This window comes from Ylistrum balloti, unplaced genomic scaffold (genome assembly GCF_031769215.1).
Source record: "Ylistrum balloti isolate Yb309-2 unplaced genomic scaffold, AGI_CSIRO_Ybal_v1 Utg369880, whole genome shotgun sequence".
Lineage (NCBI taxonomy): Eukaryota > Metazoa > Mollusca > Bivalvia > Pectinida > Pectinidae > Ylistrum > Ylistrum balloti.
Window position 1 is genome coordinate 106,903 of NW_026782018.1, and position 72,089 is coordinate 178,991.

The window sequence follows — 72,089 nt, forward strand, 5'->3', positions numbered from 1 at the left end:
CATAAATCTCATCACAATTGATGGAATGTCGGTTTTAATCATCTTTATACATTAGTACTCAAAGTCCAGTGTTGGTGATTTAAATTCTATCTGGGTCATCACAAATAAATAGGAGTAGTTACTTGTAGATATATTTATAACCGCATAACCAGTCCTTTTATTTAAAACATGTTTTATATATCAAAGTACTATAAAGACGCGTTAGCGATGCCTAGTGTTACGTCAGGACTTTACAGAGGTGTTCCATCTCTCCCTGCCTGCTATCACTGTTCGTACTTCCGGCTTCAGTCTGGTCCATCTCTCCCTGTCTGCTGTCACTGTTCATAGTTCAGGATTCTGTGGCTGATGGCGCCAATTTGCACCTGCAACTGTCGCTGCCATTTTCGGAATACACGTCTCATTTATTTACTTTTCATTTTTGCCGTGTGTGTTTTGGTACGTGCATTAATTCCTCAGAACTATACGTATTTTCTCACTTAATTAAATTTAGAAACAGGACAAAATATTTAATTTATGACTCCATTTGTTGTAATGAACAAGTTTATTGATAAAATTGCTGTTCCGTTAAATTAAGAAACTTCGATTTCTACTGTGAACAATGATTTTGACGTACGTCATCAGGTATAATTTAGTAAACCTCAACCACATGTAAACAAACATTGACATACAAACCGTTTAAAATACCTTTCTTCATCCTCACTTCACTGTAACTTTTACCGCTAGACCAAATATATTAGAATTTGCTAAATGCACTGACGTCACAGCACTGACGTCACAGCTATTGATACAGATCTTTATATTTAACGTTCAATAACACAAAATTAAAGCTTTGTGTACAAGCATTCACTTCAGGTGACAATTAAAGACATTTAATTTTTAAGATATTTCAATTTTTCCCGTCATGGATGATTTGACCAACAGAGAAACCACAGCCTTCAGATATTCGTTAAACCCTATAAGGATTTAACAACAAAATGCATTTCATCCGCATCTAACACTTATGTTCATATAACATCACAGCCACCAGACAAATAGGGATATGGAAATATGTTTTCCGCTAAACGCCATACCTCTGTTAAATATTTATTGAGGTTGTACAAAGAGAAAATCTGTCCAGCTCGCCAATACAGCAGACTTAGTAGTATTGGAATAATCTGCTCTACAAGTATATGCCCTCTATACAAGACATGATTCCATAATCAAAAGCTCAGAAAAAAAAAACACAAAATCGATACAAATCCAATTAAACTTTCACTTGCTTTGAATTTGATATGCATGCTTAAAGCGCATAGTCAAGGCATTTGTCGTGCGATTACATGAAATACTTCGATCTCGAAAATAGCCGGATGTATTTACAGAGGTACACAATTTTGATATGTTCTCCTTTGTATCTCAATTTTTTAAAAAATCTATTTTTAGACTTTTGATTTAAGAAACATGATATCATGGTAACCGATTGCGATACTCTTTCGTCCGCCGTCGCCCGGAGTTCAGAGTCTGCCGTGCGACCGTTAATGTTTGACAATTTTGACTTCATCTGGAAAACCCCTGAACTTATTTCATCGAAACTTGACAGAATCTTAAGGGGCCAAAAAGGGGCCAAAAAGGGTTGAATTAATTTAAATTTCAAATATCTTCTTCCCAATACTCAAATATGGTAGATTAAAATACTCTTCATGGATTAAAAGGGTCTGAAAGTGCTGGGGAGGAGGGGTTAAAGTTTAGTATTCTTTGTAGAGGAAAATTACCCCAAGGGCTGATAGGCGGAGCCAAAAAAGGTCATATGCATTAATATATCAAAAATCAATTTCTCAATGCCCAAATATGGTAGAATCCTATACTCTTTTTGTATGGAAGGATCTTACAGTAAAAATTTTCTGTCACAGTACAAATAGCAATTTTCGTTTTTTCTTCCCTATAACACACGCCTATTACACTTGTTTACATTTGTTGCCTCCTGCCCATGGATGCATAATTTTGAGACCAGTTTGTATTTTAGTTTCAGGGTATATTTCAAGTCCGGGTTGTTCTCGAGGTTTCAGGGTGTTAGATATTTTTGCGGTCGACATGTTCTCGAGATTTTGGGGTATTAGATATTTTTGAGGTCGGTTTGATCTCGAGTTTTAGGGATACATAATTTTGAGGTCGGTTTAATCTCGAGTTTTTAGGAAACATGTTTTTGAGGCCATTTCTTTAGTTTTTAATTTGTTAGATATTTTTTGAGGTCGGTTTGTTCTCGAGGTTTTAGGATGCATAATTTTGAATCCAATTTGTTTTTAAGGCATATTTTCTAATTCCGGATTGTTCTACAGATTTTATGGTGTTCGATATTTTCGAAGTCTTTTTTCTCGAGATTTTTGCATCACTTACGAGTCCTAGAAGGATGAAACTGCTGTGTGATGTAGCGTTACTGACGAGTCCTAGAAGGATGAAACAGGTGTATGATGTAGTGTGACCGACGAGTCCTAGAAGGATGAAACAGTTGTATGAGGTAGTGTGACCGACGAGTCCTAGAAGGACGGAACAGTTTTAAGATGTACTATAAATGACGCGTGATAAAAAAGACGAAATAGTTATAAGATGTTGTATCACTGACGAGTCCTAGAATGACGAAATAGTTGTAAGATGTAGTATCACTGTCGAGTCCTAGAAGAACGAAAACGCTCTATGATGCAGTTTAATTCAATATTTGGCTCTGCTGTATATTGTAAGAAAATGTGCTATTCGCTTAAATTACACAATGATACGGGAAACGACAGAGCGAGAATAATTTCCTGTCGAAAAAGAATTCCAGCTAAGAAATATTAGAATGATTAGATATCAAAACTTCTTATTTAAAATGTCTTTTTATAGTGGTTCTGTTGAGCATTTTTGATATGCTGATACTGAACCTATTGATATTAATTTTGTATTATTTTAGAAATGAGATGCCGATTTTTAATTTGTATTCTTGCGCATGTAGTTGTTTTGACACTGTAAACGTCTATGATTGATTGGTACATAACTGAATAAAATCTCTTGATTTAATCGATCAATGTCACTGATTTACTGCGATGTTGACATCTTGGAATTGATATGGCAGTGATTATACAACGAATTGACGTGATAAAAATTAATATTGATAACTGATTATCTGTAGATATTGTGTACTGTAATGTTATGAGAGGGCCTAGTATGTTGTGTTATCTGTAGATATTGTGTACAGTAATGTTGGGAGAGGGCCTAGTATGTTGTGTTATCTGTAGATATTGTGTACTGTAATGTTGGGAGAGGGCCTAGTAAGTTGTGTTATCTGTAGATATTGTGTACAGTAATGTTAGGAGAGGGCCTAGTAAATTGTGTTATCTATAGATATTGTGTGTACTGTAATGTTATGAGAGGGCCTAGTATGTTGTGTTATCTGTAGATATTGTGTACAGTAATGTTGTGAGAGGGCCTAGTAAGTTGTGTTATCTGTAGATATTGTGTACAGTAATGTTGGGAGGGGGCCTAGTAAGTTGTGTTATCTGTAGATATTGTGTACTGTAATGTTTGGAGAGGACCTAGTAAGTTGTGTTATCTGTAGATATTGTGTACTGTAATGTTGGGAGAGGGTCTAGTAAGTTGTGTTATCTGTAGATTTTGTGTACTGTAATGTTGGGAGAGGGCCTAGTAAGTTGTGTTATCTGTAGATATTGTGTACTGTAATGTTGGGAGAGGGGTTAGTAAGTTGTGTTATCTGTAGATTTTGTGTACTGTAATGTTGGGAGGGGGCCTAGTAAGTTGTGTTATCTGTAGATATTGTGTACTGTAATGTTGGGAGAGAGCCTAGTAAGTTGTGTTATCTGTAGATATTGTGTACTGTAATGTTGGGAGAGGGGTTAGTAAGTTGTGTTATCTGTAGATATTGTGTACAGTAATGTTAGGAGAGGGCCTAGTAAATTGTGTTATCTATAGATATTGTGTACTGTAATGTTAGGAGAGGGCCTAGTAAATTGTGTTATCTATAGATATTGTGTACTGTAATGTTAGGAGAGGGCCTAGTAAGTTGTGTTATCTGTAGTTATCGTGTACTGTAATGTTAGGAGAGGGGTTAGTATGTTGTGTTGTCTGTAGATATTGTGTACAGCAATGTTGTGAGAGGGCCTAGTAAGTTGTGTTATCTGTAGATATTGTGTACAGTAATGTTAGGAGAGGGCCTAGTAAGTTGTGTTATCTGTAGATATTGTGTATTGTAATGTTGGGAGAGGGCCTAGTAAATTGTGTTATCTATAGATATTGTGTACTGTAATGTTAGGAGAGGGCCTAGTAAGTTGTGTTATCTGTAGATATTGTGTATGGTAATGTTGGGAGAGGGTTTAGTAAATTGTGTTATCTATAGATATTGTGTACTGTAATGTTAGGAGAGGGCCTAGTAAGTTGTGTTATCTGTAGTTATTGTGTACAAACAGACGAGATGTCACATTTTTGTATTTCTAGTTACCATAGTAACACCACAGTAGTTACGTCAATCGATGTATACCTAAAATGTTTTTTTATTTTCATTTCAGGTACTTTACAAATATACAAAAGGTGCAAGTCCCATTCCGAGTGTCCAAGTCACGCTAAATGCCAGCCTAGCGCGTGCGATGGATACACGTGCCGTTGTTTGGAGGGGTATGTTGCTAGTGACGACAGGGACCGTTGTTTAGCGGGTATGTAAAGTTACCAGAAATTTTTGTAATTTTGTTTGCTTGTGTCGTTTGTTTGTTTGTGTTTCTTAATGACATATTTACTCCTTGTATTTGGTGATTTCTAGATATGATTCATTTTATCAGCACGAAATATATATTTTCCAATTGATATGTAATTTTCAATTTTTAGTTTACTCTCACAGATACAGGAGTTGTATACATGTATAATTAGATAAACCTGTACATTTTGTTTTTGTTTATCTATATCACAATTACTGCAGAAAATATTCAAGTTTATGTTATACATGACAAAATATGATATCATGACCTCGTAAACTTGGGTTACATAGGACATTCAAATGGACAGTTAACCATGTGCTATTAAGAAGCTGGGTGTCCAAAAATAAGGATATTGCAAACCCGATGGTTAGAGCTATCAACCTCGTGTAAAGGCTTTGTCGTCCTATACACAGATAACTTGTAATTTATCTACCTGTGCGGGGCGACGTTTATACCGAATGCAAATGTGTATGTATTTGTACATCTGCACTGATTCAACAATTACCAGTCATATAGGTTTTAGACTTTAAAACACTGTTTTAACAAATACTTATGTTATTTGAATTTTTGTATTGTTTCTAAGCGTTGTAAACATAGAGGGAGCTGTATTAAAGTGGATTAATTTCTATAATCATTAACAAAAATGAATATCACGTTGTTTCCTATAACACAGTTGTAATATTAATAAAATGAGATTCCTAAGTGTATTTGTAATTGACAATATCTATGACGTCATTATCGACTATATATAGAGTTGATATTCGGGTGATCAATTACCACCTATCAAAACACCCTTTAACGACCTGTAATTAATTAGGGCATATTTCTGACATTTCTCGATGTTTGATAGACGCTCTGTGCATATATATTACATACTTTGTCTATACAGGTCATCAGGTACGTTATTAAATGGTTTATTGTGATCACCATGGAAACAATGGACTGAGGGGCCGTGTGTTTAATCACTTCATCTCTTCCCACGGGTTATAATCATAACATAAATATGTATACACTGATAAACATGTTCGATAAGCAATATTGCTAAAACGTATATTTTTTTTCTGTATGTCGTTAATTATGTGGTATTTACACACAATCAGGTGACCGATTTCTTGACAATTAATTTCACTCCGCTTAAGGAACTTCACTTTAGCTCGACCGGTTGAGCGTCAGACTAGTAAGTCAGAGGTCCCGAGTTCGAATCCTAGTGCTGGCATTAAGATGAAAAATCTGTTACATTGGCGCCCTAGTAGGGACTAGGAGAAAAGTACTTACTTCCACAAGTACCGCTGTAACCCGCCAGACAACTCGAGGGCGAGGTTTTTCGTAGAAGCAGAGTTGTAACCCTGATAAATACTCGATCGGTTGAGCGTCAGGTTAGTAAACTAGAGGTCCTTAGTTCGAATTCTAAATTTGAAAAGAACAAAAAAAAAAAGACCTACATCACGATATGGTAATACTATTCAATACTATTTCAGGTCGTTTTAGAGCAGAAAATCGTCCCGGTCGACAACTAAATGAATGTTAAGAATTTATAGTACCAATCCTAACGTTCTGATAGGTAGAAATATCTACCAGTGACACCTAGGGACGGCTCTATGCTATAAACAGTGCCGTCATCTTTCGAAACAGCGTCATGCGTGCCGCTATACGACAATTAGATATAATACTGCAAACTTTACAAAATTGACCAGGTGTTCATGAAAATATTCATCAAATTGAATTTGGTGTAAGTCAGGAACTAGCATTGCTCTGGTTTGCAGTGCATTCTCCGAGACGGAACAATATGGCGGAATGCACAAAAGTTGGGGATTATTGTCATATATTCTTAGCAGTCTATCAAAAAGTCGGCATCAGGTGATAATCAGCGAAAGTATTGTAGTGTTATGTTGTGTAGTAAACAAGACGAGTGTAGTCGCCATGCTGTGTATTCAGAAGGAGGCTTATATAGAACCAGGAAGGTACTATGTAAACTAGGATCCGGAGCCGGGCAGTCCGGATTAGGACAATACATCTCTCCCTTTGTCAAAAGAAATTACACGTTATCCTTAACTATTGTGATTTTTTAACTATTAAACTATGAACTCGAAAATAATGTCTTTGTTTTTCTTCGCTGAATAGAAGCATGAACTACATTAATCCATGAAATGGAAAAGGAATACTTTGTCCTAAGTAACTGTCTGTTCAACATAACCGAAACTTTAAAGAATTTAAAAAAAATGCTTAAAATGTCACTGAATATCAACGGAACACTATTAACAATAACAAAACTAACTTTGCCTAGAAACATAACAGGAAGATCTCCTTTCAGCCTGGCTAATTGTTTCTTTGGGGCATTCCGATAAGAGTGCAATTTGCCGGACACAATTTTCTCAATCACTTCCTGGATCGTGTCGTCCTTGCTTGCCTCATCCGCAATCTCTGTTTACTACATGGATTTGTCCTGGCCGTTTCTCTATGTCCTTTGTATGTTCGTCACTTAATTCTAGAGCACGTGCAAGTTTCAGGATATTCTCTAATGACACTTCACCATCCCTTAGAATACGTTTTCTTAAACGACAGGAAGAACACGACTGAATAATTTGAGACTTAATCTCCTCCTCTAACTCGAAAAATTCACAATTTTCACCGAGTTTCCGTAGCCTAGTACTGCATGTCATGATATCCTCTCCTTCCTTTTGTTTTGCTGGTCTAAATTTGTAACGTTCGTACTCAAGGGCTTTCCTGTGGCGTGAAATAAGTTTCGAAAGCATCAACGGCTTGTTTGTACATATGGAGTTGTTCATCCGCTTCAGGCACAGCTAATGGGAGCGTGCTAAAAATGTCCTGTACCTCCTCGCCAGCATAATGTAGTAATAAAGCCTTTTGACGTTGTGGTGGGAGGTTGGTAGCCATGCGGTCAGACGAGAGGTGTACGTTTTACACAAATACCATGGGTAATCGTGGTACATCTTCAGACACTATTACCTAAAATACCTTTAGAAGTTAGCGACATCAAACGATGTATTGGCAATATGGTTATAAGACATCCCTGAACAAAGTCTCATGTTGATATTTGTAAAATTGTTGAGTTTCGGAGAGATACGTTTTCCTTGATCACTGATAGTACACATGTGTATTGGACTTGAGAGCAGTGTCATCTTATTGTGTGTCGATTTAATAGGGAAGAAAATCAATTAGAGGAAAAAAGTTACCCCATAAACGTTTTCTGACTTTTATCAGAGATGTGTATATAACAAACGATCGTATATCGTTTATATTACACGTCAATTTTATGCACAAACCATGTGATTGTTGTGTCGTTTAGTTTTCAACTGTCACATCAAGTCCGCACCAGATAACATAACCATTGTATCAAATGGTGTTAATCATTTGGTCTTTTATACAATCTTCATATCACCCGTGTTTACAGAGATTAAAACTGTAAATATGAAGACAAGAAAAAAAAAAAAAACACAAAACTGAATAAATTTTGAAATGAATATGATAATTCATCAATCAACTTAACATGCTTGTATTGCATTCACAATGTTATGAAATCTTTTTAAAATGCCAAGGGTGATGCATGTTTGTTTTATTATCGTGATCTCGTTGGATAATTTCCTTGTACAATATAATGTGATCTATTCTCGTCAGTACGCCTTATGCTTCCTTTGTTTAACACTTGATTTTCTTGGATTTACCAAGATTTCAATGACAGGTGGCGTCGATGGGACAGAAGAAGCTTACTCTTCTGGAACACCTGGTCTTATTCTCATTGTACTTTTTCAGGAGTCTCCATGTAACTTTGTTTTTATCTTCATATTTTACCATAACTTTATTGAATTTGAATTTATGGTATGTTAGTATGTTGGTATTTTCGTATGTTTAGTAACAGGTGCCATTGAGACATAAAAAGACGCTTGCCATTCATGAACATACGTCGTATTTCTAACGTTTTATTTCATTAACATGCGTCCTATTTCCCATATTTTCCATTTGTCAATCTTCCTGTGTAACCTTCATTTTTACAAGTCTATGTTTCATGTCATATCTGGTTGGCTTGGCCTTACTTATTGCACTTTTTAATCAAATATAATCTTGTTTCTTTTAATCAATGTACCTGATCCACATTTTTCTTTTTTGTGTTGCAGCTAAACGTATGGGTGAAAAATGCGACTGGTTTACGACGAAATGCATGTCTCCATTCTCTCTGTGTCGTGATACATGTGAGTGTTTCGAAGTATTTCTGCGGACGGATGACGGCAGGTGTAAACTGCCGGATGTCGCATACATGGGAGAATCATGCGGAGTAATGCGTGATTGCTTATATCCGTCCGTGTGCAAAAACGGTCGATGTGTTTGTGAGGCTCCTTACAGGGAAATTTCCGAGGAAGAATTCTGGTTGGATCCTGTCAGTCCATTGCAATGTCACAATATCACGTATTCCATACGTAAGTGAAAATTCAAACTCTCACTACAAACGTGTGTTTAACTAAAATATAATTAAACGAGGTAATGAAGGGTAGAGAATTCAAGGAAATGCTACAACGTAAATGTTAACTAAATTCATTCTGTTCTGTAGAAATTTGAAAGGAAATTCACATAAATTATAGAATTTTAAAAGATGCTGCAATAAAAACAAACCGAAAACATTAACAAATTACTTGAAAAAATATTTGAAGCTACATAATGGATGACTGGGAAAATATACAAAGGATATATATTCTGTTCTTTAGATACCTGCAACGGAACTGAAATAGAAATACCGCCTGGGTTATTGCCTACAACTACCACCACGACAACTCCTACAACCACAACGACAACTCCCACAACTACCACGACAACTCCTACAACTACCACGACAACTCCTACAACTACCACGACAACGCCTACAACTACCACGACAACTCCCACAACTACCACGACAACTCCCACAACTACCACGACAACTCCCACAACTACCACGACAACTCCCACAACTACCACGACAACTCCTACAACTACCACGACAACTCCCACAACTACCACAACTCCCACAACTACCACGACAACGCCTACAACTACCACGACAACTCCTACAACTACCACGACAACTACCACTACAACACCTACAACTACCACTACACCTACAACTACCACTACACCTACAACTACCACTACAACACCTACAACTACCACTACAACACCTACAACTACCACTACACCTACAACTACCACTACAACACCTACAACTACCACTACAACACCTACAACTACCACTACAACACCTACAACTACCACTACAACTACCACGACAACGCCTACAACTACCACGACAACTCCTACAACTACCACGACAACGCCTACAACTACCACGACAACTCCTACAACTACCACGACAACGCCTACAACTACCACGACAACTCCTACAACTACCACGACAACTCCTACAACAACAAGTAAGTGATATGTGATTCAATATATTAAATAATAGAGGTTACTCAATTGATTGGCTTATTAACCGTCTCCATTCTCCTAGATGATTAACTATGACTACCTATTACCAGAAGCATGCACAAAATAATATATCGAACGAATATCTTTTATATATCCTATTATTGTTTCGGTAGGACATAGAGTCCTGGACGCGTATTTTCCCGCTGGGACCAAATCTAGCTTGATATTTCGTTTTAATCTTTAAGCGTTGGGATTCTTCATATTGACCCTCTATTTGCTGTGTGACATGTGATCCCCCATATTGACCCCCTTTCTGCTGTGTGACGTGTAAGCCCCATATTGACCCCCTTTCTGCTGTGTGACGTGTGAGCCCAATATTAACCCTCTTTTTGCTGTGTGACGTGTGATCCCCATATTGACCCCCTTTCTGCTGTGTGACGTGTGAGCCCAATATTGACCTTCTTTTTGCTGTGTGACGTGTGAGCCCCATATTGATCCTCTTTCTGCTTTGTGACGTGTGAGCCCAATATTGACCTTCTTTTTGCTGTGTGACGTGTGAGCCACATATTGACCTTCTTTTTGCTGTGTGACGTGTGAGCCCCATATTGACCCTCTTTTTGCTGTGTGACGTGTTAGCCCCATATTGACCCCCTTTTTTTGCTGTGTGACGTGTGATCCCCATATTGACCCCCTTTTTGCTGTGTGACGTGTGAGCCCCATATTGACCCCCTTTTTGCTGTGTGACTAGTGAGCCCAATATTGACCCCCTTTTTTTGCTGTGTGACGTGTGATCATCCTATCGACTCCCTTTTTGCTGTGTGACGCGTGATCCCTATATTGACCCCCTTTTTGCTGTGTGACATGTGATCCCCATATTGACCCCCTTTTTGCTGTGTGACGTGTGATCCCCATATTGACCCCCTTTTTTGCTGTGTGAGGTGTGATCCCCATATTGACCCCCTTTTTGTTGTGTGACGTGTGATCCCTATATTGACCCCCTTTTTGCTGTGTGACATGTGATCCCCATATTAACCCCCTTTTTGCTGTGTGACGTGTGATCCCCATATAGACCCCTTTTTGCTGTGTGACGTGTGATCCCCATATTGACCCCCTTTTTGCTGTGTGACTAGTGAGCCCAGTATTGACCCCCTTTTTGCTGTGTGACGTGTGATCCCCATATTGACTCCCTTTTTGCTGTGTGACATGTGATCCCCATATTGACCCCCTTTTTGCTGTGTGACGTGTGATCCCCATATTGACTCCCTTTTTGCTGTGTGACGCGTGATCCCCATATTGACCCCCCGTTTTGCTGTGTGACGTGTGATCCCCATATTGACCCTCTGTTTGCTGTGTGACGTGTGATCCCCATATTGACCCCCTTTTTGCTGTGTGACGTGTGATCCCCATATTGACCCCCTTTTTGCTGTGTGACGTATGAGCCCTATATTAACCCTCTTTTTGCTGTGTGAATTGTGATCCCCATATTGACCTCCCTTTATGTTGTAGTTCTCATGAACTTCACTTTGACCCCCTTTCTGATATTTCCATTTGTGAACCTCGAGAAGAAGTCCTCCATGTTTTATCACATATTAACCATTAATGACCTTAATTCCTGCCTCATCACCTACGAACACAGAAGACAACAACATACCTCCAGTTTCATGTGTGAACCTGATAATGACCTTCCGATAACTAATATACAACTTGTTGTATCCCGTAAAATCCCGCCACTAGCTAGACTCCTTCTGCTAATACACCTTTCTTGTTTTTATATTCCCTGAGCATGCAAACTGATATACAAGGTGTGTTTCAAGGTGTTACTAGTATTATTTTTCGGAACAAATACTATTTTGCTCCATTGGATACACCGGAAGTAGTTACCACCGATACATGCGCAAATCGATACCGGAGTTTTTTTAGTATTGTCTCTGAAAACCGAGTCGATAACGAATCGCTTTTCTTTTAATTTTACCGAAATAGTGACGTGCTCAATGTCAAATCGAGACTAATAAATGTATTTATTCAAATGTCACAACGTGTCACAAATTAAAAATACAAACTAAAAATATTTTAGTAAGGTAAATTCTGTTAGATGTTACTGGTTGCATATCTGTGACGATCGGCTTCCTGTGATGTATTTACGGTACAGGCGATGTGATGAGTTTTTTTAATCGGAAATCAAAGCTGCTTAACTCGTACCGACCATATTAGAATCGTTGCGAGAAAAACTCGAGTTTATTTTTATCAGTTACACGACGATTTTCGATGTCTCAGATACCATACAGAAATAGAAACAAACTCATACTTCCTTTCATAATATAACTCTGAATTATTAGTTTTAAATTCCCTCCCAAACAAAGCATCGAAATGTCGTACAGGGTTAATACACAGTGTAGTATATACACTGTGTGTATTCCATCCATGATTCACCATTCAACCACTTAAACTTTCGTGAGCCGAGATTTAGTGATTTTTTTAAAGACTGGTGGATTTTACAATGAAACTGATACATTGCACCCTTTTTTTACTGTAAGAAGGAAATCACCGAACGAAAATAAATGTATGGTTCAGTCGGGTGTTTTTTTCTGACGGAAAAAGAAGTGCTACTTAACTGTAACTCTGAAGGTAAGTTGTCCAAGCGATGTTGATGTCATATCTGGCTTGTACGTCACGCTGCTTTGTTGTCGCTACAAAACACTGTATATATACAGATTCTATATAAATTATTTAAAACGCTATAGTGGTGAGTGTGTGTGTGCGAGGGTGGTGGGGGTTTGGGTGGAGGTCGGGTGGGGGTGGGTAGGGGTGGGTGGGGGTGGTAGGATGGGGGAGATGAGGGGGATATCAACATAATTACACCGCGATCGTTTATAACATACCAGTACATATTAATCTTTATTCCATCACAAGATCTTTAAATAATAAATTTGGGTTATCTTTAATTTTATAATTCTTAAAATGAAAATAAATATGTTACAATTTTTTCTGTATGTTCTCTGCAAAAATAAGAAAGACATACATTTAAACACATGAAGTGAAATAAGAAAAAATGTACTTATTCATTTATCTAATTATTTCTTTGTTTTTAGAAATTGTCAACTTCATTTTTCTTTTGGAATTTAATGTAAATTTTCCATTCTAAAGCAACAGGGTGTGCTTGTTCTTTAGCTTGACATCCGTCGTCCGTCCATAATTTCTTTAAAACACTACCAGTCATAAAAGACTGAGAGGATTTTTACTAAATTTGGTAAGAGGCATCATTTAAGAAGGGGCATTTTTTGATAGATTGTGGGTCAAACCCCATCCGTGACTGAGGGGTGGGGCCAAAAATACAAATATAGCAAATTGGTTGTAGTTTTTTATCTGTAGAAATTAATGTATTCTCTCCTATTTTGGTTAAAAGCATCCCTTGGTAAAGAGAAATCAATTTTGTATAAACTATAGGTCCTTGGACTAGGAAAGACGGGGTCCAGTAGGGAAAATAGAGCCAATCTTCTTTAAATCCGTCTTCTTCAGCAAAGAATATGTCAGAATGCGGTCACAAATTGGTCTGAAGCATCGCTGGGTGGGAGGGCGCAAGTTTGTATAAACATCGGGTTAGTGGGATGGGGCCCAATATTAGAAATATAACCAATTCGATCAAAATCCTTATTCCATCGATGATCAATTTTGTATAGAAAATGAATCTGTGTCCCTTCAGATAAAAGGAGGGAGTGCTCAATATGGAAAATAGAGTATATGTTTTCAATTCCTTCCTTTGATTTAGTGACAGGTTTTTGTCCCAATTTGGTCTAAAACATTCTTGGGTGAACACATTACTGAACAAACGGGACATCAATAGAGGTCCCAGTAGGGAAATTGATATAATAAAAAAAAGTTCAGAATTCCTATCCCTTTAGTTCAGACAGATCATATTCAGCCAAACCAAGCCAAGTGAGCGATACAGAACCTATGGACCTATTGTAGTCTCTCTAAGCATGAATAAGAAAATTATGTGTACTCGTTGACGTCTGAAACATTAATATAGTTTTAACGAAACAATAATAAAAAAAAATTCAACAAAGTGCACAAACACAAGATGCACTATGGTCGAGGTTCCACGCCCAACCACGTGACATTTTACCAGTTCACCTACTAAACCACGAAGTTTGTGCACACCTGGATTACAGGTACAATGTGCTTCGCCTAGCAACAAACTGACGTTATACACAGAACACGTTTTTTAAAACAGGTATTTAGATATCAACAGTTATCTAACTTTGACTTTAAAATTATCCATTTAATGAGTTGGGTTTATGTAATAAAGATATGTTATAAATATGATATTATCACCAAGGGGTGGGAGGGGGGGGGCGTTATAGTGTATTATTTATCATTATTATTTGGAGGCAGGTAGTGACAATTGTTTAGATATATTCACTCCGCTCTTCTGCCTGATGTATGGTTCGGATCCCTGTGCATAAATTTGCATTAATTTAGATTGAATGTACAGGGCATATACTCAGAGATATCATCGTGACTTCGCGATTGTCAACAACCTCTTTGCAATCACATCATGATTAGAATGTAAAACTCCTTTTTATGGAATTTCGCACTGAGGATAACTTCGCAAAAAAAAATGCCACAAAATAGGAGCAGTACAATGAACAAAACTTGTAGTGAAACAAACTATATTGACAGATACAGGCTGACCTATCGTGTCTATATTGACAGATACACGCTGACCTATCGTGTTTATATTGACAGATACAGGCTGACCTATCGTGTCTATATTGACAGATACACGCTGACCTATCGTGTCTATATTGGCAGATACACGCTGACCTATCGTGTCTATATTGACAGATACACGCTGACCTATCGTGTCTATATTGACAGATACACGCTGACCTATCGTGTCTATATTGACAGATATACGCTGACCTATCGTGTCTATATTGACAGATATACGCTGACCTATCGTGTCTATATTGACAGATACAGGCTGGCCTATCGTGTCTATATTGACAGATACACGCTGACCTATCGTGTCTATATTGACAGATACACGCTGACCTATCGTGTTTATATTGACAGATACACGCTGATCTATCGTGTCTATATTGACAGATATACGCTGACCTATCGTATCTATATTGACAGATACAGGCTGACCTATCGTGTCTATATTGACAGATACACGCTGACCTATCGTGTCTATATTGACAGATACACGCTGACCTATCGTGTCTATATTGACAGATACACGCTGACCTATCGTGTCTATATTGACAGATACACGCTGATCTATCGTGTCATATTGACAGATACACGCTGACCTATCGTGTCTATATTGACAGATACACGCAGACCTATCGTGTCTATATTGACAGATACACGCTGATCTATCGTGTCATATTGACAGATACACGCTGACCTATCGTGTTTATATTGACAGATACAGGCTGACCTATCGTGTCTATATTGACAGATACACGCTGATCTATCGTGTCTATATTGACAGATACACGCTGATCTATCGTGTCTATATTGACAGATACACGCTGATCTATCGTGTCTATATTGACAGATACACGCTGACCTATCGTGTCTATATTGACAGATACACGCTGACCTATCGTGACTATATTGACAGATACACACTGATCTATCGTGTCTATATTGACAGATACACGCTGATCTATCGTGTCTATATTGACAGATACACGCTGACCTATCGTGTCTATATTGACAGATACACGCTGATCTATCGTGCTGACAGATACACGCTGATCTATCGTGTCTATATTGACAGATACACGCTGACCTATCGTGTCTATATTGACAGATACACGCTGATCTATCGTGTCTATATTGACAGATACACGCTGATCTATCGTGTCTATATTGACAGATACACGCTGACCTATCGTGTCTATATTGACAGATACACGCTGACCTATCGTGTCTATATTGACAGATACACGCTGATCTATCGTGTCTATATTGACAGATACACGCTGATCTATCGTGTCTATATTGACAGATACAGGCTGACCTATCGTGTCTATATTGACAGATACACGCTGACCTATCGTGTTTATATTGACGGATACACGCTGACCTATCGTGTGTACAGATATCTGCTACACTATTGGTTTTTTTATGTTCATTGATATTCAAATGCCCCTTAACCATAGATCAAACAAGTTTTATACAGAATTAGAGCGAGATTGGCATGGGGTGCTATAAGGGAAAATGAAACGTGTATCTTGCATAGAAAGTTTGTGCTTGAACGATCTTAAAGCGGTTGGACAAAAGACACGCAAGAAATTAGAACCTGTTCAATACTTATTTAGAATTAGATACAGATGTCTAAGTGGTTTCGTCCTTCTAGGACTCGTCAGTGATGTTACATCATACAGCTGTTTCGTCCTTCTAGGACTCGTCAGTGATGTTACATCATACAGCTGTTTCGTCCTTCTAGGACTTGTCAGTGATGCTGCATCACACAGTGGTTTCGTCCTTCTAGGACTCGTCAGTGATGATGCATCACACAGAGGTTTCGTCCTTCTAGGACTCGTCAGTGATGATGCATCACACAGAGGTTTCGTCCTTCTAGGACTCGTCAGTGATGCTGCATCACACAGTGGTTTCGTCCTTCTAGGACTCGTTAATGATGCTGCATCATAATGTGGTTTCGTCCTTCTAGGACTCGTCATTGATGCTGCATCACACAGAGGTTTCGTCCTTTTAGGACTCGTCAGGGATGCTGCATCACACAGTGGTTTCGTCCTTCTAGGACTTGTCAGTGATGCTGCACCACACAGTGGTCTCGTCCTTCTAGGACTCGTCAATGGCGCCAAGCGCCTAAATTATTAAACCTTGGTAATTGACCGGAAAAAAATCCGATGAAAACATTAATGATTGGTGTTTACTATTTTAATAAAATCATAACATATGATTTGATCGCGGATTCGAGCAGAAAACTACTTGAAGCTTGCTATACGAAATTGTGTTTGCCGCTAATCATCTATGTGTTTGTATATTGTGTCTATGACGTGTTGTATATTGTGTCTATGACGTGTTGTATATTATGTCTATGACGTGTTGTATATTGTCGCTATGACATGTTGTATATTGTGTCTATGACGTGTTGTATATTGTGTCTATGACGTGTTGTATATTGTGTCTATGACGTGTTGTATATTGTGTCTATGACGTGTTGTATATTGTCGCTATGACATGTTGTATATTGTGTCTATGACGTGTTGTATATTGTGTCTATGACGTGTTGTATATTGTGTCTATGACGTGTTGTATATTATGTCTATGACGTGCTGTATATTGTGTCTATGACGTGCTGTATATTGTGTCTATGACGTGCTGTATATTGTGTCTATGACGTGCTGTATATTGTGTCTATGACGTGCTGTATATTGTGTCTATGACGTGTTGTATATTGTGTCTATGACGTGTTGTATATTGTGTCTATGACGTGCTGTATGCTCTGTAGCTTTTTGACCTGCATGTTAATTACACTTGCTGTGTTGGCTAACAAACCATACAATACTAATAATATAAGCATGATGTATCTTTTGTACTCATTGTTATTTCCATAATACATACTACTTCTCTTCACTGACTAAATCTTAAACATTTTCACTCTTTGCTGAATTACATTTCAAAATATGTCTTTTTCATTATATACAAAATGACTGATTCATCAACAAAATTTGATAATCGTTATATAGTTGATAACGTAATTACATTTAAGTGAAAAAAATAACGATTTATTAATTAATAAATCGTATAATTAAGAGTCAGGAAGTTTTTTTCAGAAGTAAGAATAATTTTGTATTAAAGTAAAACCATTTATTTAGACTATGTTCCGGATTTATGTAGATTTATATTATTACTGATACCACACAGTATCTGGTTTCTATCAGATTTCGTCCTACATTAAAGACGTCTAGTTTTGTTAATGTGAAAATGAACGAACAAAACACTGTAGCCTATCGTTACCATACGATACATCGTTATGTATAACCACGTGATATATAGCGTAATCTGTCACGGAGAGAGTAAAGCATAGTCCGCGCGACTTTTTCTTTTTTCCATATTAAACAAACTGTAAAATCTAATTTGAAATGAAATTTATTTTTAATTTTTGTTTCGGAAATTCTGCTTACAAAAACATTAACTTGGTAAGAAATGTAATTTTTTTTCTCTGATTTTATAAATCAAGAATGAAAGTTTCTCATTCATGGAACAGAAACATTCAGCGTGCTTATACATTTGTAACCTTGCACATATGTATATACCAATATTTGCGTGTCTTTATATATGTAAAACTTGATCTATATGGTAATATAGTATTAACAGGCGTTACATGTTGAATATATTATCGTAATGTACGAGGCGTTCAGAATATACAAAAATAAAACAAAAAATAAAATATTAACAGTTTAATATGCATACTTATATTCGTCAAAAATAATTTTGAAAAGAAAACATACTGCTTTATCACACTACATAAATAAATCCATTTTATCTATTCCTCTTTACCAATAAAAGAAAATATGTTTGTTGTACATAATTATCAAAAAGATTTAGCTGAAAATGGAAATAAGAAATGAAAATATTTTACTTTTTTTGCACTTTTAATATGTTTCGCTTGAGAATTTAAATTTTTACGTGGCATTACCACCATATAAATGCCCCTGTAGACATTGTCGATTACATATATGACAGCATGGCGTTCATTCTGTTATGAACCACATTTCAAAAATATTATAATATGGTAAACGAAATCAGCGATTAAAATACTGTATTGAATACTTCGTCTAGGTATGTTTGAAACAATGAAACTATTTTAATTAATCACTACATGAAATTTCAAACAATGAGAAACATATATAAACACAATTTACATTACTTGGCTTACTGATATATAATCACGTGTTATTTTTTCTTACAGCACTCAAAGGGAATGCAAGCGAATCTGCTTCAAATATATCTCCCGTTCAGAATGGAGGCCTCGGTAAGTAACACTCAAAATACCAGTTGAAATATAACATATTGAAGTCAGGTGTTCTGAGATTTGAATTATATTCTTTCAGATGGTTAAATCTCAGTAGTTATTGTAGTAAATTAATTTTATTTTCATATTTTCCCTTCTGATCTCTGTCTATTTAATGCTGTTAACGTACATGTTCTGATACAGGAACCGATCTCAATGCTGTAGAAACAGGACAAAAAAAAATACAGGCCCATGTGAGATTTTTCACTTCAGAAACGACGACATACTTTCCTTGTCTTTAAGTTTAACATGACTATCTTACACTACAGCTGAATGGGGTATTTCGGTATTTTAACACACAATGACAGTTTTCTTTAAGCATCCATTCCCCGTTGTCTGGTAATGTGGACTTATCTGCCCTTGTGAACAGTTATTGATGTTTACGTCATTTGTTTGTGAGCGAAACGTCATCAGCAAACTTCACACAAATTGATGACGTAACATTTACTAATTATTCATAAGAAAATAAAATGTCATAATTTACTTGAATTTACCAAGATTTACCTGCCGGGTGTCTTCGATTTAGAAAAAAATGCTTTTTTTTCGTTCTGAGACACCTATAGTTATTCTCCTTATATTCTTACAGGAGTCTCCGGGCATTTCCGTTCGTACTGTGCTCTCGTTTAATCTTTGAATTTGAACTAAAATTCTGTTTTCCTGTCAGTTTATTATTTGTTGTTGTTTTGATGTTTACTCCGTTAATATAACTGTATAAATATGAAAACACTTTCTTCTTATTCATTATGAATACTTTAATATCTGATATTTCTTTCCGTTTTTTTTTTCAGAGATATTCATCATACCGTCTGTCGCAGGGTTTGTTTTCTTAGTTAATATGCTTTGTCTTGTTATGTTAACGTGTGGAAGGAGAAAAAGGAGGACGAAACGGTAAGCCCGCTGGCCAGAATATATCAAAACTTGATTTTCTTTTGATTTTCTAATAACCTGTAAAATTATTTTGTCGATGTTTTATTGTTCACAAATGAGTTCGTGGAAAGAGACAGTGAAATAGATATATCTATTTGCATGAAAAATGTATATTTTTAGAGCAAAAGCAATGATTTAGTGAAAAATGCATTTAGAATGCACATACAAGACATCTGAAATCACCACTACACTTTAATGTACCTTCCTAGTAACAGAAATACAAAATGTATCTTATTTTGATCAATAAATGCATAATAAATAAATAAATAAATATAATTAATTAATAACTATATGTGTAGTATACAGTGTGAGAGAATATATTTTTGTCCTAACGACATTTTTCAATATTTTTCAGGGCAACGCCCACCAAAGATGCTGAAAGTCAGGTCCAAAAGTCCCTTTCGACCCCCGTCAAACCCGAGACGGAATCGATGAATAATTTTAAAATTCCCCGTCCAAGTCTCAACACACCTATTTACACAAACGACTACAGTACTTGGGGGTCTTCGTTCTCATCGTTCAGTCCCTATTACGGCTCTGTCGTGTCCTTGAACCCTGAAGAGGTCATGTACGAGGAGATCGATAAAGAGCCAGAAGAACAGGGAGTGGAGAAATAGGTCACGGAGTAAATGTGTCACCTTGACCCAATTCACAGACCAAGTAGTACAAACAAAAAAGATTAGAAATAATTAAAAAAAAAAAAAAAAGAAGAAGTAGAGGATTAACATTTTTGCTCTTTTTTCCTTTTTTTTCAGGATTAACTACATTGCACGTGCATCTCTATTTATAAATCTAATTAATATATATAGATGTAATTGGTTTATGATAAACTATCATATGTTTAAGTTGCAATCTTAAGAACAACGGAATTCCCAGAGTGTAGACTGTGTTTTATGAAAATGCGCGCGTTACTTCTAACGGTGTAGGTAAGTGTTACACCGTTTACAATCATTAATATCTTACTCGTTTAAAAAGTACCTTCTGTGAGTGATGAATACGGTCAGAAATTGTATTGTCTGTTTGTAGATCAGGTTTCGGAAGAAATGTCTTTTTCCCTTGCGTGAATTCGTCTGAACCCCACCCACCAGTGTAACCACACCCACCAGTGTAACCACAATAACAAGTATAACCACACCCACCAGTGTAACCACAATTACAAGTATAACCACACCCGCGAGTGTAACCACACCCACCAGTGTAACCACACCCACCATTGTAATAACACCCGCCAGCGTAACCACACCCACCATTGTAAAAACACCCGCCAGTGTAACCACACCCACCAGTGTAACAACACCCATCAGTGTAACCACACCCACCAGTGTAACCACACCCACCAGTGTCACCACAATTACAAGTATAACCACACCCGCGAGTGAAACCACACCCACCAGTGTAACAACATCCACCAGTGTAACAACACCAACCAGCGTAACCACACCCACCAATGTAAAAACACCCACCAGTGTAACCACACACACCAGTGTAACCACAATTACAAGTTTAACCAATCCCAAAAATGTAACCACACCCACTAGTGTAACCACACCCACAAGTGTAACCATCCCATAAGTGAAGCCACACACACTTTCGTAACCATGTACATAAAAAACAGAACCATTCAAACGACATTTATTTGTTTGCATTAACATGACGGATGTCCTCGATCAAGTGAAACCCTAAATACTCGGCACATTTAGTGGATTGCTGGTGAATACTTCGTTTGAGTATATTTTGTCATAGTTCCGTCGATTTCGGGTTTCAACTAGTAAGATCTTACTAACACGTCAGCTAATACTTTTTTGAAAATTCTATTTTAATTTTGTGACGCCGGAAATGATTTGCAACTTCTTGAGAATGTTGAATTCATAGTTGAACGAATTCTCTGCATGCTTTGTTTTGCAAATTGATGCTCTTGTTTATTGTTTAATTAATTTCTTTGTAATTTTGATATTTTCTTGTGAAATTAAGAATAAGTTTAAATAATGATTTTGCTATATGTGTGAACAGAATGAAAATTAGAATTCCGTTACAACATAATCTCTCACATCCTTTGTGTGCCGTTTGTGAGTAACTGTGTTAATGTCTATTAGCGCCGGACCAATGAGGATATCACGCCTAGCATCTTATAATGCTCAAATATTGAGATAAACCGTGACGGTAGGTCGGTCTGATGGTAAAAAGGACGCACTTGTACATTTCCCATTCGGCTGCAGCTTAGGAGACGAGGTTATGGGTCAGAGACAAGTTTATGGGTCAGAGACAAGGTTCTGAATAAGAGACAAAGTTCTGAATAAGAGACAAGGTTCTGAGTAAGAGACAAGGTTCTGGGTCAGAGACAAGGTTCTGAATAAGAGACAAGGTTCTGAGTTAGAGACAAGGTTCTGAATAAGAGACAAGGTTCTGAGTTAGAGACAAGGTTCTGAATAAGAGACAAGGTTCTGAGTAAGAGACAAGGTTCTGAGTCAGAGACAAGGTTCTGAGTCAGAGACAAGGTTCTGAATAAGAGACAAGGTTCTGAGTCAGAGACAAAGTTCTGAGTCAGAGACAAGGTTCTAGGTCAGTGACAAGGTTCTGAATAAGAAACAAGGTTCTGAGTCAGAGACAAGGTTCTGAATAAGGGACAAGTTTCTGAGTCAGAGACAAGGTTCTGAGTCAGAGACAAATTTCTGAATAAGAGACAAGGTTCTGGTTCAGAGACAAGGTTCTGAGTTAGAGACAAGGTTCTGAGTCAGCGACAAGGTTCGGAGTCAGAGACAAGGTTCGAAGTCAGAGTTCTGAGGCAGAGACAAGGTTCTGAGTCAGAGACAAAGTTCTGAGTCAGAGACAAGGTTCCGTGGCAGCGACAGGGTTTTTGGACAGAGATAAGGCTTTGAATCAGATACAAGTTCCGAGATTTGGATCAGTTGCCCGACTGAGTGGCTACATCACCAAGTATAATAACTGTAAAGCTGCAGGGCCGACTGATGACTACCACATACATATGTTCAGAGAGGTCTTTCATATTTTCATTTGTTCATTAAATAGATATTTTTTAATTTATTTTTATAAGATTTATTTGTTCATTTTCCTTTTTTAAATCATGATTCTCGAGAAAAATATCTATTTTTGTATTTCTAAAAGAAACCATTTAAGCTTTGGTAAAAGATAACGTCGTTTTTCGCCAAATCTGATCAAGTAAGTTAATCAACAACCAATAATTTACATTTATCTTTATAAATAGACTATTTTAACCATTAAAGTTTTGTTCAAGTCAAACCACTTTTCTATTAAAATGAAATTGTCTCCTTACCTCGTAATATTTTGATTACTAATAAAGTTTGTATACTAATCTATGACTTTAAGTTTTGAAAGGACTAAAGATACCAAGCTAAACCTATTAAAGTATTTTGTCAAATTTGAAGAAATATCTTTTATGTAGTAGCAACCAAATTTGAAAGTAAAGGGGAGACAACTCCGAGTAACAGATATGTAATGTCGATGAAATTATTTGAAATTTGCTAGACGGTAGTCGAATGCAGCTTTCTATGCAAGAAAAACAATATAGTTTATTTTTTTCTCAACGATCTAGCAACTCGTGAATGAAATAATTTAAATGTTGAAATATTATTAATCCTGTAACTCTCCTTTTATTAGTGTTTAAACCCCCAGTCTATAATATTGTTTTAACCATACGAGAAAAATCACCTAGCGGCCCTGTGATTGGTTCGGGATTTCCTTTGTTTCAAACATGATGTCATAGCTTAATGACATAATATGCATTGTGACGTCACCATAGAAAGTGATATTTCATGTAGTTGAGAATATCACAATAGTTGACTGAATCTCGACACGAAATTTCCATTTTTTAGTAAGAGGTTAATTTCATCAATCTTATAAAAAAAAATAGTCCATGATTCAATATTTATTTTCTCAGAATATTTACCTTCATATTAAGAATTCATTATTTTTTCATATCGGTAAATAAAGGGATGTTTTCTTCTCAATCAGCAAATCAAGTTATGGTTTGTAGCACAATAAACGATAGCTATGCATACGTTTTTATTAACCGGTTTTGTCAAAGTATTTAATACATTGTTTCTGTATATGTTCCTTGTCGTATGATAACATGTTATGTCTCTGACATCGCTCTGTTTTTATTAGAATTATATTAACAACATATTCATGGCTAATAAATACAAAATACTCCTAATTTGCCTTAAATTTTGTGATTATTTTCCGCACAGAACACATAACCAGGGTACAGACATTTGTCTCCAGAATACCTACTTTAGGTCGGAATTATGTTACAGAGGAGTCGTTCCTGTCTCCTTCAGTTCCTTCTGTTTCATTTTCATCTTATTTATTCATATCAATTTTCTCTGTAAGAGAAACAATAAGATTATGTATAATTATATCATCATCTGAAATTTAAAAAACATTGCATATATGTTATTCTATTTTTTTTCTTTGTCTGTGTAAATGTGAAAATAAAATGTCTTTGCTTTGTATTCTATTGTGATTGTTCTTTATGGAGCTTGTTATAGTTTGCCTGATTTTTCGTAGTTATGTACCTTGTTCTCATTTGAGAACGTCCAATCCCATCACCAACTTTGACCAAGGTTTACATTACGGGTGTCGTCGTTGAAGCAGGAGATGCTTACTCTTACGGAACACCTGGTCTTATTCTTCTTGTACTTTTTCATGAGTTTCCGTGTAAATCTTTGATTTATTTATATTCAATCCTAGCTTTATTGCATTTGAGTTTAGATTTTTTTTTCGAGGAAGAGACGGGGGTGGAGGGGGAGGGGTGGAGTTTGGGGGGGTTGGAGTTGGGGGGGGTAATTATCATGTTTACTCTACTTGTTGGTATTGTCTGGTCGTTTTGATTTTGTCCGGTTGTTAGAACAATGGTAGTACAGTCGGTAGGGCAATATTTTGCATCAGGTGAAGATTCGTAAATAACACTGTTTAATTTCATTCACGTCTTGTTTCCTTTTTTATAATTACATTTTGTTTGTTTCTTTATGTCCAATGATATCATTTCTTTTTCATTCACAGTCATCTGGAATTCTTGCTTTGATTCTGTTTCATAATTACAATGTTTCGTATCACGTACACCCATGACGTCTAACATTACAGTTTGTTTTTCAGTATTTTCAATTAAATGTTTCTTGTTTTATGTCGTCTCCAATTGTACATCTGTCTAAGCTATATCATATTTATCTGTTCTTCTCTTCTATTGTCTACTTCACGTCATTTTCAAAGGATCTGAACACATCATCCATTTTACCTCATTACTCCTATTTTTCGTTTACTAGCAAACCCCGGTTGCTAATAATATGAATACTATAGTTTCCAATATTTATGATTTTTGATTTTGTATACTATTGATAGATCAATATTATTTGTTTTAAAAATTAATATTATATGTTAAAAGGTCAGTTAAAAGACGGTAACACATCATGAAAAAATAGGAAACATGCTAAAACGGCATTAAGATATAACTGATATTAATCTGTTCGGACAAAGATGAAGATAACGTCGAATATCATTCATCTATCATATATACACTAAAACCTCATTATCTCGAACTCAGCGGGATCATGTGAAAACTTCGAGATAACCGAGTAACGAATTTAAGTGAGTTCGAATGTCTTGTGTAAAGTCAGGAAGACACCGACAATAATGGTATTCAAGTTATACGTTTCCGAGATAACGAGGTTCGACTTAAACTGGATTTTGCTCCCTTATGATAAAGAATACCGCATGCTGAAATGTCATTATCTTAAAAAATCAATTGACTTTAAGTAAATTTTGAGCAAGTGTAAAATTCATTAAAAAGACGTATCAGGTAATTTCTTAAGGCAAGCGTCGTATTTTATACCAATTCATTGCATTCTATCATTTTAAATCATTATAAAACATTAAAAAGTCCTATAATTTTTTCTTAAACGACAGTAATCGTTTTAGAAATATTAATGAAAAATATGATCTATGTCAATTTTTTTCTTCTTTTTGATATTTCAAATATGTAAATGGAGGTTTCCTAAACACCAACCAAGGTGTATGTTATTAATTACTACAAATGAATCCATTCTATTTGTTTTGTGGTATTATAGTTGTAATCACTATTATATAAGGTTACTTATTATAAACCTCAGCGCTGGGGTGAGATTGCCACAGACGTAATAAACATATTTTAGCTAGAGAGAATAACCATTGTACAGTCTTCCTTCAAACATAAATTGACTGTTGTAACTGAGTTGTCATTTTTTAGCAACGCCTACAACAACCACGCCCACAACAACGACAACCACGCCCACAACGACGACAACCACGCCAACAACGACGACAACCACGCCAACAACGACGACAACCACTCCAACAACAACGACAACCACGCCCACGACGACGACAACCACTCCAACAACGACGACAACCACGCCCACAACGACGACAACCACTCCAACAACGACGACAACAACGCCAACAACGACGACAACCACTCCAACAACAACGACAACCACGCCCACAACGACGACAACCACGCCATCAACAACGACAACAACACCAACAACTACGACAACCACGCCAACAACAACGACAACCACTCCAACAACGACGACAACCACTCCAGCAACGACGACAACCACTCCAACAACGACGACAACCACGCCCACAACGACGACAACCACGCCAACAACGACGACAACCACGCCCACAACGACGACAACCACGCCCACAACAACGACAACCACTCCAACAACAACGACAACCACGCCCACAACGACAACTACTTCTCCTTTCGTCCCTGTGTATGCTTCCTGTACCAGCCATGCTCATTGTCCACCAAACTCTATGTGCCGTCCGAATGCTTGTAAAGGATTCACGTGTCTCTGTGACGTAGGCTTTATGGTCTCGCGAGATTCATTTTCTTGTATAAAAGGTATCTAATCTTTAACATGTACGTTAAGATTAAAAAGAAATATTACATCGGATTTTGAATCTTCTGTTGAATTAATACTGATTCTTAAAAAATTATATCTCATAAAAAAAAAGTCTCTGAAGTGTGTTAATATTTATTTCTCATTATTCAATATTATGTGCAACATCCTCATCGTTCTTGATTTAGCTTCCAGGGTTGGTGAACAATGTCATCCAAAAGAGACTCTCTGTATTTCGCCTTTTTCCGGATGTTTGGAGACCTGTCAATGTTATGACGCTTTCGTTCCTACACTACAAGGACAATGCAAGCTTGCCTCGGCAAGTTTCGTAGGAGAATCGTGTGGAACTATGGGATGTGAATATCCAGCAAAATGCATAGCGGGAAAATGCACGTGTATGCCTCCCTTCCGTTCAATGACGGAAGAGGAGTTCTGGGTTGACCCTTTAATAACAATGCAATGTCAAAGGGAGGATTTTTCTCTCTGTAAGTATCATGTTATTCAAGCTAATTTTGTATTGCAATAGTAAATCTGGTCATTTTCGAGTGAAATGATTCTAAATCACAAACTTGTTGATCAATTATTGTATAAAAAGATGTGAAGTATACAGATAGTATGATCCATTAAACCCATATTATATTTTCATAGTGATGTATACGTATGTAGATCTTTGATATTTACAGTCGGTAAAAGTACAAAGAAATTTGTTGCTGTTATAAGTCAGAGTATTTATCTACAATATGATACCTTTCTTATATATACACGTTTAACGACTTAAAAAATCGATAAGTTAACAGATGTAATTCACTAGCAAGAAATACAGGCTGAAGACCGAACCCTTAAATCTTAGTTTCAGTGATAAGATAAGACACTCTGTTGTTGTAGGGAAATGTAATGGAACCCTGATAGATATACCAGAAGAGATGCGGACAACAACATCAACGACAACGGGTATGTCACACTGTATAGATTTCTATAAATATATAGAACATTGTAGCGTGTCAGTATACAAAATGTTTATTCATTTTATTAATTTCTCAGTGTTTTCTTATTTATTTCTCTAAACTATTTTTATTAATTTTTCTATTTATATATATATATATATATTCTCTATTTTTTTCTATTTTTTTTTTTTTAATATTTCTCTATTCTTTTTTATTTATTTCTCTATTTTTTATATGTTTCTCTATTTTTTTTTATTTATTTCTCTATTGTTTTTTTTATAATTTTCTCTAATTTTCTATTCATTTCTCTATTTTGTGTATTTATCCCAGTAAGAAAGTATCTCTATAAACCGCGAAAAAACACATTATTCTCCCTTAGTATATGCACAGCGCCAGCTTGATGATCAAATATACAGGGAGGAACAAAAACAAATAAAACAAAGAGTGACTATTTGTGAGAACTGAATTTGACATTCGCTGACAGTAACGACATTGAATTAGTTTTATATTGATAAATACCAAATAAGGATGGAACACAAAAAAAACATCAGAGGTCTCTAATGTTCTGATGCGCTGTATTATATAACCGTGTGTTACATTTAATCGAGTTGTAAAAATGTACAATCGAACTCCGTTATGTCGAAGTCTGTAGAAAAACGTCGAATTATCCATGCATTCCATATAAATGTACAATCGAACTCCGTTATGTCGAAGTCTGTAGGAAAACGTCGAGTTATCCATGCATTCCATTTAAATGTTCAATCGAACTCCGTTATGTCGAAGTCTGTAGAAAAACGTCGAGTTATCCATGCATTCCATTTAAATGAATTCAAATTTTTGGTGTGAATATTTACCGACGAAATACTTCGTATTAAACGGGATGTTCTAGTTATACGAGTTTGATATAACAAAGTTATTCTGTTATTTAATAAAAGAAAATAAAACTGGATCGTAAGAATATAACTTTGTGGTTAGATATTCCGGAGCTGTTAGCTTAAAAGACAAAAGACATGCTATAGGAAGTCGACACTCAAATCCAGCATAATTGGGGGGAAAATGATTTCAATGTTTGCAGTCAGTGTTCGATAAACATTAACTCTATATATGTCGTAACATTTTAGAACCGACGACAACAACGGAAATGAAAACAACAACAACAACTGAAACGATAATACAATTGACAACAACTACGGAGGCCATTACCACAACAACAACAGAGGCAGTCATCACCACCACAACAACGGAAACCATGACAACGGAGACTCCAACAACAACAACTGCCCTAGTAACAACAATTACAACAACAGGGTTAACAACTACTACTGACCGTATGAAAGTCAATGTATTTGATGGATGTAGAAGGCATGAGGAATGTCCGGACAACTCGAAATGTCGCCCGAACTCTTGTGAAGGGTTTGTTTGTCTGTGTAGAGAGGGTTACTTGAGTTCTGCAGACAAAACACAGTGTTTGATCGGTATGTGAATCTATTCTATACAATATACAGTTTACAGACTTTAATATAGATCAGAACAAAATGATTGTCTCTTATTTTACCTAATGTGACTCTATCATCACTGGTTAAGTCAAGAAAATGGAAATAAATTGTGTATTTAAATCACCACAGGTTTAAATAGGTTCGATTAGATCAAACTAGAACCTACTGTTCAGAGAATATTTATGTGAGTAATTCCGGAAATATCTGTTTCAGCTAGTCGAATAGGAGATCTTTGTGACGACCACACTAAATGTATGTCCCCATTCGCTGGTTGTCAGTCTACGTGCAAATGTTACGACCTCTTTGTTGCATCTGCTGACGGTCGGTGTAAACTCTGGTCGTCTGCCTTCGTCGGTGAACCTTGTGGAGAAAAAGGATGCGAGTTTCCTGCCAAATGTAGCGATGGGATTTGTCAATGTGTAGCGCCATATAGAAAAATGACAACAGAGGAATTCTGGGTTAACCCACTAGAAACATCACAATGCCATGATACCAACTTCTCTTTAGGTAAGTTACCAAATTAATACGTTGTATAGAAAACAAAGAAAGCAGTTGTGTGTTAAAACAAATTCATCTATTGATACAAAAGCGGACAGCAGATTTTATGAATGCGATTTTTCCAAACTGATGTTTGCAAATTTCTTTCGAAAATTCCTGTTATCCTGTTTCATATCAATTGAATGCTTTTCTAATACCTGCCTTGTTCCGATTTCAGTGATGTGCAAAGGAAAGTATATTGATGTTCCGGAGCCTCTATCCGACGAATGGCAGGAATTACTCAAAGGTGATTTATTTCTGAAAGTACTTTGCATATTTTTGCCGTACATACTAGCATTGTATTTAATTGGGAGTATTTATGTGTAGAGTGACGAAGGTTTAGTTAAACGCTTTTTTTCATTTTCATTTCTTTTCCATTCCGGTTCTACATACGTTTAAACTCATGTTCCGCCAAAGGAAAGAAAAATGTTGGATAGTAACACTAGACGATACAATTTCATTCAAGCATATACTCTTTCTATTACCGACAAGTTACTTGTATCATACCCTTGGGGAACGTCTGGTCATATAATCTTTCCATGCTTTCAGGAGAGTCTGTGTTAGTCTTTCTGTTCTTCATATTCTTTCCTTGTTTCACAGACTTTTAGTTTTAATTAAGATTTTTGCTAATGTTATCGTATCACTGTATAATAAAATAAACGTTTATTTAGGAAATTCATTATTTTGACTTAATGAGACCAGCTTTGCACATTTTCAAAATTGATAAAGTGTATATATATATATATTCTATTGTGATAAGAATACATAAATCTCATGACAGGCCATAGGAATAGTATAACTTGTTTAAAGAAAAGACCATATTTTTTGTTAGAACTCTGACGGTGCCACATCATCAAAGTCTTAAAAGTCATACTGAAATGATGAACTGTTAAAGGTGTGATATGTTATGTTGTTTTTCATAACGTGGAGTGAGACCATGATGATACCAATTTTGTTTGCACGGTGGATCTCATTATGACGTCATATTGTACTGACCAATGATGTCCCGATGCTTCATTTCATTGACATGAGTTAAATGGTGTCATGACGTTAATGAATTGTTACTGTGACGTCACATCATTATTCTGTCATGGAAAACCCCCGTCTCGACCCAAGGGCGAGACAAGAAAATCTCACATTGTTAAAAAGCAAAGATTTTTCTTTCCAAGGTAGGAGGAAAAGAAAGACCTACCGAGGTATATACATTTATCTCAAAACATGACAGTAGTATACAAAAATATATCTCAATATTGACAGATTTTTTTATTTATTAGAACATGGGCCTGGTTCATATATTTAAACAACTGAGAATACTTTCAGAAATTCTTAAAATCTTTGATTTACCAGCAAAAAGGCTAGCAGAAATGGGCACATCTTTAAGCCTGGAACAGACGACTGAGGTGACGCCTACGACAAAACAACATACGACCGTTCCGTCAACGTTGTCTTGGTTACAAGCCGGAAATGACGACATAGGAGCAGATCTGAACAAGAATCCAAATAGTCGAAAACTTTATACACCCTGTACGAGTCACAGTCAGTGTCCAACGTCCGCCAGGTGTCGCCCTAATGCCTGTGAAGGCTTTGTGTGTTTATGTGAAAAATACCACACAGCCTCAGATGATAACAGTTTCTGTTTTCATGGTAAGGGAGATAACTCTATGACACTCAGTTGCTGTCCTGATCAAAACATATGTTGAAAACGATGTTTCGTGAATTAATCAATGCTTTAAATTACTATTTATAGAATTGATTAATAACGAAATAACATAGCTGAACTGCGACATGCGTAAGAGATCAACAATATCGACTGAAACAAACAGAAAGCAAAGAAAAAAATAATTACAATCAACACAATTCTATGGCTGAAATATATTTGTTTAAATTCAATATCGAGAGTTTATCAAAGATAATTTTCTTGGTATTTTTCAAATTATTTTTATTTAACGATGTTTGCGTTTCAAGCATAGGTAAAAATTATTATTCTGAAGAGAATTTTATACTTAAATTCATAATTTTTTACGATATCATCAGATAAGTGCTTAAAGACATGCATTCTCTTTAGCTATCGTCAAGGTAAGATAGATTACACAAGCAGTTATATATAAGCATCGCAACTATGATTTTATTTCCTTGTTGACGGAAGTTATCGTCTGTTTGATCGACATTAAATATCCATTGAACAAAGATCAAAGTTCGTTTCGTAGTAAGTCCTTGAATTTCATACACTTTGATATTATGCAAGGTATAAGCCATCCTGTTTTGTGCTGATACAGTGGGATACAATTTGGTTTTAAATATATCTCATTTTAGCTGTAAAAATCGGCGATACATGCAACAAGAAGACCGACAAGTGTTTATCTCCATTTGCAAATTGTGCTGGCAAGTGTCAGTGTTACAGTCCTTTCATTCCGACTAATGATGGACGCTGCAGACACCCTATGGCGGCTTTCGTCGGCGAGTTCTGCGGAGGTAGAATTGGATGCGAGTATCCTGCAACTTGTGAGGAAGGAGTTTGCGCGTGTCTAAAACCACAAAGGAAACCGACTGAGGAGGAGGCTTGGATTTACCCTCTGCGAACAAAACAATGTCATGAAACATCTTTTTCAACGAGTAGGTATATTTTTGAATGAATTGCAAAGCTGATGTAGAAACAGTTTATTATCTTAAAGTTTTGAGAATAAGAAATAACATCTTTTCAGGAACAATTTTCTTAAAATAAGACTTAGTATTTACAGTAAAGTCGATGTAATCATCATTTAAGTATACATGTACAATGTATATAGAAAATATCATGATTTGCTAAGATGTGAATGTCTTTCCCACTATTCGTACAGTGGAAAGCTTCAAAAAGCGCAGTCTTGCTGAAAAGTTGTTCCTTAGACAGTTAATCCAATTTGAGTGCAATTCTTTCTCCCTCCCTCTCTCTCTCTCTCTCTCTCTCTCTCTCTCTCTCTCTCTCTCTCTCTCTCTCCCTCCCTCCCTCCCTCCCTCTTTCCCTCCCTCCCTCCCTCCCCCCCTTTCCCCCTCTCCCTCCCGGTCGAAAATATGGCGTAATTTGTCTTATATAGCCCGCAAAGCCTTGAAGATGTTATCGTAATTACTTCCTTTATCATGTTTGCAGTGCTGTGTGAAGGGAAACTGATACAAGTTCCTGAAGAATTGTCACATGAATGGGCAGACTTTATCATGGGTAATGAACTTTTATATCATCCTCACAATATTGTATTTAGGTATTATATCTATGTTTATTCAAGCTTTGGTAAGAAAATTTACAGTTCTATGCTTGTATGAAAGAATAACTAACAAATATCCCATTCTTATAAAAAAGAAGTTCCAACAGACTCGTCGCAAGGTTGCCTGTTGCCATTGACTACTCCAATCATCATCAAGTAGGAAGAACGCTAGATTTTTATCCGTCGAAAAATGAAAAGAAAAACCGACCACTTAGAGAGCTGCATTTTGCAAACAAACAACGAATTTTTTTTTATTATTATTTCGCAAAGCGATATTTTCATTCTTTACAAGAACATGTATACTTACAATGCTCTTCAGCAATAAGCAAGAGATTAGCATAATAAAATATTATTTTTATTTTGAAAAAGTAAATTGCATTGAGATATGGAATCAATAGTCATATCCTTTCTGACTTTATCTGAACATGTAAGCCTAGAATAGCTAAAGCAGCAAATACAAATTGAGACATTTTTAGAAAAAAAAACTCTCTCGCAATTTATTGATTATAAAACCCTGTAACACAATATCTTTAGAAGCTAAAACAGCTAATACAAATTGAGACATTTTTAGAAAAGATGCTCTCTCGCAATTTATTGATTATAAAACCCTGTGACACAATATCTTTAGAAGCTAAAACAGCGAAAACAAATTGGGACATTTTTAGAAAAAAAATACTCTCTCGCGATTTATTGATTATACAACCCTGTAACACATTAACCCTAAGTCGACGTGCAGACAGGCCGCCGTAGGTGACTTTGGTCGACAATTTTTATATGTTTATTATGTATATTTTCATAATGTTTGGCGCTGAGCTGTACATTGTGAAAGATATTTGACACTGAGCTATACATTGTGATAAATATTTGGCGCTGAGCTGTACATTGTGAGAGATATTTGGCGCCGAAAGGGTTTAATAAACTTATGTATTTATTTGTAGCTTATCGGTCGAAATTGGGATTAACAACCCCCTCCTCTACCACAGTTACCACTATAGAAACAACACCTAAAATAGAAACATCTACCAGCCCTACCTCTACTGCTGGCTATGAATCCGACCTTTCAGAACCATGTGCAACACATGGGCAATGTCCTACCAATTCTAGGTGTCGACCAAGGTCGTGCGATGGATATGTGTGTATTTGTGATAGAGGCTACTTAGCCTCAGATGACAGAAAAACATGCTTGAAAGGTAGGTGGAAAAACGTAACCTATTATCGAAATAGTATTAGGTGTTTGATCTATGTGCCTCTGAAATGTGATTGCCTAAAAAGTAGGTGAAAAAACGTAACCTATGATCAAAATATTATGGAGTATTTGATCTCTGTACCTCTGCAATGTGATAGTGGTATTGTTACAGTGTTGTCACAATGAAACTCATTCCTGATTTGATTCACTAATTGAGTGTATGTTTCTGTAAACAAATGCTGTATCTTTGATAAGTACCATCTCCTGTTGGGTTTTATATACAGATATTGTTTATAGAATCTTTATTCGTACCTTGTGTACCTGATTTAGTAAAAGGTGATTTACATTTGACGAACTTAATTCTCATTACCTACTGACCTACTGCTTCACAATACATTAAATTCACCAAAGCTCAATCTATCAATCTGACTTTAATATTAGTCATGATTGTTTTTTTTATTTACAGCTATCAGAGTGGGCGAAAAATGCAACGCGGACACAGACATGTGTGTGTCTCCGTTTGCCGCATGTGCAGGTGTATGCCGCTGTTACCAGCCATTTGTACCGTCATATGATGGGAGATGCAAGACGAAGACGGCCAACTTCATCGGTGAGAATTGTGGAAGTAAAGGATGTGATCACCCCGGAAGTTGCATCAGTGGAACATGTCAATGCCGTAAACCATACAGGAAAAAAACTGCTGAAGAATTCTGGGCCAACCCACTCACAACTTCTCTATGCAGCAAAGAGAATTTTTCACTAAGTATGACAACATTTTTATGATAGATTTTGGACAAACATGAAGCTGTGATCCTAAATTAGAACTGATGTATTAATGAGCATATTAGCATTCATCACTTGGCTCATCAGTATGACGTTATCATGTTCAAAATTTAACTTACTTTTATTTTTCCAATCATAGGTGTATGAAGCATTGACTTAATCTTTTGATCATTTTTTATTATACGCGTCATTCATTCTTGGCTCAACTCCTTCCATATTCATATCAGTGCCTCCATGTAATGTAATATATAGCTTGACTGTAAATGCATACAAATATAATAGATTTGTCTTGAAGTCATTTGGAGTAGCTTGTGTAATACAGTCCACTAGAATACACTTATACACGTAACTAGTGACATCATCAACAGTGATATCATTTTTGTCCAAACTGTTAGATCAGATATAAATATAATACTTTTATATAATATATAAAATATAACTGTATTATGTTGTATTAAAACTAACGTAGCATCACACCGCGGATAATGCCCGCAAAAACATTTTTCCTTCTTTTTATAAGTTGATTATCAAGTGTAATTGGACTACAAGCAATGATTGTTATATTGTTTTGCTTATATTCTAAACTCCTTAGGAGAGTGTAACGGTGTCCCCATTCACGTACCTGGAGGACTGGTAGATGACGCTTTCTATAGTGACAGTATGTATTATTTATAACTATCACAATATATACGATTATCAAAATATCTATATGACACAAAAGGGTTGTGATAAGGCTTACTTTGGTGATTAACACAAGTTGAAATAAACTGTTTGGCGTATATTGTTAAGTAAACAAAGTTTCCAAATAAACATTAATCAATTATAACTTGACATTTTTAAAATATAGGTAAACAATAATGTACTGGGTATACCAGGAAGAAGACTAGAAGTGATTTTGGTCAATCGATAATAAATGTTTGGACTTTAACGTTTAATAGAAATAACTTGGTGCTGTGAAGTCCTAAGGGAAGCAGCGATACAAACTCTCATCAGTTGCTGAGATGAAACAAGGGGCACCTTGGATTTATAAAAATTCGTTTCATTTTTTCAGATACTACTTACTGGCCAGATGGGGACGATGGTAAGAGAAATCAAAACAACACCGAACTGACCGATTCAGATTCCGACCCGTTTCTATGGAAACTTTTTACAACTCCTCCTAGCACTGGACTAGACGGATTAGGAGATGCTTCACAAAGTTCCGGAAGTCGTGGAAGTAAAGCTGGGAATAATCTCACAAGGAATGAACCATCTTGGTGGGATACCGGAAGCGGAAGTGGTCATTCATTCATGAATCGAGACGATTGGAGGAAAAACTATGATATGGGCCAGGATGGTTCAGAAGACTATAATGGACTGTTTCCATTCGATACAAATTTAGATTGGGGAAAGTCTAACATTCAGGGGAGATGCTATGTCCACGAGCAGTGTCCAGATCACTCGTATTGTGGTCCGATGGCATGTGATGGATATGTCTGTCTTTGTAATCCCGGCTATGTACCATCAGATGACCGAACATCATGTCTAGCAGGTTAGTGATATGATATATAAAATCGTATTTTTTTTATTATGACACTTGTGACCACAGGGCTAGCACCGGGTCTTAATCTAGATTTGCAGAACATTAGTAGGGCGGTAACCGGGTGCGTGAATAGTCGCGTTCTACACGCATTGATTAAGCGTACGATTTCATCTTTTTAGCAAAATAAACTCAAACATTGCTAATTTGCAAGATAATGATCTATTACTTCAACAAACACCAGTCAATCTAACAATACATATCTCCTGTATATTTACATATAACAGTTACAACTGATCACGTAATTACCGTAATAGATTCCTTATTTGTTGTTATATAAATAAATTCACCAACTATCACAACTTACCAGAGTGGATAGTATAGCAAATAATAAAAATATTTTATCATAATTCAAATACCACAAATTTCAAAATGTCCTTTGCGGAGATTAAAATTGATTCCGTCACAAATGAGAGCTACAGCTACTATTATCAAGAGATCATTGTGGATAGAGGTCCGCATCAAGTTTCCAGACGTTGGGGGCTTGACTGTTCCTAATGGCTGTCTTGATAAGGTTCTAGCGACTGAAGTCCCTCTCACATTTTAACTGTGGAGACAGGAACCACAAGGAGTCGTTCAGCAGTTGCAGCTACCAAGGGGAAAGTTTCCTCGGATCTAATGGCTTATTGAGCTACATCACCAAATACTCTGAATGCATTGACTGTGGGATCTTATCTGAGCCTTGTCGTAACCCCTAAAAATTCCTGCCTGCATCAATAACGCCCTCAGACACACACACACCAGACAAACACAGACCTGGATTAAACATCTTACTAACAGCTGAAAAAGCAGCAGTATCCCCCTCCCCAACGAACTTATCCCTGAGATTGCTCACTACCTTATCCACAAACGATTCACATGAACTCACATAATCTGACCTCTGAGCACTACTATCCGTAATTGTTTGACCTCTATGGCTAAACGTCAACAAAACTGTATTATCTACTACTGGCTCAGAGGGCACTGCATGGAGAAACTCAACAAGATTCTCACTACACGTCCTGTCCTTGATCTCCTGAAGAATCCGAACTGTCGAATGGAGGAGGGGGTTCACCTGAGTGAAATCAATGATATGTCCTTATAGAAGAGAAAGGTGCATAAGAGGATCTGTCAGAAAATGAGCAACATACAGAAACCTGAAAGTAGTGATGGGTTTGTGCATGGAAAGAACTTTCGCAGAGTTGTCTTCCAGTAAAAACACCAACAAGACCTGGGAAATTATCTACCACTGACTGCATACTACCCCGAATGCTCAACCACTTAGTGTGAAACACAAGCTTAAGCCTAGTGCACCTCATATCCTCTACCACAGACTGAATAGTTTCTAACTTAGCCAATAGAAAAATTAAAACCATGTTCTCATGTGTCGACCACATAAAAACATGGCTTTAATTTTCCTTTTGTGGTAAATAAACAAATGATTTATTTTGTATTTCTTATGTCTTATGACTTGAATTTGATTCACGTGAGAGTTTCACATTTTTTTTCTACAAATTTACAGCTGTTCTAGTCGGAGATGAGTGTAACCCAGCAGATTCAAATTGTTTGTCTCCCTTTGCGGACTGTGATGGAACCTGCTCCTGCTATGATGTGTTTGAAACGTCACAAGATCGCCGATGTCGGACAAAGACAGCCGGTTTCATTAGTGATCCGTGTGGTGGAAATATGGGATGCGAATTTCCAGCTACATGTGTGGAAGGAAAATGTGCTTGTGCTGATCCGTATAGACGACTTACAAGGAGAGAGTTTTGGGCCGATTTGACTCGAACTAGACAATGTCATAAAAAAGACTTTGCACTCTGTAAGTAATACGTTTTCATCAATGATTTTACATCGGGAGAATTTCTGTGAAAGCTTTGTGTTATTAACAAGCTATATAATATACCCATTTGATTTGAAATAATATATAGATTTACATAAAGATATTTGATATCTGAAGAGTTGATCAGCTGTATTTAGGGTAAACTAAATATTAGGCTTGAATCGTTGATCCAACAATCATTACTCACTTTAACGCTGACTTGTAAAATATCTAAATATCCATTTATATTTATCATATGAATTACATAGAAGATATACAAAAACTTGCATACAATACTTCCTTTCAAATATGAATTTTATAACATTTCTGTGCCTATCAATTGTCTCATTTGATATAATCTTGTATCCTGTTAATTCTGTTGGTTAGATCTATGTGATGGAAAGCCTGTTGAAGTCCCGCACGCTCTGAGAAATGTAACCGACCCGTTTGGTGGGATATTGAATGGGTTTGGACCAATATCACATGACTCAACTTTGCCAGTCGGTCCAATTGGTGGAACAGCTGGCTCTGCTGATGGATCCACTGGTTTAATTGATGGATATACCAATTCAACAGATGGAACAGCCAACAGCCTGGGAAGTAAGGGAACTTTAGAAAACGGTGTAGTGACTCCTGAGGGTGACACAAGCAGATCTCCCAACCGCGCACTGGGATCAAATGTTGAAACAGATACTTTAGGCACAAAGTCAGGTGGTGTAGATGGTGATAGTTCTAAAGGTGAAAGAAGTTATAAAACGGAAGGATCAAATGGAAGTTTTTATGGAACAAATGATGGTGCTGGAAGGACTCGTACAAAAGCTGGGATGGTTAGATCTGATGGCGGGAATAGGGAACCAAACACAGACATTGATGACATAGGCATTAGAGGGAACGGACGTGGAACAAGCAAGTCTGGCGATCTACATGGAGGCCCAGAGAATAGCAGGTTTCAAGGTAAATATTCAGTGTTTAATTTTGTATTCCCCTCTGCAGAGATAAAAAGTATTAGGGTACTTAAAATGTTAAACAATTGATTAAATTTTATAACCTTTTGTCTTTCATTTGGATATATTGATACCAAATATCATTAAAAAGTGTTTGAAGGATGCAAGTTGATGCAGATTATTTCGGAGTAATGATCTTAATGGGAGATACTTTCTTGTTCGATCTGAAATATTCCTGGTGGAATTGTTGTTTTAGCGCATTCTAATTTGGAAAGGTAAAGTAACTTACTTGGGTTGACAAACATTTACATGTCAGGTATCTCGTTGATGAAGTAGACGTTGTTTTCTCTTCCAGAACACCTGGTCTTATTCTGAATTCATTTGTTTAGAGATCAAAGTGTATCGATTTTTTCTGTCACTATTTCGCCCGAGATTATTAAATTTGAGTTCGAGTTAAACTCTACTGGCATATGTTCTGATTAACTTTAACAGTTATTTTCACTCTGCTAACAGTTTAATGTTATGATGGAAATGTCATCCTCTTATGTTAATATATAATATGTATATATACGGTAATTGTGTTAACGAAAAGAAAATCTCTTTCGACCAATTTGGATCAGTTTGTCCCCTCCTACATTATAACAATTTAGGCGGCCGTAAACTCGACTGATTGGAGCTGGAGGATAGAAAACCCTGCATGATACAGTTTAATGTATTAAAATCTACTTAAGCGTACGATTGCATCTTTTTAGCAATATAAACTCAAACATGGCTAATTTGCAAGATAATGATCTATTACTTCAACAAACACCAGTCAATCTAACAACTTAATTCTGAATGTCATTGAAAAGTGCCATTTACCTCCAAGTTCTTTTAACAATCTTTTTTGTTTTGTTTTTGTTTTTGTTTGCTTTTTTTAAGTTCACAGTTTCAATATTGTCTGCATATATGTAAATACAATATATATGTCCTGTTCACAAAGTAACTGTTAGTATGCATAATGTGAAAAAGCGAAAAAAATTAATCTTTTAGCCAATTAGACGAAGTTTGTAAATAAACAATAATTATTTTGATGTTTATTATAGATACTGGTGGACTTTATTACTACATTCCTCAGGGCGGATTTTTCCTAAGGAAACTTCTAATTACTTCTAACAGGACTCAAAAAATTACTTTATCGGATCTACAAAAAGATGTCCTGGATTTCACGGCTATCCATGCCTCTATATACAGTATGCCATACAACTCCAGCGACTCGCACAGGAGCATAGATCCGGATGCTGTACATCAGAATGGGTCTGGTTTAAATGACACTACTAATAGATTGCAACCGTCATACACTTCACCTTCGCATATTAGCGTGACAGGAGTTTATCACACTAGTCAAACTAAAACACTTGATAGTGATCAAGTCCAAGGCGTGATATCTTCTACATTATCGGATGTTGTGAAACATAACACAGATGGGAGTATTTTCACCAATGGAATGGTGTCAACCTCACTTGATTATCCAAGTTCACAGAAGGAAGCCAATCACAACGGGAAGGATATGCTCAACCAAAATAAGGACGATTTTGGTAGGACATTTCGATTATATCTTTCATTGTTAACACGAGAACACTCTTGAGGAAGTATTCTTTCAAAATCTTTATAATCAGATATATTGGAGTAGAAACGGTACGTAACGTTTCTGTTTAGTTTAAACATATTTTATTTGACCAAAAATCAAACGGAATTGGACACAAGTTAAACAACTTAGGAACGTCCTCTTCCATACATAACATATTTATAATTATCAATATATTTCTATATCTACATTCTTTAGTGTAAAGTTTATCTATATATATCTGTATTCAATTTCACAGGTATAATGGTTTTCAATATATTTCTAAATTTATTTTCTGTGATGTTGAGGTGAGATATGACCTATTTTTTTCCAATGCATTCTAAAAAGTTGACGAGTTCAAAGGAAATATTCTATTGCACAAGTCTACTAGAAAGTAAAAACAATAATTGACAGTAAATATTAGCATACATTACACTTTGTATCAAGTTCAAAGTTCATCTGTTTGGTTCATAGATATAGATTCAGATGTAAATCAGACGAACATTGAGAAGCCAGGTCAGAACCCGGATGTTGAAGAGGCTGACATGTCAGGTAAGATACAAGCATTGTGAAGATCATGTATACCGGCATAAAAACAGTGTTGGTATTCAGAGAGCCCGGATGTTGTACCACGTGTACCGTATTTTGGAATCCTTGATACATAACACGTTTCTTAACCCAAATTAATAAAGAAATGTTTAAACAAATAAAGATATTATTATTATTATTTGTCTTTATAGCCCGTCAACAGAAATAAGATCATTAGAGCCATCAATGTAATAACTGGTAAAACCTGCAAACGCGAAGCGAATCTTGTTATATCTAAATTGCGCATTTTATTGAATTTTTAGGATAAGTGTTCCTTTGTACCTCCCCCGTATAGTTTCTGATATTTCTCTCCACTACTTAATATGGTTTTCTAGATCACCTCCTTCAGTTAAGGAATGATGCATCACTAGGTCAACTGCTTCAGTTAAGGAATGATGCATCACTCGGTCAACTGCTTCAGTTAAGGAATGATGCATCACTAGGTCACCTCCTTCAGTTAAGGAATGATGCATCACTCGGTCAACTGCTTCAATTAAGGAATGATGCATCACTCGGTCAACTGCTTCAGTTAAGGAATGATACATCACTAGGTCACCTCCTTCAGTTAAGGAATGATGCATCACTAGGTCAACTGCTTCAGTTAAGGAATGATGTATCACTAGGTCAACTGCTTCAGTTAAGAAATGATGCATCACTAGGTCAACTGCTTCAGTTAAGGAATGATGCATCACTTAGTCATCTCCTTCAGTTAAGGAATGATGCATCACTAGATCACCTCCTTCAATTAAGGAATGATTCATCACTAGGTCACCTGCTTCAGTTAAGGAATGATGTATCACTTGGTCACCTCCTTCAGTTAAGGAATGATGCATCACTAGGTCACCTCCTTCAGTTAAGGAATGATGCATCACTCGGTCAACTGCTTCAGTTAAGGAATGATGCATCACTAAGTCAACTGCTTCAGTTAAGGAATGATGCATCGCTAGGTCACCTTCAGTTAAGGAATGATGCATCACTAGGTCACCTTCAGTTAAGGAATGATGCATCACTAGGTCACCTCCTTCAATTAAGGAATGATGCATCACTCGGTCAACTGCTTCAGTTAAGGAATAATGCATCACTAAGACAACTGCTTCAGTTAAGGAATGATGCATCGCTAGGTCACCTCCTTCAGTTAAGGAATGATGCATCACTAGGTCACCTCCTTAAGTTAAGGAATGATGGATCACTAGGTCATTGATTTATCGATTTCCTTTATTATTGCATTTTCTTTGTTTATAACTGATTTTTTTTTCTCCAGAGACCGTCCTAATGTCATCGTCAATCGCTGCAGTATTTCTACTGAATATGGTTTGCATCGTACTGCTCATTACTAATAGGAGACGAAGAAAGTAAGTGTCAACATCATTCATTTAATGTGTTTCTTTCGTAAGGAAAAGTTTTAGTGTCAGTAAAAGTTCTTAGATATTTACCGAAGTTTATTTGTTTATAATATATAAATTCATTCTCCAGTGATAGCAAAACAACAACAGAAACCTCCAAAGAATCTTTTGATGAAACCTTATATGGAATGTAAACTCACCAAAGATTCTACATACATCGAATCCAAAAACAAATGTTTAGTATTTAAGTTCCCCTCGGTCTCCAGTTAAGCCAAACTAATTTCGAGACTGATCAGAAAAAAATTACAAAAAGGCGGCCATCTTGGAATTTGACTTTGAAAGTTTGTTAAAGCTATTTCATTATGGATTACATTATGGATCTGTCTTCAATTTCATATTTAGGTTCCTTTTGGCCCTAGTTGTTCTCCGTTCGGTTCTGGGTGTGATCATAAAAATAAAATGGCTGACCGAAGGCAATTTTGGAATTTGACTTTGCAAGTGTGTTATTTCTTGAAAACTTCTGTCGATAAGCTGCCATTTTGGATTTTTCATTGAAGTTCGTTATCGCTGTTTCTTCAGAAGTACTAGATGGATCTTTCTTAAATTTCATATTGGTCCCTAGGTGTGTCAGTATTATCTTCGGTCTGATCAGAAAAACAAAATAGCCAAAAAAAGCGGTCATCTTGGATTTAGACTTTGGAAATTTGTTATCGCTATTTCTTGTGAAGAACTTGATAGACCTTCTCGAATTTCGTATGCAGTTTCCCCTTTGTCCCTGGTTGTGCCCGTTTGATTGTTGTATTGATTAGAAAAAAATAAATGGCCAAAAAGTGGCCATCTTGGATTTTGACTTCGAAAGTTTGTAATATCACTATTTTTTAAGAAGTAGTTTATAGATCTTTCTCAAATTTCATATATCGGTGCCTCTTGGTCCCTAGTTGTGCATGTTTGATTTTGGGACTAATGAGAAAAACAATATGGCCGACAGGCAGCCAAGTTGTATTTCGCTTAGTAAAGATTGTTATTCCTGTTTCCTAAGAAGTACAGAATGGATATCTCTCAAATAGTATACGTATGTTCCATTTGGTTTTCCATTTGGACTGATCAGAAAAAGACAGAATGGCTTCCAGGCAGGTAGAGATTAGCATTGTAATTCTGTCAAGGAACGTTCAAATGTCTTATCAATAAGAGCAAAAAAAAAAGAAGAGAAAAGAAGGGAAAAGATCAAACTCTCAAAGATCAAGTAAAGATCAAACAATAGTGGGCGCCAAGATCCCTCTGGGATCTATAAACAACTCGGTATTAAAAAATAAAGAAAAAGTGCATTATAATTTATGTATTTTATCAATAAGATAACATCGTTTGATACATTGATCATCACAATGGTAGTAATGTAAATATTTTTTGGGTTTTTTTTGTTTTTGTTTTTTTTTCATTTTTCAGGCGGAAAAGAGAAGAGAAAGCTCGACAGGAAGCTAATGAACGGTCCACTGTATCGGAGTATGAGGTCTACCAATTAGCATGTCCATACGTCACACTGCCGTCAGCGCCATATATAACTATTACATCTGGTCCTTATGTGTGCACATCCACAATATCTGAACTGGAATCGGACAAATCAAAAACCGAAAACATGACGTCATCAAGTGGTGCAGAGTCTGGGTATTCCACTCTCCCGGATACAAGCACGGAAAGCGTGATAGATTCTCAAGGCAGTGTGTATGACGATTGTCTGCATATTCCGCGGCCTCATGTAAAGAAAGATATTAATAAAATATTGGATGACGCTGAAGTGACGTCATCCGTAGCGACGACGTTTCCAGCAAAGTCACGAAAAAGGAGTAGTACAATGACGTATACTTCAGCTAAAGACAGTGACATAAAATATTGGTTCTGTGAAATACCAAGACCTATAGTGTCGTTTTCTAAACTAAAACTGAAAAATAACGTCACTTGGGGTACATGGCCGAAATTGGAGTCCAACCCCTATGTTGATTCAGAAGCTTCCACCACTGGTAACCATACCTACGAGGAAATTCTGCCTAGCATCCAAAGTGATACATCAGTATGATGACGACACCTAGCCGATAATGCAGGTTAACCTATCGATTCATTGTCGTGTTAAACACATTGTTCTTAGTTCCGAATTTGTCTTTCTTTATTTACCTTGCTCCAAAGTAGAGACTGTCAGAGTTCTGTCAGTAGTATGTTATAGAGTGGGTTTATGTTTGACATGAAGCTGAAAAATTACATTGTACCATAATTGTGGCCTTCAGCAAGACATTTAACCCTGATTGCTTTCGCTGGCAGGCGACAGACAGACAGTTGTCATCAGATACCTTTAAAGATACACTGATTCACAATTATTCCGTCTGTTGACGGAGCAACAATATAGCATATACATTTCAACAGTCTAATTATCAGGATATTTTGCAACAATATCAGTCAATAGTGTATTGGTGTCGTTATATCAGAATTTCAATTCAAGGACATAGGAGTGCCTTGTTAAGGGCGAGTTAGAAACTCAAATGATTGATAAGGTGACACGATTTGTGTATACGCCCACGCGGTCTAGATAACTAAAGTTAGTTGGAGTAACTAGCACACTAACACAGATAAAAACGTTCTCGAATATTGCAATAATCTTTTAAAGTTTTGAAGTAACTTTGAAGTATATTTTCGAATTTTGTTAAATTATTTCATTCTAATCTTATTGCAGGTATATGACATTTTTACCATTGTAAAACAGAAATTTATCAATTTGATAACTTATATCAGAGACATATATGACATATATATGTCTCTGCTTATATCACTGATGTGACTATATAAAAATATTTATATAACTGTTTAAGCAAGGATATGTTGTGTAGTGTGGACCAATCAGAAAGGTGTTTGTCTAGTCCCTACTTTGAAATTTGCAAATTTTCTTAATCGAAGTAATTAAGCAAGTTGTGTTTTGTGAAAACTTTTACATGTACATTCAAATTTTCTTTAAAATGATATTTAAAAGTTGTCGGTAGTCGATTTTACCAAGTAAGTAACCAATTGTACCAAGTAAGTAATCAATTTTACTAAATAATGCCATTGAACGATAGACTACAAAGCCTTTGTCAGATTTGATGACGTCGTAACATTGCTACCATGGTGGATTTAGAGGTTGATGTGAATTCTATGGAGCGAACCTGGATTATGTTTATATGTTCATGATACAGATAGTTCAGGTGTAAAGAGTTATGTACTATTGATCGTATGAAATCGTAAGTTTTTGTTTGTTTTGTTTTTTGTTGTTTTTTGTATATTTAGATATGTCTTTGCATTGAAGAAGGAATTTTGTTATAAAGGAGAGAGTTTTTTCAGGAATCCGACAAAAACAGATTTTTTTTGTTCGCTTCATGAACTAATGAATAATACAATTTATAAAATTGAAGCAAAGAGACTTTTATGCTATGCCGTATGCTTTCTGTTATGTCCTTATTTTCTTTGTTTGTTTGGTTTTTTCTCACATTGGATGTGTTGACTGTCTAAAAGTAATAGGTGTAAAGGGCGATAACTCCATAGACAACTTTTCTTGTAATGGAATATATATATATTGTAATGACTGGTAAATTATGTAAAGCTTTTGAATTTTTGTGACGTGATATTTTCATTGTCATGTGTGCGTTTGATGTGTGTGACAGTGACTGCCTCGCTGTAAAGTATGTAATATTGTCATTTGTGTGTTTGATGTGTATGACAGTGACTGCCTCGTTGTAAAGTATGTAATATTGCCATTGTCATGTGTGCGTTTGATGTGTATAACAGTAACTGTCACGCTGTAAATTATTTCAAAGGTGCTTTGGAGTGGAAAAGATTTCGTAGACTTTGTTGAAAATATTCCGAGTGATATAATACCGTCCATTTTGTCTGTCATATAACATGTTCAGTTTGATTACGTCTGTCATGAAATGTCAAGTAATAGTCACAACATGTACATATTGTATCTTTATTTTTCTATGAAATTATTGTGTTTCCATTCCACAATCACCCACTGAAGATCATGTCACAGTGCTTTGATAAATTCATCAGAAGAGAATGGCGTTCACGACACGTGAATTCCGCGTGTTTGTTTTTAATTAAGAAATTCATCTCCAAACAAATGTATACATATATATTTAGCTTTTCTACCATAAAATATTGTGGAGAATTTCTGTGTGCAATTATACATTGGACCTGGTAGGGTTGCTACCAGTTCCTAACTAATAAGCGACACAGCGAGGTTTACTCACGTTTTGGAGACACCTCTGTTTTGGTTAGGAGATGGAAGTCAAGAGCACGCCATTGTGTCACGGCAGTTCAAACCAAGGGATATAACTCCCATGGTTTTCTCTAAACTGACTTCATGTGAAAACTTTAAGCAAGCGATATGATTGCACCTGCTGTTGATCAATTTATAACTCCTCACGTTACCACGATCAATGGTGCGGAAATACATAGATAAGATTTGCTTTTTTTGTAATAAAAAATTGATTTTTGGTATAAAGTTGTGTTTTGTTCTTTGATATCAATATAATTTCGATATTGATCGGGCAGATCGATAGATTTGAAATCTACAAGTTGCAACGACGACGTTTTATATATGACAGTCTATAAATTCCTTTCTGTTATTCATTTTTAAAAGAATTTTCATTATTAGATAAAGCACTGCAGTTATTATCTCCAACGACAACCTTATTAAGAACAACCGAAAAAAACCCATAAATTCTAACATATTGTATACATGGAAAGTTTAAGTGTACTTTCTCTTTAGGATGTTTTGTCCTTTTTACAAACGGGAAGTAAACACAAGCTAAAGATTGAACTGAAATAATCATTGTGTATTTAAATGCAGATAAAAATAAAAATTGTGAGACTGAAAACAAAATTTGGATATAGGTTTAAAGTACACGGTATGTGTTTGTATTATATGTCGTGTGCTGTTTTCACTCATTTTTTATCTTAAATGATATCGCTTTCTATACAAGTTTCTTTCCACAAAAGTTTTATATAAGGCGTACACATAAAGGGGTTGGATTTTACTTTTATGTTAACCATACTTTTATGAAGCAATGTCTCCAAGAACTAAACGCGTTCCATAAAATATATTCTTAGAGACGTTGCTCCGACATAAAAATATGGTTAACATAAAACATAAAATCCCTATATTTATACGTCAGTGTCTTCTCAACAAAATGAACTATTAAACAATCCTTGTTAGTGCGTGACATAATGATTCCAACAAATTAAGAATTTTTTACTATGGCGATAAAAGTCCTTTTTATACGCCCGTCTTATGACGGGACGTATCATGGTATGACTTTGTCCGTCCGTCCGTACGTCCTTGTCCGGGCCATAACTTTGTGAGTCCTTGGTCTATTATCATCATATGTTGTACACATATATATCTCAAGGTGACGGAGTGTCACGTATAAAAATTGCCAGCCTCGCATGCATAGTTTCTGAGTTATTCCCCTTAGTTGATTTTTCGTAAACTTTCCTTGTTAGTATATAGTGTATGTAAATCATAAGTTTACATACTATATTAGCAAATGGTGGTATGACATGGCTAAAACTTCCCCAAATGATATTCAGATTATTTCCAAGACAACTTAGCTATTCAATCAAATACTGCTTCTCCATCGAAGACGCGACGGGCGTATATCGTGTCTCAATTACGCCCTTGTTTAAGTGTGATACATAATACATAACCAGAAAGATCTGGGATAACCAGACTGAGTGAAAATAAAAATTTATGACTTATTTCATAAATTAAATAAACAGAATGTAACTTCATGTTCAAGCGTTTGGCAAAAGTAGTTCCTGTAACATCTTCATGCGCAAGTTCAAAGATCAATGTTTCCAGTTTCATCAGGTAATGCTTCTGTCCTAAAATATGAAAAAATAACAATAAAGATTAAATTTTATTTGTTTCAGTAATTCGTACGATAGTTTACCAATAAAATCGGCAATATTTATCGCTCAGAGTCCAACAGTGATTATATATAGTTTAAATATATTTGATTTGAAGTGGTACTTTCTTGTCGAGAACAGTTTCTAAAAACAGTTTAACGGAAAACGTTTGAAGATGAAATATACTCATAGAAGAGTGTGTTAATTTGAGAAACAATATAGTGCAATGTTAATCTTATATTATAAACGTTAATATTTTGGCTAATCGAATTTCATTTAAAGTTTAATAAATTCACGCAATGACGAGTTTGCTTATCTGCAATCGTTTTTATCAAATGACATTAAACTTATCATTTGCACAGTAACAGTATATTGTAACATTCAGCAAATACGTCAAGCACGATATTCATAATCAAACTGACATGGCAACATTTATTGAAAATATTTCATTACGAAGATGAACACAATTAACGCATAAAATTGATAAAACAATATTGTTCCTGAATCAGTACATCTGTCGCCACGTTCGATCACCGTCATGTCGCCCTTTGATAAACATATATGGTAAAACAGCTGATGCTGTAACTTAGGACAAGCGGTCGAGTAGGGTGTTTGGGATTGAAGACAACAAACAGAACGGTTTTACATGAAACTGTTTACAACATATTTATACAGATACATATAAATTTCACACTAAGACACATTCTCACTCTCTCCAACCCGAAAGTTCAAAGTTCAAAGTTCATGATCCACACGACACGGCAGTCACAAGTTTCCCAAGCGACACGTTCCGCAAGAATGTCCGGTACAGCAATATCAACAGAAATACTTCCCCGCAGAAACAGTATAGAACAATGGCTGCTAGCGCAAATAATCTAGCTCAGTTCCGCAGTGGCTGGTTATCTCACCAGTAAGTCTCCAACACCAGACGTCGACCACATGTAGGCGTAGTGTTACCGCCCGCTTCCCTTGTCACGCTGGCGCGCCTATTACACTGACGGAACTTTCTGAGGCTGACTCTATCTTGGACAAGTCCTGATGCCAAAGCCATCGTGTAGAAGAGTCCTATTGGCTCAGGGGCTAAATCCCGTCATGGAGAGCTTAAACAAACACACACAACGTACACGACAATTTCCCACCGTGGCAAACAACAATTAATATACATTAATATCCTAACTCTGATAATAGTAGAATAGATACCCAAATTAACTACTAATATATGCCCAAATATTAATAATTAGATGTACATAATACTAACATAAACTCGCGTCTTTCCATTCCTAACACTAACATCAATGTACACAATAGCTAAGCTATGTTCCGTTAGGGCTTCCTTACATTTTAACAGTTGAAATTCCCCAAACTAATTTACCTGTAATTGATCAAAACTTCAAATAATGATTTATATTTCAAACATAAGAACTCTATCTACACTATAACTAACACCATAACATAGCAATAGCTACATAACTTTTTATAACCTTCATTTAAACAACACAAATATAGATGTAAACAATGGCTACGCATGATTGAACCGCACGTTAAAATATATGCTAAAAAGACAGTTAGAGAAAGTTAGAGAAGCAAACAGAATACTAAAACTTTAGTAACTTACCCCGGTCTGATTTCCGAGCCTGTTTCCATGTTAATAAACGACAATCGACCACAGGCGTTCACAAAACAGCCATTATTCTAGGCATTATTCTACCTGTAGTGACGTTGATTAAAACAACATTCCGCACGTGCACCCGTACTTCCGCTCACGCCGTACTTCCAGACATGCCATAAACTACTCGCACACGAAAATAAACAACTAAACACGATAAACAACATATGAAAAAACGTCTTGATTTATGCGATCGTGACAGATGCGACATCGAGTTTTTTGTCGAAAACATTTTACACGAAATAAGATTATTATACAAAATAGCACAAATGACAATAACATCATGCTAGGATTCCGAAAATAGTATTGTCTGCTGAAAATAACACAGGTCGACACTTGTTATGTCTGCCGCCGTTCACCATTTTGATGGAGATATCAGAGTTCATCACGTGACCTATCGGAGCCTCGTTTTAAAATGCCATTTTGTTGTGATTTCTGAATTAGTATGCGCAACATATTGTTGGCTCTCACCAGAGACGTATATATGTCTCTGCTCTCACCGAACTTAAATTATATGAATTAGTGTTAGGTTGCTCCTATCTTATCTTAATTCTAACAAAATGGTTATGCAAACATTTAAATATCACAATTAATAGACAGTACACAACATTTAAATATTATGTTTTTTATTAGTTATGACATGAAAATCTTATCATTTTATCAAAGGAAAATAATGACAACGAACACTTTTTTTCAAAAAAAAACATCATTCAATTTTATTGAATTAAAATAACAAGAGGAAGCTCTCAAATTTAATATTTTCTAGTCAGTGAAAACATTAAGGATTCGTGTATCGTCATATAAGGAAAAAGGTTAAAGTAAAATAGATGTTTAACGTTTGTAAAGAAAATTCACTTACCTTGAACTACTGATGCCGGTGTAAATGAAAATAACCGGTTGGTGAACTAGACAAATAACTTGTGTTTCATTTGTGTATATACAAAAGTGAAAGATATAGACGGCATTAAAAAGTTTATGAAAAATGCTTACCGTAACAAATTTAAAATTCTGCTTTAAAATTTGTAATGCGACATAAAAATCAAATCTGTGATATTAAAAAAAAACATTGAATTTCCAGACACGTGTTCTTATAAAAACAAAAACAAAAACAAAACAAAAAAAAAAAAAACACACATGAACAATTATTCTCTAAAAAGTTTTCATCTAACCCCATGAGTAAACATATTTCATAAAATCGTTTCCAGAATAAATTTTTCATCAATATTGCATTTGTGATATCGGGAAAATCATAAATTAATTAAAGTAGATATGAACGAACCACGATTTATATCATAAAAAACTAAAAGTAAAAACATTAATGAATGGGAACGCAAAGACGAAAGCTTACCAAGGTCATGTGAGGTCACTGTGGAGGTGTACGAACCCTGGATCACTCCTACCACACACCTGGAAACATCAAGAGTGACCGATTATGAGTCAACAATATTGTTTATATATATATATATATATATTAATGGCAACTATCGATTCTTGATCTCAACGTGAAAAACAATTTCGTTCAAAAACTTTTTTTTTTTTTTTTTTTGGAAATATTTTCATTAATTCTATATATAGATTTGGATATTTGTGATGAAGAAAGAACATTTACGAATACTGATTAAATGAAAACTTCGTCTTTCGAAGTTCTACATAAGACATTTAAATACATTGCTTCCCGCCGTACCACCGAATCCCGCTGATGATGCCTGTAACAAGTTTGGCAGCACAGATTCAAATATCCAAGTTAGAACATTCGTGCTACTAGTCGTTATCAAGCGTGACGCGTCACACATCAACAACTCTGATACAATGACCAATATCAACTGCCAAGGAATACTAAAAAAAACTGGGTAAAAACATAGCAGGGAATGGGTAGGTGTAGTCGACCTGTATATCCTATTCATTAAACCTACCTGACATCTGCCTTGTGAATTTGGCATAATCCTGTAGAGCAGGTCTGCGAGGCGCATGCGTCGTATGTGACGTCACACCTGGTGCCATGGAATCCCGACGGACACATACACAAAATGCCCGTATGTGACTTGACACAGGTGCCACCGTTCTGACACGTCGTTATGTTACATGCCGACTCTTAAAATCAGATTGACATACAATGATTAAAAACTCAACGGACTGTTATACGAGCTATGCAATATATGTATGGAAAAATTAACAGCGACATTTGTAATTAATTATTGAACAACGTCATGCACATTACAGACAGGATTCCTTTCAAATTTACAAAACACGACAGAAATTTGTAGACAAAAATGTGTTTTGCAAAATAACTATCATTAATTATCATTAATGATATTTTATAACATATGCATGTACTTTATCAACGTTCCTAGTTCATTAACACCATCTGAGATATTCTGATTTAATTTGTTATACGACAAAATCCTCAAACATATTTCTTCCTCAGACTGCTTGTTAATGCGTCAATGTTCAACCTTATAAAGGATTTTGATGATTATAAATATAACATTTCGTTTCTTTGTAAATTTTCAGAATTTTTTTCACGAAATCCTGTGTGAAATCATATTTTTGTGGTGCTTAAATTTCTTTGTTTTTTTTATTTTTTTTTTTTTTAAAAGTCTTTTCGTATCTCCGGATTTCTTTGCTAAATTTTGTTAATCAAGAGTACAGACGAAGCGAATATTTTTTATTTTTATTTTTATTTATTTTTTTTTTTTTGAAAATCCATGACACTTACTTAATCTACAGTTATACGAATTTTGTCCAAGATGAGTACTTACGAAAAATGCATACATACCAGCGGGCAACGTGGTCGAAGAAACGCGCGATAAAAACGCGCGGAATAATTCTAAGAAAGCTAAATTGTGATATATTCCATAATACTAATGTATAATAGATACACACTCTGTGAGTAATTTAGATATCCTGGTAAAGTTATATTTTCTTAGAAAATTTGAACAAGTATAATGAATACAAATTATTATCAGCGATGTTTATCGGCACAACATATTAACCAAATACAAACACTGAATGCAATTTTTTTAAATAAAAAGTTTTGTTTAAGCAGTTTCATAACAATAGGTACATATGATTTCTTCATCAAAGTATTCTATCACAAGTTGTATCTGTTTTGAATAGCATTTCAATATTTTCCTATTTGTGCATATCGATATACTTTAGGTCCAAAACAATAAAAATGAAAGGATTCAAAATGATTTTAAAGAAGAAGTAAAACTCTAGTTGAATTATCTACGTGAAAATATGGTAAAATATCTTTATACAAATCTAGTATGAATACCTACATACAAATCTGAATACCTACATACAAATCTAGTATAATTACCTACATACTTATATACAAATCTAGTATAATTACCTACATACTTACATACAAATCTAGTATAATTACCTACATACTTACATACAAATCTAGTATAATTACCTACATACTTACATACAAATCTAGTATAATTACCTACATACTTACATACAAATCTAGTATAAATTACCTACATACAAATCTAGTATAATTACCTACATACTTACATACAAATCTAGTATAATTACCTACATACTTACATACAAATCTAGTATAATTACCTACATACTTACATACAAATCTAGTATAATTACCTACATACTACATACAAATCTAGTATAATTACCTACATACTTACATACAAATCTAGTATAATTACCTACATACTTACATACAAATCTAGTATAATTACCTACATACTTACATACAAATCTAGTATAATTACCTACATACTTACATACAAATCTAGTATAATTACCTACATACTTACATACAAATCTAGTATAATTACCTACATACAAATCTAGTATAATTTACATACTTACATACAAATCTAGTATAATTACCTACATACTTACATACAAATCTAGTATAATTACCTACATACTTACATACAAATCTAGTATAATTACCTACATACTTACATACAAATCTAGTATAATTACCTACATACTTACATACAAATCTAGTATAATTACCTACATACTTACATACAAATCTAGTATAATTACCTACATACTTACATACAAATCTAGTATAATTACCTACATACTTACATACAAATCTAGTATAATTACCTACATACTTACATACAAATCTAGTATAATTACCTACATACTTACATACAAATCTAGTATAATTACCTACATACTTACATACAAATCTAGTATAATTACCTACATACAAATCTAGTATAATTACCTACATATCTTACATACAAATCTAGTATAATTACCTATACATACAAATCTAGTATAATTACCTACATACTTACATACAAATCTAGTATAATTACCTACATACTTACATACAAATCTAGTATAATTACCTACATACTTACATACAAATCTAGTATAATTACCTACATACTTACATACAAATATAGTATAATTACCTACATACAAATCTAGTATAATTACCTACATACTTACATACAAATCTAGTATAATTACCTACATACAAATCTAGTATAATTACCTACATACTTACATACAAATCTAGTATAATTACCTAAATACTTATATACAAATCTAGTATAATTACATACTACATACTTACATACAAATCTAGTATAATTACCTACATACTTACATACAAATCTAGTATAATTACCTACATACTTACATACAAATCTAGTATAATTACCTACATACTTACATACAAATCTAGTATAATTACATACTTACATACAAATCTAGTATAATTACCTACATACAAATCTAGTATAATTACCTACATACAAATCTAGTATAATTACCTACATACTTACATACAAATCTAGTATTATTACCTACATACTTACATACAAATCTAGTATAATTACCTACATACTTACATACAAATCTAGTATAATTACCTACATACTTACATACAAATCTAGTATAATTACCTACATACTTACATACAAATCTAGTATAATTACCTACATACGTACATACAAATCTAGTATAATTACCTACATACTTACATACAAATCTAGTATAATTACCTAGTATAATTACTTACATACAAATCTAGTATAATTACCTACATACTTACATACAAATCTAGTATAATTACCTACATACTTACATACAAATCTAGTATAATTACCTACATACTTACATACAAATCTAGTATAATTACCTACATACTTACATACAAATCTAGTATAATTACATACTTACATACAAATCTAGTATAATTACCTACATACTTACATACAAATCTAGTATAATTACCTACATACAAATCTAGTATAATTACCTACATACTTACATACAAATCTAGTATAATTACCTACATACTTACATACAAATCTAGTATAAATTACATACAAATCTAGTATAATTACCTACATACTTACATACAAATCTAGTATAATTACCTACATACTTACATACAAATCTAGTATAATTACCTACATACTTACATACAAATCTAGTATAATTACCTACATACAAATCTAGTATAATTTACATACAAATCTAGTATAATTACCTACATACTTACATACAAATCTAGTATAATTACCTACATACTTACATACAAATCTAGTATAATTACCTTACATACAAATCTAGTATAAATACTTACATACAAATCTAGTATAATTACCTACATACTTACATACAAATCTAGTATAATTACCTACATACTTACATACAAATCTAGTATAATTACCTACATACTTACATACAAATCTAGTATAATTACCTACATACTTACATACAAATCTAGTATAATTACCTACATACTTACATACAAATCTAGTATAATTACCTACATACTTACATATAAATCTAGTATAATTACCTACATACTTACATACAAATCTAGTATAATTACCTACATACAAATCTAGTATAATTACCTACATACTTACACACAAATCTAGTATAATTACCTACATACTTACATACAAATCTAGTATAATTACCTACATACTTACATACAAATCTAGTATAATTACCTACATACTTACATACAAATCTAGTATAATTACCTACATACTTACATACAAATCTAGTATAATTACCTACATACTTACATACAAATCTAGTATAATTACCTACATACTTACATACAAATCTAGTATAATTACCTACATACTTACATACAAATCTAGTATAATTACCTACATACTTACATACAAATCTAGTATAATACATACTTACATACAAATCTAGTATAATTACCTACATACAAATCTAGTATAATTACCTACATACTTACATACAAATCTAGTATAATTACCTACATACTTACATACAAATCTAGTATAATTACCTACATACTTACATACAAATCTAGTATAATTACCCACATACAAATCTAGTATAATTTCCTACATACAAATCTAGTATAATTACCTACATACTTACATACAAATCTAGTATAATTACCTACATACAAATCTAGTATAATTACCTACATACAAATCTAGTATAATTACCTACATACCTACATACAAATCTAGTATAATTACCTACATACTTACATACAAATCTAGTATAATTACCATACTAGTATAATTACCTACATATACATACAAATCTAGTATAATTACCTACATACTTACATACAAATCTAGTATAATTACCTACATACTTACATACAAATCTAGTATAATTTACATACTTACATACAAATCTAGTATAATTTACATACTTACATACAAATCTAGTATAATTACCTACATACAAATCTAGTATAATTACCTACATACTTACATACAAATCTAGTTTAACTACCTACATACTTACATACAAATCTAGTATAATTACCTACATACTTACATACAAATCTAGTATAATTACCTACATACAAATCTAGTATAATTACCTACATACTTACATACAAATCTAGTATAATTACCTACATACAAATCTAGTATAATTACCTACATACATACTTAGTATAATACATAATCTAGTATAATTACTTACATACAAATCTAGTATAATTACCTACATACTTACATACAAATCTAGTATAATTACCTACATACTTACATACAAATCTAGTATAATTACCTACATACAAATCTAGTATAATTTACATACAAATCTAGTATAATTACCTACATACTTACATACAAATCTAGTATAATTACCTACATACAAATCTAGTATAATTAACTACATACTTACATACAACTCTAGTATAATTACCTACATACAAATCTAGTATAATTACCTACATACAAATCTAGTATAATTACCTACATACTTACATACAAATATAGTATAATTACCTACATACTTACATACAAATCTAGTATAATTACCTACATACAAATCTAGTATAATTACCTACATACTTACATACAAATCTAGTATAATTACCTACATACAAATATAGTATAATTACCTACATACAAATCTAGTATAATTACCTACATACAAATCTACATAACATACAAATCTAGTATAATTACCTACATACTTACATACAAATCTAGTATAATTACCTACTTACATACAAATCTAGTATAATTACCTACATACTTACATACAAATCTAGTATAATTACCTACATACTTACATACAAATCTAGTATAATTACCTACATACTTACATACAAATCTAGTATAATTACCTACATACTTACATACAAATCTAGTATAATTACCTACATACTTACATACAAATCTAGTATAATTACCTACATACTTACATACAAATCTAGTATAATTACCTACATACTTACATACAAATATAGTATAATTACCTACATACAAATCTAGTAGAATTATTACTTACATACAAATCTTGTATAATTACCTACATACTTACATACAAATCTAGTATAATTACCTACATACAAATCTAGTATAATTATTACTTACATACAAATCTAGTATAATTACCTACATACTTACATACAAATCTAGTATAATTACCTACATACAAATCTAGTATAATTACCTACATACTTACATACAAATCTAGTATAATTACTTACATACAAATCTAGTATAATTACCTACATACTTACATACAAATCTAGTATAATTACCTACATACTTACATACAAATCTAGTATAATTACCTACATACAAACATACAAATCTAGTATAATCTAGTATAATTACTACATACATACAAATCTAGTATAATTATACATACTTACATACAAATCTAGTATAATTACCTACATACTTACATACAAATCTAGTATAATTACCTACATACTTACATACAAATCTAGTATAATTACCTACATACTTACAAACATAGTAAATCTACATAACTTACATACAAATCTAGTATAATTACCTACATACTTACATACAAATCTAGTAAAATTACCTACATACTTACATACAAATCTAGTAAAATTACCTACATACTTACATATAAATCTAGTATAATTACCTACATACAAATCTAGTATAATTACCTACATACAAATCTAGTATAATTACCTACATACTTACATACAAATCTAGTATAATTACCTACATACTTACATACAAATCTAGTATAATTACCTACATACTTACATACAAATCTAGTATAATTACCTACATACTTACATACAAATCTAGTATAATTACCTACATACTTACATACAAATCTAGTATAATTACCTACATACTTACATACAAATCTAGTATAATTACCTACATACTTACATACAAATCTAGTATAATTACCTACATACTTACATACAAATCTAGTATAATTACCTACATACTTACATACAAATCTAGTATAATTATACATACAAATCTAGTATAATTACCTTACATACAAATCTAGTATAATTACCTACATACTTACATACAAATCTAGTATAATTACCTACATACTTACATACAAATCTAGTATAATTACCTACATACTTACATACAAATCTAGTATAATTACCTACATACTTACATACAAATCTAGTATAATTACCTACATACTTACATACAAATCTAGTATAATTACCTACATACTTACATACAAATCTAGTATAATTACCTACATACAAATCTAGTATAATTACCTACATACAAATCTAGTATAATTACCTACATACTTACATACAAATCTAGTATAATTACCTACATACTTACATACAAATCTAGTATAATTTACATACTTACATACAAATCTAGTATAATTACCTACATACTTACATACAAATCTAGTATAATTACCTACATACTTACATACAAATCTAGTATAATTACCTACATACTTACATACAAATCTAGTATAATTACCTACATACTTACATACAAATCTAGTAAAATTACCTACATACTTACATACAAATCTAGTATAATTACCTACATACAAATCTAGTATAATTACCTACATACTTACATACAAATCTAGTATAATTACCTACATACTTACATGCAAATCTAGTATAATTACCCACATACAAATCTAGTATAATTACCCACATACAAATCTAGTATAATTACCTACATACAAATCTAGTATAATTACCTACATACTTACATACAAATCTAGTATAATTACCTACATACTAGTATAATTACCTACATACAAATCTAGTATAATTTACATACAAATCTAGTATAATTACTACATACTTACATACAAATCTAGTATAATACTACATACAAATCTAGTATAATTACCTACATACAAATCTAGTATAATTACCTACATATAAATCTAGTATAATTACCTACATACTTACATATAAATCTAGTATAATTACCTACATACTTACATACAAATCTAGTATAATTACCTACATACAAATCTAGTATAATTACCTACATACTTACATACAAATCTAGTATAATTACCTACATACTTACATACAAATCTAGTATAATTACCTACATACTTACATACAAATCTAGTATAATTACCTACATACTTACATACAAATCTAGTATAATTACCTACATACTTACATACAAATCTAGTATAATTTACATACTACATACAAATCTAGTATAATTACCTACATACTAGTATAATTACCTTACATACAAATCTAGTATAATACTTACATACAAATCTAGTATAATTACCTACATACAAATCTAGTATAATTACCTACATACTTACATACAAATCTAGTATAATTACCTACATACTTACATACAAATCTAGTATAATTACATACTTACATACAAATCTAGTATAATTACCTACATACAAATCTAGTATAATTACCTACATACTTACATACAAATCTAGTATAATTACCTACATACTTACATATAAATCTAGTATAATTACCTACATACTTACATACAAATCTAGTATAATTACCTACATACTTACATACAAATCTAGTATAATTACCTACATACTTACATACAAATCTAGTATGAATACCTACATACAAATCTAGTATAATTACCTACATACTTATATACAAATCTAGTATAATTACCTACATACAAATCTAGTATAATTACCTACATACAAATCTAGTATAATTTACATACAAATCTAGTATAATTACCTACATACTTACATACAAATCTAGTATAATTACCTACATACTTACATACAAATCTAGTATAATTACCTACATACTTACATACAAATCTAGTATAATTACCTACATACTTACATACAAATCTAGTATAATTACCTACATACTTACATACAAATCTAGTATAATTACCTACATACAAATCTAGTATAATTACCTACATACTTACATACAAATCTAGTATAATTACCTACATACTTATATACAAATATAGTATAATTACCTACATACCTACATACAAATCTAGTATAATTACCTACATACTTACATACAAATCTAGTATAATTACCTACATACTTACATACAAATCTAGTATAATTACCTACATACTTACATACAAATCTAGTATAATTACCTACATACAAATCTAGTATAATTACCTACATACTTACATACAAATCTAGTATAATTACCTACATACTTACATACAAATCTAGTATAATTTACATACTTACATACAAATCTAGTATAATTTACATACTTACATACAAATCTAGTATAATTACCTACATACTTACATACAAATCTAGTATAATTACCTACATACTTACATACAAATCTAGTATAATTTACATACTTACATACAAATCTAGTATAATTACCTAAATACAAATCTAGTATAATTACCTACATACAAATCTAGTATAATTACCTACATACTTACATACAAATCTAGTATAATTACCTACATACTTACATACAAATCTAGTATAATTACCTACATACAAATCTAGTATAATTACCTACATACTTACATACAAATCTAGTATAATTACCTACATACTTACATACAAATCTAGTATAATTACCTACATACAAATCTAGTATAATTACCTACATACTTACATACAAATCTAGTATAATTACCTACATACTTACATACAAATCTAGTATAATTACCTACATACTTACATACAAATCTAGTATAATTACCTACATACTTACATACAAATCTAGTATAATTACCTACATACTTACATACAAATCTAGTATAATTACCCACATACAAATCTAGTATAATTTCCTACATACAAATCTAGTATAATTACCTACATACTTACATACAAATCTAGTATAATTACCTACATACTTACATACAAATCTAGTATAATTACCTACATACTTACATACAAATCTAGTATAATTACCTACATACTTACATACATACTTATATACAAATCTAGTATAATTACCTACATACTTACATACAAATCTAGTATAATTACCTACATACTTACATACAAATCTAGTATAATTACCTACATACAAATCTAGTATAATTACCTACATACTTACATACAAATGTAGTATAATTACCTACATACTTACATACAAATCTAGTATAATTACCTACATACAAATCTAGTATAATTACTACATATACAAATCTTAATTATACAAATCTAGTATAATTACCTACATACTTACATACAAATCTAGTATAATTACCTACATACTTACATACAAATCTAGTATAATTACCTACATACTTACATACAAATCTAGTATAATTACCTACATACTTACATACAAATCTAGTATAATTACCTACATACTTACATACAAATCTAGTATAATTACCTACATACTTACATACAAATCTAGTATAATTACCTACATACTTACATACAAATCTAGTATAATTACCTACATTCTTACATACAAATCTAGTATAATTACCTACATACTTACATACAAATCTATATAATTACCTACATACTTACATACAAATATAGTATAATTACCTACATACTTACATACAAATATAGTATAATTACCTACATACTTACATATAAATCTAGTATAATTACCTACATACTTACATACAAATATAGTATAATTACCTACATACTTACATACAAATCTAGTATAATTACCTACATACTTACATACAAATCTAGTATAATTACCTACATACTTACATATAAATCTAGTATAATTACCTACATACTTACATACAAATCTAGTATAATTACCTACATACTTACATACAAATCTAGTATAATTACCTACATACTTACATACAAATCTAGTATAATTACCTACATACTTATATACAAATCTAGTATAATTACCTACATACAAATCTAGTATAATTACCTACATACTTACATACAAATCTAGTATAATTACCTACATACTTAAATACAAATATAGTATAATTACAATACTTACATAGTATAAATTACCTACATACTTATATACAAATCTACTAAAGGTATCAATTTAATTACAAGGAAGAGATTTGTCAGTAAATCAAATATTCCATGTACACAATAACTATACCTTGAAATCCGTGTGATGAAGACGAAACACATCTGAAAAATAAGATCAGGTACTTTTTTATATCTTTTATATTTTATTTTTTTTAATTGCGTTCACGTTTCAAAGTTTATCCAAAAATAAAACCTGGTTATATTCTTTTTGTACTTTTTTATGAGTCTTGGTGTAAATGTTTCTTTTGTTGATAATATGCACATGTTTTATTGAATCTGAGTTTGGGTTATGTTGATCTGTTGGTATTCATTTGATGGTTTTTTTTTTTTTTTTTTTGGGGGGGGGGGGGGGGGGGGGTTTCCTGTTTATTATTATTGTTATTATTTTTATTTTCATTTGTTTATTTTACGGAACCTGTTAATCTGCTATTAAGATAGATATGGTTACGATAAAAACAATATATACATTTCTGTGTATTTGAATTGCGTCTATAAATTTCAATGTTACAAAGGAACGCTGTTCGTCTAATGCAAATGTGAACAAATATTTAGTGTGATAATAACCCGAAGAGGCAGCAAGCGAATAGCAATTACCTGTACTTTGATCCCTTCGCTATACACAAACTGTTGATGCAAGGACTACTTGAGCATGCGTCGATAATTGTGTCACAAACACTTCCGGTCCATCCCTCAGAACAAGAGCACGTGAATCCGAGATTTCGTTCAATACAGGTGGCATTGTTGTGACAAGGTGACGTCAAACAAGCGGTCATGGTTGATTGAGTTATATTTGTAAGAGAGGTTGTCGTAGTACTGCCACAGTTTTTGCCGCCATAACCAACTGGACATATACAATTATAGCCAGAAGCGTTATCTTCACAGAGACCAAGTCCGCAATCGGCTACAGCGCACGTTGAAATGTTACAATGAGAACCTATAAACATTCACAAACCTGCTTACTTGGTGATCGTCTCCATGGTAATAAATATAAACAATACACTCAAATTTATTAATTATATCTATGCCCTTTGACAAAACGGTAGAGAAGTATGTACACTGAGCCCCTAAAGAAAAGCAAGTCCAACTTAACATACGTTTTTGTGAGAAATCAAAAATAGAAACTGATTTTTTATGAAAATGTGGCTAGATTTCATTTCATAAAATTTACAATTTCTGTTGTCTACTTGATGAGGGTATCCCAATGACAGGAAAATCACAAATCAGCCGGTAAAGCGTGTGTCCACCTTGCGCATTGATATAGTCCTGTGCAACATCGTCTCATGTAATTGCTGAGTGTCTGGAAAAATGCCTCGGGCAAATTGTTCCATTCCTGGAGGAGTCTCTGTTCCAGCTAAGCCAACGTCAACAAAGCTCCACCAGTAGCGATTCTTCTCCCAATTAAATCCCACGCATGTTCTATCGGTGCCATATCCGCTGAAAGAGACGGCCAAGGGAGGACATTCACACGATTCTGTTAAAGGAAACACGTAGGTACGTGCGTAGTGTGGAAACTGGCGTTGTCCTGCTGGTAAAACTGTAGTTGTGGCTGTGCAGCAAACAAGGGAATGACGTAAGGCCTGATAATGTACATCACTTCTGTTACACGTTGATGGTAGACGTGAAGAGGTATCCGCTGGTGGTACCTGGAGGCTCTCCATTCGTTACGTCGACGCCGCACGTGCAATCGGCCATCAGCATGGGAAAAAAAGGAATCGAGACTCGTCTGGAAAGAAAACTCTCGCCAGTCAACAAGACGCCTTCGTTGATGATGCCTTGCCCATTGAAGACGTTGCTGTCGATGGGACTGAGTGAGAATAGGCCCTACGTAAGGACGTTGGAAGTTAATGTCATGTTCACGTGGGCGACGCTGGACGGTCCCGAGGAACACTGTGCTTCTTCTACCTATGATGGCTGTTTTGGTTGTTGACTGGGTCCGGTTACGAAGGTGAGTTACCTGGATGAAGCGATCTTGGGTCTGAGTTGCCACTCTTAGTCTGCCAGTCCTGGGACGATCAGAAAGAGAACCTGTATGCTGTAAGCGTCCAGCAAGCCTGATGATAGTGCTAGCATGACGCCATTTCATCATTTGCACTCACAACTTTATATTATCAGTATTAGCATACAAAAGGTCATATCTAAAAATTTCACATGAAAATGTACTGGTACTTGCGTTTTTTATGGGCTTCAGTATATCAACGATGTTTAAAAATTAAAATTCAGCTCAAACAATCTCCAGAGGGGACTAATGAAAAAGCAAAATAATTTCATTTGTATAGAAATTACTGAGAACCGATGCTTATGTCAACGAAATAGTTGTGTACAGTTTGAAATGAGTTAGATATGTACGGTAAGGACGGTTCTGCTTTCGGATGGATAAAGAAAATGCATTTTAATGCATACCGTTAAACTATAGCGCGAAAAATAAAAGTATCCTACTCGAAATATGCATACCAATATAGCCATCAGCACAAATACATGTGTATCCATTGTCACTCCGGTTGCACGTGCCATAGTGACATGGTGATGGTAAACACGCGTCAAAGGTATTGTTGCATTGTCGATGGTATTTGTTATCTGGGCACCAGCAAATATAGGCTTCCGGAACATTGGCATACGGATAACATGTACCAGGATAACAGTCCTCTTTGTGGTGTTCACAAACCGCCATAGTTGTGTCACAAAATTGACCTTTGAACCCGGCGTGACACTGACATGAGTAACCGATTTCGTTTCTGACGCAACTTCCGTTGTTACAGTTGACTGAAGCACAGACATCAATTCTAGTCTCACAAAGATTTCCGGTGAAACCACTGTCGCATGTACAGGTTACATCAGAGTTTGCTGTCGAGATGCATCGGCCATGTTTACAAGGAGAGGGAGTGCAAAGGTCAACGGATGGTCGATCACAATTCCTACCGGTGTATCCAGCTGAACATTTACATATGTAGTTGTCAGGCGTCTCCCCGCACGTGCCGTGCTGACAAGGACTGGACATACAGGGTGTGAATTTCATGTCGCAATGTCGTCCTACATAACCATTCAAGCAATTACACGTGTAGTTATATCGACTAGTGACGACACATATACCTTGATGACATGGATTATCTGCGCATTCGCCGATAAATTTTTCGCATCGTTCCCCGGTGAATTCGTGTGTACAGTTGCATGTGTAACTGTTGATCTGGTCAATGCATTGTCCTTGGAACAGACACGGCGAGGAGGCACAATCGTCAACATTGACCTCACAGAACTGACCAATAAATCCAGTAGGACACTCACACACGTAACTCGTGTTCTTGGCTATACAGGTGGCGCTGTTTTTACATTGACTGCTTTCACAGGGATCAACCGTCACTGCGTGTAGAGAATATGAGAATTACCATTGATATACTGCTAAATTAAGATTCTCTGGCAATCGGAGAAATTTATTTTTGATTTTTCGTTTTCTATGAATTTTCTTAATAAATTGACATGTTTGTGGTGTTCATTTGTTTATTACTTGAATTCAAACCAATCACTAGAAGACAAGGCTGCTTGGAACGTGCTCATCATAGCCTCGTTGTATGAATTTTTCAAAACTTATTCTTTCTTTCTGCTTACGTATTCATTGAACAAATATGACAAATGCATTTTTCTGAAAGTAGTTTCAAATGAATAAATTCAAATTTGGTATGTATATGCATATCGATTTGCGAGACATTTTGTGAATTTCAAATATTTACCAAATTGGTATATTGACTCAAAGGCTAGTGGAACTTCATTAGCTTTGTATGTGACGTAGATTGACCCGGAAGTAGAAGTCACGTAGGGTGGATGTGATCTATTAGTTGTTGATTGACAGTAATGTCCGAGTATTGACCCACTTGCTGAATTTCCGTCATGTATTGTCAAACCGACACCGTTTTGTTTATTGCAAACTTCTTGTCCAAAGAAAACAGTAGGAAACAAAATCTGGACCTGTTTTCCGGATGGTGCTCTTATTTTTATGTGACACTGGGCATGCCGGATGGACTGGTACGGAAAATGGAGAGAAGCGATAGCGCGAGGTCCGTAATTTTCCGGAATAGTCACATTGCACGGCCAACCTACAGGGAAAAAATGAGTCCTTCAACACATCCTAAAATAGACGAGGTCAGCGGTCAAATTATGAAAACACTTAATCAAGGAGGATTGTAAATACATTTGTTACTACAATAATTCTCAGCCAGAATTATACATTTCCAAACATCTATATTTGTTTGTTTATTTATTCAATGGTTAATCAATTAATATTTTTTTTCTGTTGTTTTGGTCATTGGTGAGAGCTGTTCTCCTAGAGGTTACTAGGTTACTAGCTAGAGGTTACTAGCTAGAGATTACTAGGTTACTAGCTAGAGGTTACTAGGTTACTGGCTAGAGATTTCTAGGTTACTAGCTAGAGGTTACTAGGTTACTAGCTAGAGATTACTAGTTTACTATCTAGAGATTACTAGGTTTCTAGCTAAAGGTTACTAGGTTACTAGCTAAATGTTACTAGGTTACTAGCTAGAGGTTACTAGGTTACTAGCTAGAGGGTACTAGGTTACTAGGTAGAGATTACTAGGTTACTGGCTAGAGGTAACAAAGTTACTATCTAGAGATCACAAAGTTTCTAGCTAAAGGTTACCAGGTTATTAGCTAAAGGTTACTAGCTAAAGGTTACTAGGTTACCAGCTAGAGATTACTAGGTTACTAGCTAGAGGTTACTAGGTTATAAGCTAGAGATAACTAGGTTACTTGCTAGAGGGTACTAGGTTACTAGGTAGAGATTACTAGGTTACTGGCTAGAGGTAACTAGGTTACTGGCTAGAGGTAACTAGGTTACTAGCTAGATATTACTAGGTTTCTAGCTAAAGGTTACTAGGTTACTAGCTAAATGTTACTAGGTTACTATCTAGAGGTTATTAGGTTACTAGCTAGAGGTTACTAGGTTACTAGCTAGAGGTTACTAGGTTACTAGGTAGAGATTACTAGGTTACTGGCTAGAGGTAACAAGGTTACTAGCTAGAGATTACTAGGTTTCTAGCTAAAGGTTACTAGGTTATTAGCTAAAGGTTATTAGGTTACTAGCTAGAGATTACTAGGTTACTAGCTAGAGATTACTAGGTTTCTAGCTAGAGGTTATCAGGTTCCTAGCTAGAGGTAGCCAGCTGATTCTGCAATACGAAAGTAAGAAACAAGAGACTCATTTCATTTTTAAAGAATTGGTTAATTATCTTGCACAGTTAGAAAACCACTACAACACTGATTGGTCCGTTTCTCGGACCTTCTGAAGAGCACTTACAGTCAAGGGAAGTAAGTGTCGGATCACAGACGTCGGAATTATCACCAAAGGTTACGTAATCCGACACTTTGCCGACTGTTTCGCGGGACAGAACGAAGGACATTGTGTAAAACTGATCTAATAATTACGTCAAATGACATCTTTGATATCGGGTGTGTCTAATTATAGAACGTTTATCGTACTTGTATAATATTGATAGTGGTTGTAAATACGACTCTGGATAAGTCTAATCGCCTCGTGACCCTCGCCATAGAACACGTTACTGAGGCCGCACGCGCCTGTGCTGGGACTGTGGGAAAATGACATACAGGTATGAACCGCAGTACTCAGGCACTCGTATGCACATTCTTCAAGCGTTTTGTTGAGACTGATTTTAAAGTAAGTGTTCTGCTGCTTAAGCGCAGCGTGATCGTGACTTTGGAATAAGTTCGTGTATGACGCTGCAAATGAATTGAAATAAGAAAAATAAATAAAAACATACGTACGTTTATTATTAGTAACAAAGTCAGTTACAATATCGATTCCATAAAATGTTATTTTTCTTCAAATTAATAAACAAATACAGGAATCGACAATAAATAAACAAATCAAATAAAGACAAACAAAATGATAAACATATTTTCAAAATTGATTGAATCAATTATATTTTCTCGTGATAAAACTAGTTTTTCTGACACCTTTAAACTTTATGTGCAATTGTCCTCTTTTTATCGGCAGTATAAAATAGAAATTATTTGTTGAATTTATTTTCGCGTTTATAATGATGAATATTCCACTTGCGAACTAAATCATATTTGAAATCATATACATGTTCGCAAAACATGAACAATAATAGCTGGGTTATCATGTTTTCGTTTTTGTTTCCATTTTCCCCCTTTTCTGTCAAACTTTATTCTATAGAAACGTAACACTTACTTTTGGTTCTCTCGTAATAATCGACTGCTTTGTTGTCTTTCAACCCAAGAAATCCGCCATTGATGACAAGTGACGTAACATTTGTGTGCACGCACATTCTACTTCCGGGCGTGTATTCAAATGCATAACAAGGAAATGTTTTCATCCGAAACGCCAAGGTGCACTTTGCCGCGCAAAGTTGGAGACTGACGTCACGGATTATTGTAATAGAATTCCTTGGAATAGGGGCCACGTACTTTCCCGGAACTTGCACATACTCGCTCAGTGGGACAGCCGCTGAAAGATGAATAAGTAAAACATCGTTTTTTTTTCTATTTCTTTTTTTTTTCTGAAGGCAGTGAATAAAATATTACTTCCAAAAAACTTCAAATTAATGTTTACGTTTCTATATTTATAAAAAATATCTACTTGCACTAGCAATTTTTTATGGAATTTTTTGTGAACTTTCCATCACCATTTTGAAAATTTTCCGTATTTTTTTCATAGGTCATTAAAAATGATACGTGTTTGGGTTTTATATCGGTAACACTCTCGCGATACAACTACATGCACGTGTAGGTGTCCGGGGAGCGATTTCCCGGAAAAACGTGAAAATTTATGGGACCGCCTCGCCATACACTAGGGTTGATTATCAGTACTCCGTGCCAACAAGAGAGATCAATGTAAGCTAAAATCGATTGATTGATTATTGATTAACAATATTTTGATACGGTTGTGATCCAACAAAAATTCGAAGCCATGGATCAGTTTTTACTATTCTTATATAAAACAAAGCTAAATTGACACATGAATTCACGAATTTTGTCTTTTTCTTATCTGTTGATGTAACAATGTGTGGTAGATTTTGTTCCAGGCATAATCCATATAAACAACAAAATTTAATTGATGTTGATATTTACAAATCGCAATCAGCAAATTAACATTAGTGTTTAATCTATAAATGTCAACGTTTCATTCAGTTTTCCTCATTAAATATATTGTCTCTTTTATCAAGTCTTTATGCTACATTTGAAAATTTATACAATGTGTATTTCAAACGAAAATTTTAGTTTCCCTTCGTATTTCTAAAATAACTTTATACTCACTGTATGCTGTGACGTGGCCGATTATCAAAGTAAATAAAAAGATCATGACGATGTTACAACTGTCAGAGCTAAACATCTGAGTTACGTAGCGACAATTAACATATCAAGAATCTAGGTAATATTGTTTTGTCAAAGACCTTCGATTTCTGTTATATATTAGCCTCTTTCTCTGCTTTACCACGCCCACTATTTTTAAAATCACGCCCCCCCCCCCATGTCATAAACACGCCTTCTCCCTCTCTTTGTATAGCACAGGATTCGTTCTCTATGATAATTCATGCCTCTCTACAATACCACGTCCCTCATTTTAAGACACGCCTTTTTTGGCATGGGTTACCCTGGCCATTTATATTGAAAGCATTAATTCTCCATAGTTCCATCATGTCTCTCTGCTAGGCCACGCCCCACATTTTAAGACACGCCTTCTTTGTCATGGGTTACCCTGGCCCTTTATATTGAATAACATTAATTCTCCGGCATAGTTCCATCATGTCTCTCTGCTAGGCCACGCCCCACATTTTAAGACACGCCTTCTTGTCATGAATTTTTTTCTCCCTTTATATTGCACCTCATTAATTCTCTATAATTCCAAGTCTCCCTGTATAACCATGCCCTTATCATTAAACCTGATCTGGTCCGCGTACTGCCTCCCTTTTCCATGATTTCACGGTCTATCTCTACGATGCCACACCCCCTTCATTGATCTCCCAACATCATTACCGGCATGGACCCATGTTCAGACGTAGATATGGTCCCTCACGTTATTGATAAATGTGTCACGTATATATCTATTGGGAACAGGTGTTTAGATGCGAGTCCCTCTCCCTAAATACAGGTGTATAGATACTTCTTCACGATATGATAGATGAGAGACATGGTCTTAAATATATTGATAAGTCTGTACATACAATTGTAATTGATGTTTATAATGCAATCGTATAAAACATTGATTATTATCTGAATACATGATTGTCAATTTCCGCAGGAATAAAAAAAAAACAAGAAAATACCGACATGTCAATATAATCATAATCCAAACTCCAATTCAATCAAACAAGGACAAAATAGGAACAAATTAAAGATTTACAAAGAGTATCCGGAAAAAGTACAAGGAGAATAAGACCAGGTGTTCCGGAAGAGTACACCTCTTCTGCTTCATCGGCGATATCCGCCATGTCAATCTTGTTCAGTTCAGGTATGTAATGTCACGTTCTCGAATGAGAACGAAGTATACGACAACGGAACCAGCTGGTAAAATAACGAGGAGTAGACACGTCCGGCTTCAAATCGCACAAAGAAAAGAATGTTCCTCAATGAAATCACTATGACGACGGTAACACTGTATTCTTATTTGACAATGTCTTTGTGACATATTTTGATGAACTTTTCTGTATGTTCACATTCGTATGA

The 72,089-nt window shown here is 34.5% G+C and overlaps 4 protein-coding genes across 4 annotated transcripts; 3 read left to right on the forward strand and 1 right to left on the reverse strand.

Annotated features, from left to right (window-relative positions):
- The first annotated feature begins 7,605 nt into the window (after positions 1-7,605).
- LOC132546248 (uncharacterized) lies at positions 7,606-20,735 on the forward strand. The gene is made up of 6 exons (XM_060209956.1): positions 7,606-7,648; positions 8,846-9,145; positions 9,431-10,132; positions 19,090-19,152; positions 19,980-20,007; positions 20,474-20,735. Exons 1-6 carry the CDS (start codon positions 7,606-7,608, stop codon positions 20,733-20,735), a joined length of 1,398 nt encoding a protein of 465 aa, XP_060065939.1.
- A 4,272-nt stretch (positions 20,736-25,007) lies between these two features.
- On the forward strand, positions 25,008-26,981 carry LOC132546249 (GATA zinc finger domain-containing protein 14-like). Its single transcript, XM_060209958.1, has 2 exons — positions 25,008-25,054; positions 26,378-26,981. Exons 1-2 carry the CDS (start codon positions 25,008-25,010, stop codon positions 26,979-26,981), a joined length of 651 nt encoding a protein of 216 aa, XP_060065941.1.
- Positions 26,982-40,784: 13,803 nt separating this feature from the next.
- On the forward strand, positions 40,785-45,158 carry LOC132546250 (uncharacterized). Its single transcript, XM_060209959.1, has 4 exons — positions 40,785-41,127; positions 41,631-41,708; positions 43,006-43,096; positions 44,531-45,158. Exons 1-4 carry the CDS (start codon positions 40,785-40,787, stop codon positions 45,156-45,158), a joined length of 1,140 nt encoding a protein of 379 aa, XP_060065942.1.
- Positions 45,159-63,967: 18,809 nt separating this feature from the next.
- Positions 63,968-71,339, reverse strand: LOC132546251 (fibropellin-1-like). Its single transcript, XM_060209960.1, has 7 exons — positions 71,324-71,339; positions 69,595-69,870; positions 68,862-69,119; positions 67,100-67,462; positions 65,829-66,731; positions 64,890-65,402; positions 63,968-64,311 (listed from the first exon to the last, which is right to left on the reverse strand). Exons 1-7 carry the CDS (start codon positions 71,337-71,339, stop codon positions 63,968-63,970), a joined length of 2,673 nt encoding a protein of 890 aa, XP_060065943.1.
- Between the last annotated feature and the right edge of the window lie 750 nt (positions 71,340-72,089).

Bases quoted from the DNA above. Each gene is read 5' to 3' on its own strand.
- LOC132546248 (XM_060209956.1), top strand. From the start codon at position 7,606: ATGCGGTCAGACGAGAGGTGTACGTTTTACACAAATACCATGG. The intron at 7,649-8,845 runs GTAATCGTGGTA...TTTGTGTTGCAG, and splicing joins GTTTTACACAAATACCATGG to CTAAACGTATGGGTGAAAAA. The intron at 9,146-9,430 runs GTAAGTGAAAAT...TCTGTTCTTTAG, and splicing joins CAATATCACGTATTCCATAC to ATACCTGCAACGGAACTGAA.
- LOC132546251 (XM_060209960.1), bottom strand. The intron at 66,732-67,099 runs GTAAATATTTGA...CTCTACACGCAG, and splicing joins TGAGTCAATATACCAATTTG to TGACGGTTGATCCCTGTGAA. The intron at 64,312-64,889 runs GTTTCCACACTA...GAATGTTTATAG, and splicing joins TTACCAGCAGGACAACGCCA to GTTCTCATTGTAACATTTCA.
- LOC132546250 (XM_060209959.1), top strand. From the start codon at position 40,785: ATGCCATACAACTCCAGCGACTCGCACAGGAGCATAGATCCGGATGCT. The intron at 41,709-43,005 runs GTAAGATACAAG...TTTTTTCTCCAG, and splicing joins TGAAGAGGCTGACATGTCAG to AGACCGTCCTAATGTCATCG. The intron at 43,097-44,530 runs GTAAGTGTCAAC...TTCATTTTTCAG, and splicing joins ACTAATAGGAGACGAAGAAA to GCGGAAAAGAGAAGAGAAAG.
- LOC132546249 (XM_060209958.1), top strand. From the start codon at position 25,008: ATGGTAGTACAGTCGGTAGGGCAATATTTTGCATCAGGTGAAGATTC. The intron at 25,055-26,377 runs GTAAATAACACT...GTCATTTTTTAG, and splicing joins TTTGCATCAGGTGAAGATTC to CAACGCCTACAACAACCACG.